Source organism: Parasteatoda tepidariorum, chromosome 9 (assembly GCF_982258835.1).
Source record: "Parasteatoda tepidariorum strain Cologne lab strain chromosome 9, Ptep-v5.0, whole genome shotgun sequence".
NCBI lineage: Eukaryota > Metazoa > Arthropoda > Arachnida > Araneae > Theridiidae > Parasteatoda > Parasteatoda tepidariorum.
The window spans coordinates 25,858,764-25,930,852 of record NC_141763.1 but is presented as its reverse complement, the minus strand read 5'-3'; the positions used below and the strand labels follow the sequence as shown (position 1 = coordinate 25,930,852).

Here is a 72,089-nt window from a genome sequence, read left to right as displayed (position 1 = left end):
TATTTCAGATTAAAAGAATATTCATTGAAACAGCGAGAAGCATTCATGCTGCCCAGAAAGCGAGAGGGGAAATATCCCTACAGACTTTCCCTATGGAGGTACCTTTTTTTGAAAACAAAATTTGAAAACAAAAATGTACATACATTTTTGTTTTCAAATTTTTTCTGAGAAAAATACGAAAAAATAAATTTCAAAGTATTAAATTGTAAACGTTGATTCTTATTTCATTATTATATTTTCCAAAAAAAAAAGTTAAAATTGTTATAATAAATTGTGAAATAATATTATCGAGAAATATTAAATTTTAATTTATTTTAATTAAAAAATTTTCATATCATATTATAATTACACTAAAATTCATTATAATTGCTGAAAAATCATTAAATTCTGAAAAAAACCTTTTTTTTTTATTTGACAATAACTTCGTCAAAAAACATGTTTTTTTGGAATTTTTTTTTAAACGAAAGCTAAAAGTCCAAATTTTTCAATGGTATAATGAAAATTAACAATATCTAACCCCTTTGTGCCCGTACATCGCGTCAAACTTCACAGAAAATTAATACAATTTTCTATGATTGTTTAGAGTGTAATTGTACATAGTTGCAAAACATATTAATTAAAAACAATAAGAGTACATAAAAGTAGAGATTTTAAGCTTCAAAATGAGCTAAAGCAGAAGCATTTTTGATCATTTTTAAAGAAGTTATGACACTTTGAATTTTGCCATTTTTTTATAAGTTTCTAGATGTACTGATACTTTTGAGCGGTACTGTATGTCTTCAATCAAAATTAAGAGGTGAATTTTTCTATTTCATGAAAAATTAAAATGATAGCAATTTTCCTTCGTATTTCAAAAAAAGATTTTTCTTTGAAGGAAAGCCACACTTTAATGAAACCTTCTACTAAGCACGCAATCAATTTTGAATAAATATTTAAAAGACGTAATTAAACTGTTTTAGAATAAAAACATATAACTAAAGAAAATAAAATAGTTATAATAGAATATTAATAAATATTTATAATGTTATGTTAATATTCAAATAATAAGCTAAAAGTATCATTTTGAGAAAAAATCTGTTGCTTTCCAAACAAAACTAATATCAGATTTGCTATCTTCACACTTATATTACCTACATTAGGTTAGATCAAATACTTGTATAAATGTAACAAAAAGCCCCCCCCCCCCCCCGAGTTTTTATCCTAGTATTTGCCTTTATTATATTTCTTCTGATATTCTTTAAAAAAAAAAAAAAAAAAAATTTAAGTGAAGTGTTTACCAGAGATAATTTTTTTCTTCCTCTAGTTTTGAAGTTGAAAGATAATGCATCACTTCCGAGTTCTTCCTATTGTTAGAAGAGTTATTCCATTTATTACACGCAAACAATGCAAAAAAAGGCGCCAGGAATAACTTTCGAGAATGATATTTCAAGGTCACCAATTTTCGATGTAAAAACCATTTTAAAGTGAATAAAAAAACTTTATTTTTAGTGAAGACATTAAGATTTTTTGACGAAATAAATTAAAAACTGAACTGAAACCATTCATCATAAAATTACAAACTACGATAATAACACATACAATTACAAACAATGAAATCATAAAAATACTTTTAAAAAAATAATATTTCGGTAATTTAAAAAAAAAAATGTAACAGTAGAAAAGAGACAAAATATGGCGGCTCAGTAGATAGTGCCCTCGCCTCTAAAACTCTCTCGTTGGTCGATACGAGTCCCGCACCCGGTTCGCGTCCACCACAGTATTGACGAAAAATATCCTCAGTGAGAGACGGATCATGGATTAGAGTCCCCTTGCCGTTAGGCTAACCGTGGGAGGTTTTCGTGGCTTTTTTTCTCCTTGTAGCGCAAAAGCATATATCAGTTAATTCGAAAGAGTTCTCCACAAAGGGCAATTTTATCCCAATACTTGACCTAGGAGTTCCTTTGTCTTCTGGATTTGGTTCAAAATAACAAGGCTACAAAGTTCAACATTAGCAGTCTTAAGTACAAAAATGGGTCGGCTGTTTAACAATAGTTATAAAATAAAATAAAAAAGAGGCGGGACAATTATTGCTAGGGTTGCAAGTTTGTCGGGGGGAAAAAGACCCGAAATTCGCGAGAAATTCTGAAAATTACTCAGATTCTAAACACAAAAAAATTTACTATATAAATGATGCAAAACAAAGAAAATGCGCAAATTATAAAAAAAAAAGCTTAAAAAATATACAACAAAAGTATTTATTTTGATTTCAAGCAATATTAATATTTTTCTTTAAAATGAACTGAATTGTTCATTGTCAGATTATTCTCATTTATGCTTCGTCTTTCATCACTTTAAGGCATTTTTATGCTTAGAAAACGATCTTTCTGCGTCCACACTGTTTGTAGGCGCCGACAAACATCGAATTGCCACTTTTGCCAATTTCGGATAGCGTTCGGTCTTTGATTTCCAATACTCGATCAATTTTCTTTCATCAACGTGCAATTCCTTGACCGTTGCTTTGTAAGAATTAAATTCCCTTATCAGTTCTTCATCATCCTCAAACATCGGGATATGTTCAAAAACTGAAGAATTGTCCTCTTCATTTAAAACACTTAAATATTAATATTGACAGGGATCAAAAATTAGGCATGATTTGAAAAAGCTTGAGGCTGGCTGGCGAAATCTCTGTTTATCGCTGCTGCTTTCAAAAAAATAATTTTTAATTTTTTCTTTACACAGTCTTAGAGCATTTTTTGATTTTAAGTGCTCACTGCGTTTTAATTTACTTCCCAATACATTTTATAATTTTATATTTTATAACCGTCGTTGAACAGCCAACCCAATTTTTATGGGTTTACGACCACTAATGTTCAACTCCGTAGCCTTGTAATTTTGAGTCCAATCCAGAAGACAATGGAAGTCCTAGATCGAGTATTGGGAGAAATTTGCTTTCGTGGAGGACTTTTTAATGGAGCTAACCCGCACTTGCGTTACTTGGAGAGGAAGACCACGAGAACTTCCCACGGTTAGCCTGACGGCAAATGGACTCTAACCCGTGATCCGTTCACCACTGAGGATATTTCCCGTCAGCACTGCGGTCAGTGCGAGCCGGATGCGGAATTCGTATCGACTGGAATTCGAACTTGGTTCGCCTCATTGCTAGGCGAACGCTCAATCCCCTGAGCCATCGCTGTTTTTTCCAATACTTTGGAAAGGGCCGGGATAGCCTGGTCGGTAGGGCGCTGGGCCCATATCCAAGAGGTCGTGGGTTCGATCCTCGCCGGCCGAAGACTCCCCGTGTAGTAAATGGTGACTGATGCACGTTAAATCTGTCGAGTCTCAAAGTCCTCCATGTTCCCACAACAAATCAATACCTCTGGGGGTACTGATCCAGGAGTTTCCTTGTCTTCTGGATTGGTTCAAAATTACAAGGCAACGGAGTTGAACGTAAGTGGTCGTAAACCCATGAAATTGGGTCGGCTGTTCAACGACGGTCATAAAATAAAATACTTTGGAGAAATCTTACATTTCGTTGTAAATATTATGTGAACTAATTGTTTGATTCTCAAATATGGTCAATTGATTCAAAATTAATGAATTGATTCGAAATTATTTTTCAATTTCTTTTAAATCTGTATTCAAATCTGATTCATGACATTTTTCACAAATAGTGCTTAAAACTGAGCTACTACTATTTTCCTTTTCCTTATCAAAAAACTCAGCGTACATATCCAAATAATTTACATGCAATAAACAAGGTTCAAACCAGCTATTTCTCCTGGTCTGCACAGGAACCGGTGGTAAAGCAGCTTTTTTGCCCCTTTCCATCAAAAATGCACGAAAGCAACCTTTACGTGAAGGACACGCTGCGAATGCACGCTTGATATGAACTACAAAGCAATTTACATTTTCAAACACATTTTGCCATATTTCTCCCAAGAGACTTAAAAGATGAGCATTGCAAGTAACACGAACAGAATTTAAAAAAACAGCTTTTATGTTTCTTTACCAGGCTTTGTTCATATAAGATGCGTTGTCAGTTACAAAAGATGTAATAGCATTAAAGCGAAGTTTGTAATTTTGGCATCACTGAGAATTGCTTCACTAACAGATCTGAAATTCACACTCTCTGGTGCAGTACTTTCAAGAAAAAATGAAGGCAAAGAAAGGTTCGAATCGTCGTTTAGCATATCTACTGATGGAACAGCTATCTTCAGAGTCTGTTGTTTCATCTGTGACATTACTAACACCAGCGGCAGGTGTTAGAATATCTACAACTTGATTTTTGTGAAATTCGTGGGCTTCATAGGTGACTGGAGCTTGGTAAGACAACTATGTCATTGAATGAATTTTCTAAATAACTTTTCAATACCGGATTATCAAGTTTATGTTTGTTGCTGCAAAATCACCAATCTCCACAGCGCGATATTGCTCTTGATGAGTTTTTTTCTTTTTTCAAACAAGGAGGTAATACTTGCCTAAATTATTCTCGGTTCACCAGCAATCTTCTTTTGGTGAATCTTACTTCTCAAGTGTTTATTGCAGCTATTTTTTCCTGAGAAATCAACAGGAACATTGCATTTGCTACAAAATAAAGGGTTTTTTCTAACTTCAAAAGTTCCTTTTTTGAACTGTTGACATCGCTCAAAAGCAGTTGTTTCATTCGTTTGGCTCATATTTTTAACTAGCAAACTTACATCAGCTGGGTTTGAAAAAAAAATGGGACTAGCTTTAAAAATATAAACTAAGCTTCTCTTAGAAATCATTCTTTCTAACTTTCCTGCTATCAGACCTATGAATAAGAAAGGCTCCAAATATTCGCTTTGTGAGAAAGTCACGTGTTTCTAAACACGTGACTTAGGCCTGGTTACAAAAATATCAAGGAACCCCTCCCCCTACTGTGCTGTGAAAACTCAAACATTCTGCATTCAAACTACTTGTTACAAAAGCCTTATCTCCCTCTCATTTAAGAAACTGATCCTGATTTAAGAAATCACAAGAAGTTGCCCAGGAAAAATTGTCTGGATATGAATAAAGGTAGTAGAAATTTCATTGCATAGTGCAATAGCCTGTGTAGCAATTTTCATGTCAAATATTTGATTTATAATATTTTCCTTCTTTTGTGATTCCAATTTCTTTTGTACTCTTACTGACTTCAGGAAGGTAATCCTATCAGTCTATCACCCTCCCTAAGAGTAGAAAGACCACCTTACTTGACAAGATCCGGATTATCTCTCAAATATTTTCTTGACATTTTGCTATTGATTCACTCCCCTAAATATCTAATCAATTTTACATATTCAATTTAAGGCTTCAGGAAGGTAAAAATTTCTGTTAAATAAAAATGATAAATTAAAAATGAAAAAAAAAAAATTCTAATCTTAAGCAATTTTCGCTCAAATGAAACCACGACATACCTGCAGCCCTGTACAAAAAGAGCAATAAATAATGTTAAGTTTTTAAGGTTCATAAAATTCACATTGTAATAAAAACAAGTTATTCTAAGAATGTCTCTATGTCCATAATATATCATGTGCCAGTAATAGTTGCGGGTTTGAATCCCACTCACAACATTGGCGTTTCTTTCTGTGTAGTTGTGTGGTGTGTAATGTGGCCTGCTCTATGAACGATTATCTGTGGCAGTGTGGAATGGATAATGCTGTAACACGTTGAATGCCACGCTAATTTTACGTGGCTCGTCCGTCTGCCACACGGTAAATAACTACAAACTAAATTTGCAAATATTAGACACATTTTGTTAGTTTTTTAAAAGGTTTAGTATGGCGTATTGGGAGAAAGTGGTACATTGTATAGGCCTGTGAATTGTTTAGAACAGTGGTGCGCAAACTAGGGGTCGCGATCCCTGTGGGGGTCGCCAGAAGTTTTTTGGGGGTCGCCAAATTTTTATGAAATGCATTATCCCTGCATGCTGCATACTATACAGTGTACATATAAAGAGTGAAGCACCGTCACTCACAGTTTAATTGCAATTTCATGCTGTCCACTCTTTCTTTGACCGTAATGCGTAATGTATTCTCTATCTGGCTATCCGTGGAAAAACAATATCCCGTTTTATGCAAGAATGCCATCAGAGTGTTAATACAATTTGCATCAACGTATCTATGTGAAACTGGATTTAGCAAACTAGTTTCAATAAAAACTAAATACCGCTCGCGTTTGAACCCTGAAGATGATATGCGAATTGCAATTAGCAACATACATCCAAACATCGATGAGATAATTAGAAACTTGCAGTCACATACATCTCATTAAAGGGCAATTTACTGATTTTTGCGTTATACAAAAAGTATTTTCTGAAAATTATAAATAAAATTAATATGAGTCAAATATGATGATGTTTTTATTCGATGAAACGAAAGAAATGCTCAAAATATACATCGTATTTGTGAATATTTATCTCTAGGGGTTGCCAAAAATTTTCTCTCTATAAAAGGGGTCGCAGTCGAAAAAAGTTTGCGCACCACTGTTTTAGAAACAGTGATGGATAAAAATCCACTAAATTGAATGTATTAAACCAAGAATCACCATTAATAAACTACCACTTGAAAATATTTATTCACTGTCCGGAGCAAGTTGGCATCTCTGTGTATATAAATAAAACTATTTTTGTGTGTTTTATATTGCATTAATTTCTTCAAACCATTTTAGTAGCGATAATGATATTAAAAAAAATTACAAATTTACTAGAATTATGTGTTTCTAATAATCCTGGCTTTGTCGGTCACCGGTGACCCCCATGGCATTTAACGTGTTAAGGAAGAGCACTCACGGCATCTTATCTTCCGAGGGGAAGAACAAGTGCTTAGTGCCTGCCGGTAAAAAAGAAATAATAATTATAATAGATCATGTAGTTAAAATTTTGTTGAACTTGGCAGCCTCTCAATCAGACGCCTTAACAAAAAAGTAAGAATTTAATTTTGGAATATATTGGTTGATGGGATCAATTTTGAGGTTTTTTTGAATTTCTTTGCTGCGGATAATTTTGCAATATATTGATCGACAGGATCAGTTTTAAGGCTTTTATGAACTTCTTCGCTACGGCCTTGATGAAATTTCGTAGGGTTTTATTTTGGCATTTACTAAGCTTACTAAGTAGAGTTGGAGATATATCAGCTCAAGCAGGGGATGCATGTGTTAAAATTGGTCTGATCTAAGACTGGTATAGTACACGTTTTAGTTTCTTTTGCATATTGGAGTTGTAAAGTAAGCTGTGTAGCTTATGGTAGGCTGCTTGTGTCTTTTTTGTAATATTCTGCATATGATATCTTTCCACTTGAATTTCCGGTTGAGAGTTACGACTGAACAAGTGACAGATTAAATAAATAAAAAAAAAAAGAATTTGAGTTTCTTCTACTAGCATTTTTGTAGTATGTCTTATTTTGAGGTGACGCTGAACACCCTGTTTTTTTTTTAAAAAACATTTACAAATGAAAAGGTATTACTTTTTTCCTGGCTACAAAGAACTTGATGTTGCTTCGAATGCTTTTTGCCAATGTAAGCAAGAATGCTTAGAGAAAGCAAGCGAATTTAAGGCAAAGGGTGCGTTTAATGATTTTCAGGGGGGCTAATCTGTGTCCAAGAATTCGACCTCAGCCACACACATACGTCACAGCCAGTTTTATAGGGCAGACCCATTCATATATCCATTAATTCATCTACAGATCGTAATATTGACTTGAACCAGAGAACGACCAATCTCGAATTGAGTGCCCCCTGAGGCATTGATTTGTTTTCGGAACATGTAGGACCTAGTGACCCGACAGATTAATCGTGCACCAGCCGCCATTTACTAAGCGAGGAGTCTTCGGCCGGCAGGGATCGAACTCGCGACCTCTTGGACATATGCCCAACACCCTATCAACTGTATCAATATATATAGGCTATCCTAGACCACAAAGAACCTTGCTAAAATATACCAAACCACCTATTAATTACTTTGATTGAATCTTTTATTTTAACTATAAACTGGTTCACTTTTCAGATTTCTATAAACAAAATGAGAAAGAAACACCTCTAAGTTTATATGTAACACGAAGTCGGGACGAACAAACAGCATTATTTTACAGCAAAACTTTTTAATTAAGTTATTGAACTATAATTATCATTTGGGTTTATGGATTTGTCGACCCATCACTCCGACTTCCGTGAAAAGATACTTCCGTGATTTGATTTCTGTTCAACTTCGATTAGCTTTTCTTCTTTTCTCTTACCTTCTATCTTTTACCTGCTCTTGAAAAAAAAAAGAAGCCTAACGACAACACGCCGAGATTGAAAGATCGATTCGAAGTTCTGAGCACATTTATATCTTTTGCATTTTCGTCAAATACTTTTTTTACTGTTACAACATCAGCAACTTGGTACTATTTTAAATATGAATTATATTAATTCTATTAAATAAATATATATATATATATATATATATATATATATATATATATATATATATATATATATATATATATATATATATATATATATATATATATATATGAGCAATAATAAACTATATCATCTGCTCTTCCTTATTATTTTTCAAGTAATCATCCGCTATAGGGATAAAATGTTTTTTTCGAGAGATTTTAGCTGTTTAAGATCAATTATTAGATCCAAATCAATTTAGCCATTTTAGATTATAAAATAACTTTGAAATTGTTTATTTTTCATCTTAACAGCCGATCATTAATTATTTCATAAAATAACTAGGTAAAGAATGAACTTTTTTATCTATTATATACTAAAGTATCCAGTTTTTTTTTCTTCTTTTTTTTGAAATACCTAGTTAGTTATTCTATGAAATAACTGAATTATACACTTATACATTTTTAAAAATCAGCATAAAAATTTTATAATGCTTTAGTTGAATTTTATAAAATGGTACTAAAAAGAGATACAATAAATCCCAATGTCTGTAATCAAGTAACAGAAGAAAAGAAAAATCTTTTCACATTTTATTCGTTATGGTGTTCCACAAAATGAACTTCGCATTTTTTTTTTCGAAATAAGTTAAGAGATGTGTTTCAAAAAGGAAAAGCAATTTTAACCCATTCGCTTATTTGCTTTTTCAAAATAATAATAATAATAAATTAAATTAAAAATAATCTGCAGGTGCCGTAACAATATGCAGAGTTTCTGTTACCGGGAATATATAAAAAACATTTATTTTTTTAACAACTTTGCTATTGCTATACACTCCCAGCAATTTGAATTAAAAGAATAGCACGTTTTATATTATGTTAGGAATACTAATTATTTTTGATATTTTTGTTCGAATACGGCGATAAAAATATACCTTTGCTCTAAAAACATTTTCAATCCTCGTATTGTACTTGACATTCTACAAATTTTGCAAATATATATATATATATACAAAATAAAGTTTTTTTTAAAAATATTATTGAAATTTTTTTAGTGACTTTATACACTCTTTCTCTCTCTCTCTTATAGTGTTATAAACAACCTGCAAAAAGAGGAGAAAATAAAAGTATTGATAAAAGTATAATGATATTTGTTGAAAATTTATTGTTTGGCTAAGACTTTCGTTTAACAAAGACAATTGCTTTTTTCAGATTTAAAAAGAAAAAAAAAATTAGCATCGTAGGATTTAAAGTTTGCAAAGTATCCGGGTTATTAGAGCATAGCAAAAATATTAAGTCGTTGTTAAATGTTCTTTATGCTATTAGAAAATGTTTTAATGTAGTTCTCACTCCAAAAAAATTAAAAAAAAAAAGAAAAGAGAAAGAAAAAAAATAAACTACTCGGAATTTTTATACATATATAAATTATTCCCTATAAATTGAAATATTGACAGATATACTAAAAATTCAAAATATCTATTTTTACAACCATTTTTCTTAAATATTAACTAGATTCTTTAGCAATGCCTTTTAATCAAACGAAATTAACCTGTATAATAGCGAATTTTATTCTGAAACAGTTAAACAATGTAATAGTTTGAAATTCTAAATGAATTAAATGCATGGGCTAATTTTTCTTTTAAATGCCAATTTAATTTTAAGATAACCAAATATGAAGAAGTAAAGTTTTTAAGTTTGATACGTATATCTGTTACCGTGAATGATCGAAATCAAGCGAATGTCGACTTTCACCGGTGAATGTCAACAATCATATAGTCGCTTTGGTGAATGTCCAGAATATTTGTTATATCCGATTTGATATTAATTTGTTCCTTGATATTATATTGTTTATTCAATAATTTAATTTCTGCTGAGGATAGATTAACCCTTTCGCGCCGACTATCACAAATAAGTGCCAGCATAAAACCGTATCAATCAGAGTAAAAAGATAAAAACTCGTAACCAAAGTAGTTCTTTAGCAATTTATTTGTGGGCGGGGTTATAATTGTTTGATTTATTTAATTCACCATTACTTTAGTTCAAAATAAAATTATTTAGTTATACTTTGAACTAACATTGATTATATGTATGATTAAACTAACAATAATTAAAGTAAAAGCAAAGTAAGTCTGTCAAATTAGCAACGATTGCATTTAAGCTAAAGTGACCACACGTACCGATTTTGGCGGGACAGTCCCGCTTTTTAGTGGACTGTCCCGCGTCCCGCCGATTTTTAAAAATGTCCCGCTTTTTAGAAAATATCTGCATTTCTTATTTTAAATGTACTGTAAAAATATATTACCTATTATTTATTAAGTATTATGGTGAATATAAAAAAATAAAAAATACATTTAAAAAAAGCACGTAAAATGCATGCAGAGTAAACTAAATTAGGCAATGTACCGAGTTAGATTTACTCGGTGGTGTTCGATCATTGTCGTTACGTCTCGGCTTAATTCAGATAAGTGCAGACAGTGCAGTTCGTTGTTTTCAATTTGACGTTCGGTTTGACTCATTATTTGATTGACGAAGATAATGGTAGAGCAATAGTCGCCACAACGTAACGGTCAATAAGGCAAAATTTAATACTCTTTTTTAGCCTTTGTAGTAAATTTTTTATTCATTTCTAGTATTTACCCACAGAATAAAAGATGAGTAAAAAAAGAGAATGCAATTTATTAAAAAAACCAAAATATACTATATGGTACGGTGTGATAAATGCAATGCTGAATTTTTGATCTCACATGGTGGAAAAAACGATATTATTAAACATCTAGCGACAAAGAGGCACAAAAGATTTTTGAATAATGCCGCTTCCTCGTCTGAAATGGAACTGTTTTTTCGCACTGCTAGCTTTGGCAACACGGAAAAACAGCTAGCATTAGCGGAAGGGCTATTTGCTTTCCACACCATAAACCTTGATCTCGAAATCAAAGTTTCATATCAATGAATTCTACGTCGCAAATGATCAAAACATTATACGACAAAAAATAAGCATGTGCAAGGACAAAAACCGAAGCAATTATTTGTAATATTTTTTCACCATATTCGTTTTCACAATTGCAGAAAGAATTAGAAAAATGCTCATTTATATCCATGAATTCTGATGCTTCCAACCACAAAGATTTAAAATTATTTCCCACAATTGTTAGATTTTTTGATATAGAAACAGGAATTAAATATAGAATATTAGATTTTGTTTCATTGCCGAGTGAAACTTCACATATAATTTTTGATTCAGTAAGTACTATTTTAAAAAAGAATAATTTGAACATATGAAATGTTACAGATGAAAAAATTTAATGTTGGTTATCTGCAAATGTGGAAACAGACAAAAAATGGACCGAGGACTTCATTTTAAACAGAATAATATTCCTTATCAAAATATTTTGAAAATTGTAGAATTCGCGCTCACCTTCCAGGAACAAATGCAGCAACAGAACGTGTTTTTTCTAGTATCAATAAAATATGGACAACTGAAAAAACGCAGTTGAACATTAAAACTTTAAAAATCTATGTTAAGTGTAAAATATAATTTGACCAATTCATGTGAAATATTTCACGACATTTTAATAAATGATCCGAATCTATTGCTAAGTATGTAATATTTATTTATTATCTTTCAAGCCTGTGGGTTGCGTTATTCAATAGTGATATCCTGTCCGTTGAAAGTTTTAATGATTTTCCAAATTTTTCTTTTTTATATATTTATTAAACAGAACAATAGGAACACTAAACATAAACACAAATAAACATAAAATTTTTCTGATTGTCCATTATACATTCAAATCGGATTTTTCCGATTCCACGAAATGTTTATCCCGCCATTTTAAGATTCATTCTGATTGAATTCTCCCTCGGTTAGGGAAGACGCCTAGTAGAAATCCCTTTTGTGGGGATTTAACCTTATTCGTGGCTTGAGTTGCCACAAAGTATTCACTCAGATCAAAAATATGACTGTGAAAGAAAATCATAATTTTTTTTTAAATACAAAATTTAATTTGATTAAAAATCATGATGTTCAAATAATTATTTTTTACAAATATTTTTATAGTTACCAATAATTAATAATAAATACATTTTTATACAAGTATATGAATGTATACAATAAAATATATACATATAACTAAATTGTAATTCTCATTTCATCCCATTTGTCCCGCTTTGTCTCAATGAAAATGTGGTCACTTTAATTTAAGCTACCGTTTCTTATTTATTTACATCCTGATTCTCATTTTGTACGAATGCTTTTATGAATCACACGTCCCCAAAGGGTTAAGAGAAACATCACTGTTCTTAGTACCGGTTAAATGCACAGTGGGCAGTGGCAGTTGACCTTAAATATGGTTAAATGTAAGACTATATGTATATTTAAATGTGAGGGTAGTAGACATGACTATATAATTTACATAATATATATTTTTATGTATGGTAGACAAGGTAAAAATAGAAGTATTCTGCAAGAATAAACTGAGAATTTTATTATGTGGGTAATTAGGGAGAAAGGAATGGGACATATCTGTCCCACCGGGTTTTTTAAACATGACACATATGTCCCTGTGGTGTTTTCGTCTGCGAGACGCATATATGCTGCTAAAGCCAATTTTTTTCTTTCTTTTTTTTTAAATTTTTTTTATACAAAATTTTCATTTTATTTCTAAAATTTAGAAGTTCATTTTATATTTTTATTTTATATTTTTATTTTATCCATACATAATATTCACTCGTCTTTTTTTTTCATTTCTTGTATTTTGCTGATGGTTTATATATTTGAAAATCTGCTTCAGGATTTATTATCTTTGAAATCTGTGTTTTTAATAAGAAACTGACAGAAAGCTTGCAAATCTTTTGTGAAGTATATGTTTTACCTGAGTAAATCCGAACTATTAACAGAGTGTTAAATAAAGATGAAATAGTCAAAGTTCACGACCATCATGAAGAATAAGTATCGATTTTTCGCGTCATTAATCTCTACTTCCTTATTCCGTGATTATAGATTTCGAAGAAAAGGCTTAGAAAATTACCTTGAAATCTAGTATTTTCTGGTTTTGCTTTCTCTAATCTAACCGTTATAATGCCGTTATTGAAAAAATATCCAAAAGTTGAAAAAAATTACATTTTCGTCAGTCGATTAACCCTTCATTGCATATCTGGAAACCTACAGTTTAAATTGTTTTTTTTTTTCAGAATTGTTTTTTTAAATTGATTTTTTTTTTAAAGAAGCTAAGTTGTATTTGTATCCATTTCTGTGCTACTACGAAAATGGTTCGTTGTGCTACTACGAAAATGGTTCGTTGAATGCAGTGATGCATTTCAGTTCAGGATGCTATAACTTAAGATCATATGGGTTTTGTCATAAGTGTTATTTTCAAAGGAGAAAAAATGCGTATATCTATACAAATGACTCTATTCATCATTCTTTATAAACTAAATACAGTTTTGAAAAAAGTTGGAAGCTCTCCGAGCAAAACTAATTTCACATTTGATATTCTCACACCCGAATCAGGTAAGATCAAGTACTTTTAATTATTTTATTTCATTACCGACGTTGAACAGCCGACTCAATTCTGAGTTTACGACTGCAATTGTTTAACTCCGTAGCCATGTAATTTTGAACCCTGCCCAGAAGACAAGGGAACTCCTGGGGCAAGTATTGGACAAACTAGCCTTAGAGGAGGACTTTTTCTTTTAAAGAACTAATCTACCATTCCAGTACATGGAGAAGAAAACTACAAAAACTTCCTATGGTTAGTCCTGCAATTAGCCGACGAGCGCTCTATCCTCTACTGAGCCACGGCTCCTCTGCAAAATCTTTTGAAGAAAACAGAGCAGTGAACAGGGTAAGAAAAAATTGCTCAAGTAAAAGCTACTTGGAGCACTTTTTAGTAGCCTTGGGAATAACTGACGACATCTTTAAGATTTTTACTAAATCTTAAGAACGCTGTTTACGCATTTTAAAATTATACATTTACTATATAGGCCTAAAGGGAATGGGACTCTAACCCATGATCCGCCTACCTCAGAGGATATTATTCTGCAGCACTGTGGTAGATGCGACCCGGATGCAGAATCTGTTGCTATCGCTTTTATTCGGTCCCGGGTCAGGCTCATTTGGAGTTAGCACTCTATCTCCTAAGCCATCACGGGTTGAAGATCAAATTCTTGTCAAAATGCAAAATGCAAAAAAAAAAAAAAAAAGAAAAAAAAAAGAAAGAAAAATTTGGGCACCAGTGTTATTTTTCACTTATGAAAAGTGCGTAGCGAAGCGGTCTCGCCCTCCAAACAATCGGTTCTGTTGAGGTATCGGGTCTGAATCCCTGTTTAATTAACCTTTCATCGTTTTATTGTTTCTCCCTGAATTGGACTATCTGTTCTTCTACTGGGCAATGGCTTATAAGCTGTTATTGAGCACGCAAAGCAGCAACTGTATGCAAAAATAAATAATCCATTAAGGGTCAACGTTTCAAAGTACATTTTTCAAAAAGTTAAAGACTGGTTTACCTGAGTTACTATACTCTCGAAAATTATCTTGGAAGTAACAATACGTTCATATACATCATATTATATTAACACGTTCACGCCGGGGTGACCCACCGTTGAGTCACGCTAGATTGTCTCATCTTGGCAGCGCATCGGAGTAAAAACTGGTAACAATAAATTTCCTTTTTTAGTTTTTTTCCGGGAATAATAAAAATCATAACTACCAATTGTTTTTAACGGATGCAATTTTTATATTGAATTGCTTCTTCGCCGTGATAAATTTCATTATGGTGAATTGTTATTGTTGAGAATAGATTAATTCCTCCCGAATATTATCTAATATTGAAATACTTCTTCTACCAGTATTTTCTCTTTTCCCGTACCAGTATTTTCACTTTTCCCGGCGTGAACGCGTTAATAAACAAAATATATTTTAATAGAAATTTATGAGAAATCCTATTTCTGATAGTAAGGATCAAAAGCAGAAATTTTCAAAGTAATTATTAAAATTAAACTATTAAAATTTTATCAGAAGTTAGAAACATGACCATTTGTCCGTCAAACCTTTTACAAACCTTTTATATGTAATGGCATACCAAATTCTACATTAAAATATTTTAAAATACTGTCAGATCCCTATTTAACAAAGTCGCTAAATTCAGATAAAAATGTCGCTATATGGAAAATTCGTTAAATAGAAAAATCACCATTTGAAATACTTGAACAACACAAAACAGGTTTTAAATTCATAAACACTAAACATAAATAAAATAGCAAGTGTAAATTCATATCTGCTATTTATTTTATAAATCTTAACCATAAAAGAAGTCTGCATGGAAATTAAGAATAGAACAAAGCATTATCCAGTGTTACACTATCATGCTACATACATTTTCAACTAATAAAAGCTAAATTTCCTGCATGAAATGCAAACAAAAAGGAAAAGGGATTTTACTGCTTTCTCTGAAGGTTAAGTGGCTGCAAAAATCAATTCAAGGTCATTTCCCCATGAAATGCGTTAATAAGTTTGAAATGTTCTGAAATATTTTCGGATATATAGGGAAAGTGGATCTCAAAAAAAAGTTCATTAAGTAGAAAATTGACTTTGCTATTTAGAAGTTATTTTAGGAAGAAATTTCCAAAATGTTTTTGGTTCCTCGAAAAAAATCGCAAATAGAGAAATTCGCAAAATGGCTCGTAAAAATAGAAGTCAGACTGTATTACCTTAATTGCCACCAGGGAAAATAGTTTCTAAAACTATGGAAATTCCATATTAGTTAGAGAGTATATTTTAAAGGACCCACCAAACATCAGTTATAAGCTTAAGCTAACAAATCCACTTTTTTTAATTTAAAATTTTAATCCACTTATTTTAATACTTTTTATGACATACAAAAATGACAAATCATCAGCATTTATATCATATAGCTAAATTAAGTTTTAATTTCTTTCACAAGGCGTGTAGTCAAGTCTTCTTCTGTAGTGATGACTGTAGTGTTCCAAGACACAAAATAAATAAAAATTTCACTCATGTAATATATATATATATACAGTCGGACCAATAATTAACGAAGTCGCTAAATAACAATAATAAGTTCGTTATATGGTAAACTAATTTAATAGAAAATCACCTTTTGAAGTACTTAACCCTTTCGCGCCGACTGTCACAAATACGTGCCAGTATAAAACCGTAACAATCATGGTAAAAAGATAAAACTGGTAACCAAAATAGTTTTTCATCAATTTCTTTGTGGGTTATAATTGTTTGATTTATTTAATTCACCATTACTTTAGTTCAAAATAAAGTTATTTAGTTATACTTTAAACCAGAGGTCGCCAAAGTGGTCTATATAGACCCCCAGGGGTCTATTTAACATTAGCGGGGGTCGGTCTGAGCCAGGGGGTCGAATGGGGGTCGATCCGCACCGGAGGGTCGATTGGTCGATGGATTATCAGTATTTTTCAGATATGTGACAATTAGAAATAAAAGAAGAAGGCTTGGAAATATATACAGGTAATCTTCAAAATTGAGCGACGATTTTAAACTGCGTTTTGTTGATTTGGAAAACATTGACAACCCGGATTGGATTATTGTGCCATTTTCTGCTCAAATTGAAAACGTGGATATCAACCTGCAAGATGAGCTTGCTGAATTATTATGGGGATTTGAAGCAAAGACGCTTTTTAAAAATTTAACAATAAGCAAATTTTGGACAAATATTAATGCAAAAATATGTAAGACTTTACGAAATGGCTCAGCCATTTGTGATAGCATTTCCAAGTTCCTATATGGTTGAAGCCGGTTTCAGTCACGTAAATTCAATCTTAACTAAGAACAGAAATAAATTAAATGTGGAGTTTCGAGGGGATTTAAGATTAAAATTGACCAATTTTGAACCCAATATAAAGAACCTTGCAAAAAAAAAAAAAAAAAAAAAAAACTCCAGTCACACCCATGTCTTTGATTAAGAAGCAGTAGATCCGTAGTTACTTTACTTATTATTTCTACTTACTTATAATTACTTATTATTTCATAAATATTAAGGTATTTATATTTCAACATTAATATATTTTTCATATAACTATTGTTACACTTTGTACTATTACTTTAATAAATGTTCAAAATCATAAAATAAATGTACAAACACAGTATCTAATAGAGTTTTATTTTAATTAACAAAAAATTACTTTTATGGGGGTCGATGGAGATTTCGAAAAATTATGTAGGGGTCGATGATCAAAAAAGTTTGGCAACCCCTGCTTTAAACTAACATTGTATATATATATATATACGATTAAACTAACAATAATTAAAGTAAAAGCAAAATAACTCTGTCAAATTAGCAACGCCTACATTTAAGCTACCGTTTTTTATTTATTTACATCCTGATTCTGATTTCGCACGAATGCTTTTATGAATCAGCCGTCCCCAAGGGGTTAAGCAACACAAAATAAGTTTCAAATTCATAAACACCTGACAAAATTAAATTAGCAATTGATACACTTTTATCTTGTAAACTAGTATCCACTATTTATTTTATAAATCTTAACCATAAAAGAAACCTGCATGGAAAGCAAGAATAGAGCAAAACATTATCTAGTGTTACACTATCATGCTACATACATTTTCAACTAAAAAAAGGCTAAAATTATGTTGTTGTTGTTTCTAATGTCACTTGCCACATTAGCAAGCCTGCTTGGCGAGGCGAGCAATTTTAAGGCAGAGTGTGCGTTTCTTGTTTTTTCAGTGGCGCCAACTACGGCCAAGAATCCGACTTAAGCCACATCCACAGATCGTAATTTTGACCCGAATCAGAGAACGATCGATCTCCAATCCAGTACCCCCAGAGGTATTGATTTGTTATGGGAACATGGAGGACTTTGTGACTCGACAGAATTTAACGTGCACCAGTCACCAACTACACGGGGAGTTTTCAGCCGGCGGGGTTCGAACCCACGAACTCTCGGACATGGGCCGAGCGTCCTACCGACCAGGCTATCCCGACCCTGGCTAAAATTAAAGTTTCTTTTATTTTAAAAGTTATTTTAAACATATATTGCTACATGTGTTCTTAAGTTTAATTGCTACTGATAAAATCCGCTAATTTTGCCTGAGTTTTTCGTTTGAAATGCAAACAAAAAAGGAAAGGGATTTTACTGCTTTCTCTGAAAGTTAAGTGGCTTCGAAAATCAATTCAAAATCATTTCCCCCATAAAATGCGTTAACAAGTTTGAAATGTTCAGAAATATTTTAGGAAATAAGGAAAGTGGACAGCAAAGAAAATTTCGTTAAATAGGAAATTCACTTCGCTATTCGGAGGTTATTTCACGAAGAAATTTCCCAAATGTTCTTGGTTTGGTTCATCGAAAAAAAATCGCAAAATAGAGAAATTCTCAAAATGCAAGTTCGTTAAATAGAGGACCGACTGTATATATATATATATATATATATATATATATATATATATATATATATATATATATATATATATATATATATATATATATATATACAGAATTTTAGGAAGTGATAGTACACACCCAAGCGAATAATTTTTATCAAAGAATGCATGGTCGAAAACAGAACGCGAAACCGCTAGAGGGCGTCAAAGTTTAATGTCTTATATGAGGCAAAAACACACAAAGAAGGATGAAGTTAAGTTATAAAAGCAAAATTTAATGGCATGTGATTTCAATAAAAGTTCAAAACAGTGCTATGCACTTAGTACAACGGCGAAGAAAAGATAGGCGAACATTCTGAAACACACCAGGCATATCACTAACTTTCCCTGCAGCGGCCGAAAGCATGGCGACAAGTAACACAGCGCAGTAACTCGCAACAGGAATGGAGCTTTCACGTTTGCATCAAACAACTTTCAAAAGGCTCCAGCACCTTTGCGTTTTGTTTTCGACCACGCATTCTTTGATAAAAATTGTTTGCTTGGGTGTGTACTATCACTTCCTAAAATTTTGCCCATCTTTTTAGAATCACCCTGTATATATATATATATACTGTATATATATATTGAAAAATGCCTCTTTTATTCTTCATATGCCATCCAACCACTTCTATGTCTCGCAGAGAGGCCAACTTGCTCCGGACAGCGGATAGATATTTTCGAGTGGTAGTCTTTTAATGTATGATTCTTAGTAGTTTAGTAAAATCGATTTATAGGATTTTTATTTACCACTGCTACTAAATAATTCAAAGGCATTCCGCCTCTTTGTTGCAGCTGAGCGGTGTGGAGCTTTTTCAAAAGTTGACGTAATTTGCATTCTTAAAAAAGTTACCGGGAAGATCAAGAACCAATATAACTTGCCAACATTTGTATTCGAGTATGGTTTTCGCTGTGGCAGTAAAATGAAAATTGATATGCCGAAATAGAATTTTTTTTTTTAGGAATTTAAGCACATGGTTTTATATTCTTTTGCACTTAAATATCTGTTTACTTTATTTGCATGCAGTAGTGGTCACAATTATTAACAATTAAATTTATAAATTGAAGAAATAGACTAAAACAAATTTTACTTCTACTTTAAAGATAAAAATAAAATTATATGTAAAATACAAATTAATAGCGTAACTTCGTAAGCAATTCTTCTCTTCGCAGCAAATCAGAGATGCCAAATGCTCCATACACCCCAAAGTAAATATTTGACTACTTTTGCTTGCGTTTTAAAGAGTATAGCATGATAAAATATTTCTAGTCCTAGTGTTTTGATTTTAGCGACCCCTATTCCATTAATTTGGAGAATAAAACGTTTACATTATTTTTGAAAGCTAAAGTGGTAGTCACATTTGAAGAAGAGATGCCAACTGCTCCGGACAAGCGAGAATAATTAAAAAAACAGTAAATAACTTCAGAGTAAATGTTACAAATATTTGACTATATTTTATTGCTTTTTACAAGGTACAACATGACAAAATTAATGAAAATTACAAGGTACAACATGACAAGAGTAATGAATTGTGGTGAATTATATAAACTTAGGAATTATTTAGAAATAGTGGTGGATAAAAATCTACTAAATTGAATTTATTACAACAAGAATCACAATTTATAAACTACCACTTTAAAATATATTTTTGCTGTCCGGAGCAAGTTGGCATCTTTGTAAGTGCTGTTATATGTATTCGTTCATGCGTCAAATTGACGCTTGCTCGTAAGAGATAAATTTGTGCACGCAGTATCTGTTCAGAGAGAAAATTTATAGTATAGCTAATATTAGGTGCCTATTATAACTAATTAAGAGAAATTTTACAATCATTTTTAGTGTTTTGTTGATGAAAAATAATTATACGCCAATTCATTTATTTTCAAGAATTACATATTGTTCATACAAATAACTTAATCGATACGCATCCTTCTTATACCCAAATAATAGTAGGCGATCATATTTTTTATAGCATTCTAATATTAATTTTCATAAAAATGAACTGTTTGTTAAAAAAAAAAAATTAACTATTTGTTAGAAAAAATAACTGTTATGATAATCTATGATTAAGCCGAAAAATAAAATTGTTTTCCTCAAGTTTTATTCTTCCGACTATTATTTAATTCTCAGCAAAATAATTCGTAACCGTGATGAAGTCATTCTGACGAAATTCAGTTCGAGGTGATCCAGTTCGGTTTTGCCTTTCTAATCTCTTAACACTTGAAAAAAGAAAATGATAGCCATAGGAGTTTCCGATTGTACACCTGGTAAACCAGTTTAGACCGGTTCCATTGAACAAAATTTACATTAAACTGCCGGTCAATCAAAACATACACCCAAAGCGACAATTATGAATTTGTTTTTTTATGTCAACTTGCGGTTCACGTTTAAATTTATTGCCTGCGCAAAACGATATTTGATAGAAAACCTGGGGTCATCATTATATTAAGCACGTGATTTGTTCTTATAGTCGCAGTAAACCCCTTATTTGCAAGCGTTTTTAGAAAATTGTATATGTAGATTTATTTATTTATTCATAATCAATTCACATTTAGACTTTGTTATATTAGATGAAGACCTTACTTTTTGCCTTTGGGGTAGTGATATTTGTATGGGAAAATTTGAAGGGCTATATACAAATTTCGCTGCGGTCATCGATCAATTTTATGGTATGATTCCTTACCTGCCAACGTTTATTCTTTCGGGGGTTATTTCCTAATAGCGATAAAACGACAATTAAATCTGAAATAGTTTTTTTTTTTTTTTGCCATAGCCTAAAAGTAACATAATAAGTTTATTATGAATTCATATGTAATTTTATAGTATTCCTGAGTAGAGGTATTTAAAAATATATTTAGCCCTAAACGCACAGATTTTTTGAAAAAAAACCTGCCAAAAAAAAAACATTCAATTTTTTTTTATGTAAGAAAACACTTCAGAACATTGTCTTTACTTTAGGTGGACAATTTTGATATACTGCGCTTTTGTTTCATTGCGAGAGGCCATTTTCAGAGATGCCGACTGCGCCGGACACGCCAAATAATTAAAAAAACGGTAAATAACTACAAAGTAAATTTTGCAAATATTTGACTATTTTTTCGTGCTTTTTAAAAGGTATTCCTTGACTTAAGTACTATAAAGCGGGGAATTATAGAAGCCTACAAATTATTCAGAAATAGTGGCGGATAAGAATCTACTAAATTGAATTTATTGAATCAAGAATCACAATTGTTAAACTACCACTTTTAAATATATATTTGCTCTCCGGAGCAAGTTGGAATCCCTGTATATTTTATTCTTGAATAAATAAGTGTCATAGCTTACAATCCTATGTAAATGATACATATCAATAAAACGATTTTTTTTCTTAACTTTCACATTGTTATTCTTAATTCTCGATTATATTCGAGTGTGAAAAATTATGGCAGCATAGAATTACGCCGCCGCTCGAATTATCTCGAGTGTGCACAGTTTGGCCTGTTTAGCTCGCTCGAATTAATTCGAACGCACAAGATAAGGGGTTAATAAATTTATAATTCAGAGAACTAAATAAAAAGGTATAAGTTTTGTGAGCACTTTTATTACAAACGAAATATCTTACAGAAAGTATAAGTTGTAGCCATGCGTTTCTTCGTAGTGCAGAATATTTTGGTGATAAGTTGGAAATATTAATTGATTATACATTGATTTATTGGTATTAAAATTTACTGTTACTGCATTGTTTGTTTTGTAATGCAGGGATGCCTGAAAAGGAAATAAAAGTGGTTCAAGAAACCTAATTCATTTATCTCTTTAATTAAGCAATCGTAACTACCACTATGACTTACATTTCAAATTATTTATATCATCATTATAATCTCTACGAATTAGTGAGATCAATAGCACAGATTGTGAGTCTGATCAAGGCAAATATAATCCGACTCTTTCGGATTTTCCGGAAGATTTTGTTTTCATATTTAAAGTGGTAGTAAATATATGCTATTTTTTTTTAAAAACTTAATTTTTAAATGATTTAGATCACCACTATTCTTACAGAAATTAAGCACATATATTAATATGCATTACTATCATGGTTGTCAACTTAAGTTTGCTCGTATACAACGTATTTGTTTGCTTAAAATTGAAGTTTTAGTTCCAATTTAATACCACTGGGAAAAATGATAATGGAAGGGATTAAAAGTTGGCAGGTATGGGTAATAACCTGAACTCTCCCGAATATATATATATTGAAATGATACAAAAATTGTTTTTCTGGAAAAAATGGTATAATATTTTATCGAAATGGATTGGTTTTTCTACTGTTAAGAGTTTTCAAAAAGTACTTGCACCATATAATTCTAGATCTAATCAGAAATAACTAAATCATCATGGTATCTGAGAATATTTTAATTCACTTAGATAAATGAAAATACTGAAAAAAGTTTCCCATCACAATGAATGTCTTTGAAAAAAGGAACTGTCCTAAATATAGAACGCTGAGCGTTAACCGGTTAACAGAGGTACACTTTTTTGTCAATGAATTTTTTTTTTTTTGTGATCTTGTCGTTTCTCATCTTGATTTTTGCTAACTCTTCTCATATTTTGTAAATAGTTATTCCTTTTGTAAATATTGTTCCCCTACTTGTAAATGTGTGTTGTATTTTCTATGCATTCAATTACTTGTTTCCCATTACCATGGCAAAGTGCCATTCTTTTTCCTCTACCTTAACATGTGCCATTTAATTGTTGTATTTCATGTAATCTGTCTATTGTTTTTGCTTAAGTTCTCATTACATGATGAATGGGAAAGGGTCATTATTGGCCTCATGAGCCCAGCTAGACTAAGCAGAACAGAACTCAATTGTAAGCTGGAAAATATGTTTTAGAAAGTTTTTAATTTTATTCTCCTTTAATAAAATTTTGAACTTTATTAGTCACCACTTTTTGCGTTTTCAGTTCACACGGCAATCCTAGCAATAAAATCGATAGCGAGAGCAACAGTTAATACTTTCATTTTTGCTACACATGCGCATGCAGGCTTATATGCATACTACAAAGATAGCTTGTAAGCCCTTATCAAGAAGATGAGCAAAGCTCTCAAACTACCGAACATTGCTAAGACGAAACCATGATAGTGGCGGGATTCGAACCTGTTTCGTTTAACGCTTGGCGGCCCCAACAATTAACACTTTCAACTTACTTTTAACTCGCGCATGTCTAGACACAAAAGTGGTCTATATATGAAAAACAATTATAGGGACAAAAGATAATTGGGGCGAGTTATCTTCAGTGATGAGCAGCGATTTAGTCTGGAAGTGACTCGAGACGTGTTCTTATCTGGAGAATGCCCAAAAGTTGATATCGGCCCTCTAACATTATCGAAAAGGACCACTATGGACATTATGGTCGATGTGACCTGCCTTATTCTCTGAGCAGACGGGCATATCGACCTTCATGAGTTCGATCGAGATTCTCTGACAGGTCAGCGGTAAAGGAAGGAGATCGTTATGCCCTATGTGCAATTTTTTAACTCAGCATATTGACCAAATTTCATCTATAGAGACTATAACGCCCGTCCACTCAGGGCTCAGTTGGTGGATGAATGCCTCCAATCAGAGGATGTTCAATGATTAAATTATACAGCTATGTTTCCCATCGGACACATTGAATTGCAGAACTCCAATCATGAGCTAAAGAGTGCCTTGGTGAAAGAATGAGAACGGTAGCCACAGGGATTGATAAGGACCCTGGCAAACAGCTAAAACGTCGATGTGAGAATTGTGTAGCTGTTAGAGCCCATCATACACAATATTGGACCTTTTTTTTTCACTGACAGGTTGTCAGTTAGTTGTTGTGCTTGACATGTGACTAGTTTCCCGATTTGGGGTACAAGTTATACCTACATTTAGTTCCCCAGGAATGGTTTTATTTTCTTTGTTAATTTTCTTATTGCAAAAAAAAACATTTATTCCTTTCATTGTTTCCATTAGTGTATTTCTGCCCATTCAATTAAATTAAAATTGAATAAACAAAATCATTTAAACTACCACTCTTTTAACAAAACAAAAGGTATTAGATATTTATAATTACTCTAATCAAATTTCTTTTCAGACAATTAAATTCCATTTATAAAAGCTTCCATGTGATGTGTCAATCGATGGAGGTACGTGAATCATAAGAATAGTATAATAGGAGAAGAAAATAATTATAAATAAATTGCGTAGAAACAGATATCATGCTTAAAATATATCGATGATGTAATTATTTGCATCTGAAACAAGAATGAAACGACTCCAATATTTCTGAAGTGGTAGTCACATTTGAAGTAATGAAATAATCTTAAGCCCTAATTCCCTAGCCCTTACTGAGCCATTGAACAGCCGAGTTTACGACTATTAATGTTCAACTATGCAGCCTCGTGATTTTTTACCCAACCCAGAAAACAAGGGAACTCTTATGTCAAGCATTGGGGCAAATTAGTTTTCGTAGAGGGCATTTTAAATGGAACTAATCCGAATTTGCGTTTCATGGAGAAGAAAACCACGAAAACCTCCCATGACAAGCCCGATAGTGAGGGGGTTCAAACTCATGACCCGTTTACCATTGAATATATTTAACGTCAGCACTGTAGTTGGTGCAAGTTGGGAACCGAATTAGTATTAATTAGCCACCGATGTGAATGCGAAATGTAAATTTTTTTTGGTTGCCTTGAAAAAATTTAGCTACCGCTTTGTGATCGTAACAGCCCTATTAATGCATTTTGAAATTATGCTTAGTAATACAAAGTAGTTACATTTATAGAGCATTAAATAGAACTAACATTAATTCTGCAAGCTTGCTACCACTAGAAATATTCTTTCACAAAAAGTGTTAAAGCTAGTTATTTATAAATAGAACATAGTTTTACATTTGAAAAGGAAAAAAAAAACGTGGCATTTGAATTAACACCGAAATATTATGCTTATTCTACTTAAAAACATTTAATTTTAAACTTGAGCAAAATATTTGTTCAAATTCATTTTAAAAGTGTTTGTTTTTGTAATCTGTTTATTGTTTTTACTCGAAATGTTTGCTTCCTTTTCTTCTTTCTAAATACAACGCCAATCCAGTTTCACTTGGCACATTTAAATCACTATTGCGACTGTATTTTCCTTCTGTATTGTTTTGCCAAAGGCTGTGAAAAATTCACTTGCTACGGAATTCAAGGATATTTAAATCTCATTTAATAAATACATTGAGTTAATAAAGATATTAGTGTAAATTCTTAAAAGCATACAATTTCTCAGTCAGTCTTTAATGTGTTAATAAAATTTATAATGTTTTTTTTTCTTCTCCCAATGCCCGCCTGGAGAATGACCTTTCGTCATACAGGCATCTGAAGGGTAGATTTGTTGATGACTTTTTCAGGGGCACCATATCAGGTGGGCCAATGTTGCTCCCACAGTAAGGACAGATAGTACAGAGAATGAAAGATTATCCATACCTCTCCCGGGATTCGAATCCAGAACCTTTCGGATGCAAGAATCTCTAAGGTATTTTGAAGGAAAAAAAAATTGCAATCCGTATTTATGTTCTTGAAATCCACAGCATTAAAATCCAATGTTATTTGTTAACAGTCACTTTATAGTGAAAGAAAATATGTTACAATTTATGTTTGCATGATAATTTTTTTGTAGTGTTTATCCATTTATGCACATTTGCAATAGGCGGTCTATACAGGGTGATTCTAAAAAGATGGGCAAAATTTTAGGAAGTGATAGTACACACCCAAGCAAACAATTTTTATCAAAGAATGCATGGTCGAAAACAAAACGCAAAACCGCTATAGGGCGTCAAAGTATATGTTCTTATATGAGGCAAAAACACACAAAGAACGATGAAGTTAGGTTATAATTTAATGGCAGGTGATTACAATAAGTGTTCAAAACAGTGGCCGGCAACGGCTATGCTGCTATGCACGCAATACAACGGCGAAGAAAAGATAGGGCATATCACGAACTTTCCCTGCAGCGACCGAAAGCTTCGCGACAAGTAAAACAGCGCAGTAACTCGCAACAGGAATGGAGCTTTCACGTTTGCATCAAACAATTTTCCAAATGCGCCAGCACCTTAGCGTTTTGTTTTCGACCATGCATTCTTTGATAAAAATCGTTTGCTTGGGTGTGCAGAGATGTCAGCTTGCTCCGGACAGCAAATATATATTTCAAAGTGGTAGTTTCCCAATTGTGATTCTTGGTTTAATAAATACAATTTAGTAGATTTTTATCCACCACTATTTCTAAATAATTCGTAGGCTTATATAAATCACCACTTTATAGTACATTTATCATGCTATAGCTTTTAAAAAGCAAGCAAAAATAGTAAAATAATTGCAAAATTAACTTCGTTCTCATTTACCGTTTTTTAAATTATTTTGATTTGTCCGGAGCAGTTGGCATCTCTGGGTGTGTACTATCACTTCCTAAAATTTTGCCCATCTTTTTAGAATCACCCTGCATATCAAAAACTGCTATCAGAAAAAAGTGGTAATAAATATTTGCTTATACAAGGTGAATAATTTTTTGTTATCCACCACTTTAACTTTAAAAAATTATATATTATAATATTATTGATTATTTATAACCCATAAGGTTATATTCAGCAATTCAGACTGTAATTTAACAGAGGCTTCACAGCCAACACTCGAATCTTTTTCTTTGCCAAAACCATATGGTCTCAGCCGTTATATCATTTCATCAGAAGAAGAAGTGAGAGGCCCGCTTTGCGGGCAAGTACTCTGCTACAATACATATCAAGTCAAGTCATGACTCACAAAGCTAACTTTTTTCTACTTAATTAATTTTGCCAATGAACTACTTGTGCTACCACTTTTTACTTTGACACATGAGGGCTAAGAAAACTATATTTCATAAACAGTGGTTGAGATTAAAATAACTTAGTGGAAATTTCTTAGTTAAACTATTTTTAAAAAAGTTCCTATTTTTAAATTTCGAAATAAAATTAGGATAGCAAACATTATAAAATTTTTATAATGGAAATTAATACTTTGTTTAATTTCGATAAATTCTTTTAAAAAATGTCTTAAGATTTTTGCGGAGTGTTTAAAAACAATCACTAGAAACACCCTCTAACGTCACTCAAACTGGTTTTTATGATTTTCATCCTGCCCCCTTCCCTAGTGATTTGACACATTTCTATATCGCTTTGTTTTTCGCCGATAATTTATTAATTTCTGTGTCCAGTAAATAAAAAGTGAGTAAAAATTCATTTAGACTATTCAAATGATGAATATAATTAAAGGGCTCGGTAAAAGTCAATGCTACCATGTTAAACATCTTAGTTATTGTAATAATATTGATAAATATTATCTAATACTGTAATAATATTTAACAATATTAATACAGTTTCTAAGATACATACAAATTCTTTGCTAAAGAGTTTTTTCCTTTATTTCCCTGAATATATGAGCAGCAACACACTGTTATCATGCACTAGACATATACGTGGAGTAAAAAAAAATTTTTTTTATAAATTTAAAAACGTTTTTGTGAAATTAATTTTTGGCAACATTCTAATATAGCAACGCCCAATATTTTTCTTGAAATTGAACGTATGCATCAGCTGATTTGGCTTTGTCATGTTTCAATACGTTTTATCGTTTTCTATCGCTGAATCACGCAGGCGATTCAGAGAATAATAAAATAATGAACGAGAATAATAAAATAGTTTGACATATTTCCATGGTTACCAGAAATATTATGATTCCAATCTGTAGATATTTAAACAAATATAGCAAAACAAAATTTCTAATACTTCAAATTAACATTTTAATTTGAAGTATGCGATTTTAACTTGAAGTAAGCGATCCAAAGTTTGGACCCCTTCATGTTAATTTTACTTTTTGCGAATTTTGCCTTACCTCGATAACTTTTTAAGTGAATAGAAAATTTTTTGCACACAGTCATAAATATTAAGGTTGTAATAGTTACTCAAAGATAATACCATGTAAAAAATAAATTTTAGCAGATATTTTTTTTTTTTTTTTTTTTTTTTTTAATAATTTTATTTAATATTTGTCGAAGAAACTTTGAATTGTAAGGTCTGAAAGTTTTCATGACATTTTAAAGTATGTAATTTTACATGGCAAATTACAAAACTGGAGTGAAATCGGCTGAATAACTCCTGAGAAATTAAACTTTAAATATACGACTTCTTTACACCTTCGAACCATTAAGTTCAAGTTCTAGAACATGAAGATCCGATCATTAGATCAAAAGTTAATTTACGATGATTGTTTATGTTGGCGTACTGTAAAACGCACACACACGCACACACAAACACACACCCACAGACACACACACACACACACACACATATATATATATATATATATATATATATATATATATATATATATATATATATATATATATATATATATATATATATATATATATATATATATATATATATATATATATATATATATATTGAAAATTCCTGTTCAAGAAGGAAAACGTTGCTTTATATATAACAATACAAAAGTTGTTTTTATAAAATAGATGTTTATATACCATTTATCCTAAAATGTATATATCAAATATACCTCTTTGTTTAGTCGGATCATTTGTCGTTACAAGTTTCCTTTCCTTACTAGTTCCGTGTTGTTAGAATATTTGGGAACTGGTATGGGTAAAATTATAACTGGCATCACATTTTTTTTTTTGGATTTGCATTATTGAAGCGTATAAATATAACTGTATAAGTATATTTATTTTGATCTGATGTTGTTGTTTTTCATATTAATTTTAGACAATTTGGCAGACCTCGAAGACTCTTAATCAAAGTAAAATAGGGGTTAGAGAGTTATGGTTCTTTCGTTTATTGTTTGATCAAGATATTTTAACCACCACGTTAAGTAAACAATACTAGCAACAATATTTAGTTCTAAAACTGTTATTTTTTTAATAGAGTTAAATGAGAAAATTAAGTATTTTGTGAACTTTAATTAATTTTGTATGATTATCTAAAGAAAATACTGATTTTAATTTTTTATAGGAGGCTTCAACCTCTGTATTAACTTTTTTAATCGATAAAATAATGTAATTATTTATAGGTTTACAGTGTATTTTAATCTATAAAATAATGTTAATAATAAGCTGTATAATTCTTTATTACCACTTCTTAAAATAAAGTAAAAACACTTTTATTATATAAATTTTTAATTGCCATACCTGCCAACTTTTAATCCCTTCCATTATCATTTTCCTACTAGTATTAAAATGGAATCAAAATTTCAATTTTAAGCAAAAAAATAAGTTGTGTTTGAAAAAACTTAAGCTGACAGCCATGATAGTAACGCATACTAATATATGTGCTTAATTTTTTTAAGAATAGTGGTGATCAAAATCATTTAAAAATTAAGTTTATAAAAGAAAAAATAGTATATATTTACTACCACTTTAAATATGAAATTAAAATTTTACGCCAAATGCGTAAAAGTTGGCAAGTATGTATTGCTCATGTACAGCAAACTTGGATCAGCTTTAAACAGTGTCGACTTCGGTAATCAGTTTGGATTTTAAGATAGACTATTGGGGACGGGTGATTCAGAAAAGCATTCGTGCAAAATCAGAATCAAGTTGTATTTAAATAAAAAACGGTAACTTATATGTAGTCGTTGCTAATTTGATAGACTTATTTTGCTTTTACTTTAATTATTGTTAGTTTAATCATATATATAATCAATGTTAGTTCAAAGTATAACTAAATAGTTTTATTTTGAACAAAGTAATAAAGAATTAAATAAATCAAACAATTACAACTCCGACCACAAATAAATTGCTAAAGAAATACTTTGATTACCAGTTTTATCTTTTTACCCTGATTGATACGGTTTTATGCTGGCACGTATTTGTGACAGTCGGCGCGAAAGGGTTAATTAGGCCTATTAAAGTGGTGTTGACAAATTTTGGCAGACTGACATCTGGCTCTTCCTCACCCGCACAACACCTACTAGAATAAGGAAGGCCTCAGCACGGATCAATTTAGTAGTCCGATGTGACGAAGTTAACTGCGCAGTAGATGAAAAATAAGAAAGATGTCATTACATTCGGGGTACTAAGCTGCGCAGTGGTTGAAAATACGAAATATGTCATTACGTTTGGACTTCTAAAGGATATTTATGGTAACCCGTGCAGGGTCCTACTCTTTTCTAGGAGGTGTTGACCCGCACCGATCGCAAAATTAACACATCCCTGAATTCCATTTTTATGATTTATCTTTCAGAAATGAGATATTAGTGTTCATTTCGATACATTAAGAATATAGATGCATTTTTTTAAAAATCTAATTGTGATTTTTTAAATAATATCCACTTTATTTCAAATCATATGCATATTTCATAGGCCACGAGTGACTAAAATTGCAAAAAGTGGTGGAAAAAACTGATTAATTTTAACTTATTTATAATTTCTTTAATTAATCAATCGTAACTACCACTATGACTTATTTCAAATGATTCAGATTAAGAATCGATGTATATGTTGTCACACTATGCAAAGGAAAAAAAAATCAGTTCTTTCGTTTAATTATTCCATTTTTTTTTTTTTTTTTTTTTTTTTTTGTTCCTTCGAATCACTCTTCGTATTTGTGTAATTGCAAAGACAGAAAAAAATGGCATTTATGCTGTTTCATTGATGTTCATTGAACTAGATAATAAAACTCTGATATTATTGAAGCATATCGATTAGTGACACTTATTTTTATGTGAAAAATTTATGACGTCATATTCCATCTGTTGCGTTACTATAACAACCGTCAGATTCATGCAAGGCTCTATTTAACCATGATGATAAAAATAAATAATTTTTCTATGATATATTTTATAATAAAGATAAATCCCTCTTACTGAAACTTACTTATATCCTGCTATATATATATATATATATATATATATATATATATATATATATATATATATATATATATATATATATATATATATATATATATATATATATATATATATATATATATATATATATATATATATATATATATATATATATATATATATATATATATATATATATATATAATATATATATATATATATATATATAGCAAGAAAAACAAGAAAACACGGAAAAGATAAGAAAAACCATAAGTTTTATTTATTGCGCATAAGCTGCAAGTAAATAGAACTCATAAAATAAGTTCAAAATGTAGAGAAAACAAGGGAAAAATTACAGAACAATGAAAAAAAGGAAAAAAAAAGAAAAATAATAATAAAAATAACAAAAAACCAGAAAAAAGGACAAAAAATTTTATCCCTTATTTTCCGGATTTTTAAAATTTTTTGTCCTTTTTTTCCGGTTTTTTGTTATAGTTATTTTTATTAATATTTTTCTTTTTTCCCCTTTTTTCATTGTTCTGTAATTTTTCCCTTGTTTTCTCTACATTTTGATATGTATATATATATATATATATATATATATATATATATATATATATATATATATATATATATATATATATATATATATATATATATATATATATATATATATATATATATATATATATATATATATATATATATATATATATAAAATTGGCATGCCACATGTCAATACCAGCAGGTGAAGATAAACTAATTTAGGGGCAGAGGGTGAGCTTCTTGTTTTTCAGTGGTGCCATCTATGGTCAAGAATATAACTTTAACCATACACACGCCACAGCCCATTTTACAGGGAGGACCGAATCATACTCCACTCTTTCATTCACAGATCGTTATTACCTGATCCAGAGAACGATCCATCTCCAATTCAGCACCCCCAGAGGTATGGATACGAAAATTGGTATAATTGACCATCAAAAATGTTTTTAGATTAGCAACTTTTGAATATAGTTGTTTGAAATGTTTACTATTCCCCTATACTTTAGTTTAAAAATTTTACTCTGAAAGTTTTTTAATATTCGTTTCGTTAAAATGTAAAAATTCCTTCTATAATAGTTCCGAGTGCGTTAAATTTTTTCCCTTTCTAATCATAATTTCTTTTTATTAAAGCTCTTTTTAAATCCTGATTTAATTAGAGGGTTCGGTAATCAGATTTCCCAGAGAGAAAAGAAATCTCACAATAAGAGCTTGACGTTTTGGCAGTTTTATTTCGACTCAATTAAGTAACCCATCAAATAATGTTTAAACTAACAAAGATTTAAAAACAGACATCGCACCCGAACCATTGTATTCAAAAACCTTCCTTTCTTTCAAAACAGAACACACGCGCAGCCACTTCTATAAATAAAATTATTAATTTTATTTCTTTCGCCTCGCGTTCAACGATATTGGCAGCGGGACAATTGACGTCACAGTTGGAAATCTTACAGGAAGCTATTTATTTAACGTTTATTTAAATGAAAATTTATTTTAAGTGATTTTCAAGACATAAAATATTATTTTCTGTTTGGAGCAAATTAGAGAATGCAAATAACTGAACAATCTTTAACAGAAATTGTGTGTTTAATGATTAATTTTTTTTAAAAATTTATTCAGCATATAAATGAATACCAATGAAATATTTAAATGAAGTGTAAACTTAGTGCTAAATCACAGGAAAAAAGAAGCACAGGAACAACATAGCCCTGAAAAAGCATCAGAAAAAAACATTAAGAAAACACTGAAAAAAGAATTTAAGGGACTAATTCGATTCGGGTCGTTCAGCCAAAATTCTTTTTTTTTTTAAACATTTATTTCAATGCAATTAGGTTTTTTTAATTGGTCAACCACTTCAAGTAAAAAAAATATATTTAATACCAAACAGACTGTGGGCAGCGTAAAGGTAGCGGGTTCGAATTCTACTGTTGTCCTGATTTGTTAAAATCACACAGGGTCACACATAGTACTTGGTCTAAACTATTTCAGGTGTTTGGACTTAAAGTTAGTTTGTTTGAAAAGCTACAGACATTTTTAAAATGATGTTTTTAGAATAGTTTTTTTTTGTTTGTTATTTTGTCTGAATTCCTGAATTCACAAGCGTATAAAGAATATATATATATATATATATATATATATATATATATATATATATATATATATATATATATATATATATATATATATATATATATATATATATATATATATATACCAGTTTTTGCACTCTTCCGTTTCCATGTACATTAACTTTACATTAACCTACTCCTTTCCTCCGCAGTCTACTTCTCAGTTGAAAGCCTAATGAGAAACAAACGCAGTAGACTGCAGCAGGGTTGTCATATGCGTCTAAAAACGCAGTAAGTTTTGCCTGTGCCTTATTAAAGCTCAAATTTTAATTAAAGTGGTCAAAAATTTGCTATTTTTTCTGGAACATATATTTTTTAATTTTATAATTTAAAGTAGGCACCAATAAAACTGATTTTGTTTTGAATATAAACAATTTGAAATGTAAATCATAGCTGTAATTACTATTAAATAATTAACAGGAATATAAATAATTTAAAACTAATTTAGTTTCAACCATTTTTTTACAGTTTTAGACGCCCGTGGCATCTCTGCAACTGCATACTATGGCAGAATTGCAGTGACGCATCATATTCAAAGCATCAATAATGTATACATAATCTCCTCTTCATCATACTGTAAGCACAATGCTTCATCATCAAGCTTTATTTTCGTTCAAGTTGAGCTTTTATTCGAGTATGACATTAATTTTATATTATTTTATTACTCTATGATTTTATCACTACATTGTATAACTACATAATCATAATTTAACGCTCATCTGTTTAACAAGAATACTCCATTTGCATTACCACCACCTCATCAAACCACCACATCAAGCAAGATCAGGATGAACGGGTAATTGGCCGCAAGCAGCCTCAGGCTCTCATATTTTCTCATCCAGTTCAGTTCAGTAGACTCTTTAACTTTCCTTTTTAATAAACCTAAAAAGAAAATGATTTTAAAAACAGCCTTATCTCTTTCTTTCCGGGGTACAAACAGCCTTATAAGGCTGAAAAAAAGATATTCTCATGAAGAGAGCATCAGCTATCATTGTTTTATTTTTTGTAAACTATAAAACAGCAATATTTTAAAATTAAGATATCAGTAGTAAAACGATATAATTCAAACGTCTGAAAAAGAAATACATAACACAATGAAAATCTACCCACGTTACACTCAGTTTTAAAATTTATGCTGAACATATTCTTGAGGTCAAGGTGAAAATACTCATAAAGAGTTAAATTTAGGTATTCATTTTCATTTATTTGCATAAATACTTATAACTCTTCATTACAGTGACCTTAAAGTGTTTTTCGTAAGTGGGGAATAATTTTCCCATCCTCTTTATAACCTTTTTTCTCTCACAAAAGTAAACAGCCTCTTAAAATAAAATAACTCGGTGATTGTCGCCAAGTCAAATTTAGTGTCATCCAGTTGGTAACGAAATAGGAAAACCACGCCAAGGTTTCGACCTATCCTGATTCAGGAACTGTTTCACCGTTATCCTAAGTAAAGGTAAACAAGCCTTTAATTAAAGAGAAAGGAACTTGTTTTTTTACTTTTGATTTAATGTAATTGTTTTTTGCTGTTACGTCATTAGGGTTAAAAACCTAATCGCTGACTATACATTAAACCTTTTACGAAATGACTCGAGGAAATAATGATATTCGCCAGAACACAGGATTTCTTTTTAAGTAATATTCTAAACATAATTCCTTTAAAGTGTGGATCGGGACTCTTTTTTCTTTTCTTCACATTTTTAAATTTGTATTGCGTAAAAAATGCAATAACATGGAATTGAGTTATTTTTGACTTTTACATTCGATTCTTTCAATAGATAGCATTGAGGAACAATTTTTTATTTTCCAATTGATAACATTAAGGGATATTTTTTTTATTTCAATGCATAACATTGAGTAATATTATTTTATGCTTGAATGGATAACATTGAGGAACAATTTTTTATGTTCCAATGGATAACATTAAGGAATATTTTTTTTATTATGCATAACATTGAGTAATATTATTTTATGCTTGAATGGATAACATTGAGGAACAATTTTTTTATGTTCCAATGGATAACATTAGGGGTTATTTTTTTTTATTCCAATGCATAACATTGAGTAATATTGTTTTATGCTTGAATGGATAGCATTGAGGAACAATTTTTTATTTTCCAATGGATAACATTAAGGGATATAATTTTTATTCCAATGCATAACATTGAGTAACATTATTTTATGCTTGAATGGATAACATTGAGGAAAATTTTTTTTATATTCCAATGGATAACATTAAGGGATATTTTTTTTTATTCCAATACATAACATTGAGTAATATTATTTTATGCTTGAATGGATAGCATTGAGGAACAATTTTTTATTTTACAATGGATAACATTAAGGGATATATTTTTTTATTCCAATGCATAACATTGAGTAATATTATTTTATGCTTGAATGGATAACATTGAGGAACAATTTTTTTATGTTCCAATGGATAACATTAAGGGATATATTTTTTTATTCCAATGCATAACATTGAGTAATATTGTTTTATGCTTGAATGGATAGCATTGAGGAACAATTTTTTATTTTCCAATGGATAACATTAAGGGATATATTTTTTTATTCCAATGCATAACATTGAGTAACATTATTTTATGCTTGAATGGATAACATTGAGGAACTTTTTTATGTTCCAATGGATAACATTGCAGGAACATTTTTTATGTTTCGATGGATAACAAATGAGGGAAATGTATTTTTTTTGTTTAAATGGATAACATTGAGAAATATTTTTTTTATGTTCCAATGGGTAACATCGAGGGATACATTTTTTTACGTTCAAATGAAGAGCAATTTTTTATTATGTGAAAGATAACATTAAGGAAATTAATTTTTTTTTCTTGCATGAGATTTTTGAACGGATCTTAGATATTTTCGGGTCGCTAATTTTAAATTAGCAATAAATTTCTATGTACAAGCTTTAATTTATATGCAATTTTTAATATGGCCCCAACCAGGACATTTTTAAAAATTCGCTTGAGTGTGTTTTAAATGTCCTTACTTCTCTGGTACGGAAGGGAAGGCAGAAAGAACACATTTCAGTTCATAATGCAATCCTTTAACATCATATGTTACATTTTCATTTAAGTGGACAAGTGTATATGTATGCATTAAAACCTAAACGTTCCTTCGAACCTTGTACATTCAGTGTAGGAATTAACTAAACTTGAAATGCCATTTTGAAAATTCAGTAGCTTTCGGAACAAAACTTATTTTAGATTTGATATCTCTTCACCCGAAATAGGTAAGATCAAGTACAAGTAAAATAAAAAATTCGTTCTTCAGTATAGCTTTGCCACGGGCGACTAAAAATGAATAAAGTGGTAGAGACTATTAATTCAATTGCATTAATTTAATCTGCTTAATATTTTAATAAAAACTACCAGCATAATTCACATTTCAAATTATTTATAATAAAAATATGAGCCTTATTGATTATTCCTCGCCTCCCTCTGCACTACCAACAACTCTATATGGAAAATGGCCAAGAAACTGAAAACAACTCCTCAAATAGACAGACCAATAAATGGACCAACAGGCGCAGCTTACACAATATCAGAAAAAATCGAAATATTCGCAGATTCACTTCAAAATCAATTTTCACCAAATATCAACTCTGACCAAAATCATCACAATATCATCACAGAAGAAGTTAATAATTTTCAAACTGAACACCTCATCCCAGAAACAATAAATTCAACCAATAATCAAGAAGTTAGCTGCATCATACAAAAACTGAAAAACAATAAAGCTCCAGGTGAGGACGGGATAAAGAATAAGATGATAAAACTATTACCAAACAACTACATCTGCAAAATCACGCATATTTTTAATGTCTGCCTTGCTCATAATTACTACCCACAAATCTGGAAAAACGCATCAGTCATTCTATTTCTCAAGAAAAATAAGAACCCAAGCTGCCCTGAGAGTTATCGCCCAATCAGTCTACTTAACATACTTGGAAAAATATACGAAAAAATCATCTACAATAGAATAAAACCACTTCTTACAGCCCTCCCCGACGAACAGTATGGATTCCGACAAAAACTAGATACCACCAAACAGTTACTCCGAATAATAGACTATACTGGCAGAGCAATCATAAATAAAGAAACAGTAGCCTTCCTGATGATTGACATATCCAAAGCATTTGATAAAGTATGGCACACTGGTACAATATATAAACTCATACAGCTGAATTTTCCACCCGGCATAATCAAACTCCTATCCTGCTATCTTTCTAATAGAACATTTCAAATCACCATCAAAAACAAAAAATCCACAAAGAGAAACATCACAGCCGGAGTACCACAGGGCAGCATTCTGGGACCGATATTATACATATTATACACTTATGATTTTCCTATAAACAAAGCCGATTATAACAGCATAACAGCCTATTACGCAGACGATACCGGTATTATTATTAAATCCAGAAACCCAAATCATGCTCTTCAAAAACTACAAGACCATATAGACGAAATAGAAGACTGGTGCTTAAAATGGAAAACTGCAGTAAATGCTGGAAAATCACAAATATTAATTATACAAAAAAGAAGAATTAAAATACTTCCACAACTTCAACCAAAAATGTTCAACATACCAATACCAATAGTTAAAAAAGCAAATTATCTTGGCCTTATAATCAATAGCAAACTCACCTGGAATGATCACATCAAAAGCACAATAGATAAAGCAAATGCAGCAATAATAGCCATACAACCATTAATATATAATCAGAATATGTCACTTAAACTAAAGAAGCTACTATATACACCAATGATCCGCCCAATACTTACCTATGCCTCACCTGCCTGGACAACGATACCTCAACATCTACTGAAGAAATTAAACCAATGCCAAAACAAGATCCTTAGAAAAATAACCTGTGCAAGATGGTTCATCCGGAATACCAATATACATGCAGATCTCAAAATACCAACTCTATCACAGCATATATACAAGCTAAATGCAGATTTTTTCGATAAAGCCATAGAATGTAAAACAGCAAATTTTAATGAAATCTTTAAATTTGAAAATTATATCAAAGATAAAAACTACAGACCAATAGCTGCACATTTCACCTCCGACGCCTCATATCATAACTATCAAGACAAATAATTTCATCAACTTTTCTGAAAATAACGTTTACTCATGCTGATACAATTCTGAACAACTCCAAAATCAAACAAACACAGTTTAGAGCAAGCTGCTCAATTTATTTTTGATTCTTTTTCAGTTATTCAAGCAAAGAGCTTGAAACATTCATAAAAGCAACTCCATTGCCTGCTCACCTCATTGCTCAACCAAAACTGTTATAAAATTCCAGATGAATGGGATAGGGGCCGCTTCGCGGCCCAGGTGCCCAATAAAATCAGAACACTAGGACTAGGACTTGATTATTCCATTGCGATTGCGTGTAAGATGTATAAATATATATCCCGTACTTTGTATTATTTGTAATATGTTCGCCAATTGAGACTTAACATATGTTAACCCCTTCACCACCCTTCTCACCTTCCTTTAAAACTTAGATGAAGGAGCAGATATCCCCTTAGCATATGCACTCCGTTAAAATTGTATCATTCAGTCAGCATATATATTTAATAATTTTATATTATAGACACAAAAATTAAATTAACGAGATTACGTCACTAAGTTTAATTTCTTAATATAGATTTTTGCTCCTTAATCATCACTTTTTATATTTACTGTTACCCTTGAGGCCTCTCTGCCGTAGTAATTATTTTATTACGACTTAGCAAAATCTCCTCATACGATTGTATAGAGTGGAATCTACATGATAAATCAGGGCTCCCACGGTCCTTGAGAATTTTAAAAAGAGTTAACACAAATAAAACAAATTTCAATTTTTGTGTAGCCACCATTAACAATTGTTTTATAAAAAATATATATATATGCATGGAAATTCCAGCACTGAACGATAAAAAGATATACATAACCTCGATTTTACGAATTTTTCGATATCTCTAAGAAAAAAAAATTCCCTTCAAATTTCCTATACACTCAATGTTAAAAAAAACTTGATTTCACGAATTTTTTTTTCTAAATCCTCAATAACTCGAATTTTTTTTCATAAATAGTGTAGATTTTTTTTTCTAAAATTAAACAAATGTTCCAAAAAAAATAAAAAATTTTAAGAATCGCTGACAAGGCATGGAATGATGTATCTTCCTCTACGATAATGAATGGCTTTAAGAAGTCTGGATTCATTAAAGATCACGAAAGTAGTAAAAAAAAAAAAAATATCGTTAATTCTGCTGAAAACTGCACCGAAAATGATTGGAACAGATTGACCGGACTCATGAAGCTTGATGACATGGAATTTCATGATTTTGTAAAAGTAGATAGATGATGCAGTAACAGTGTGTGGTCAGTGGGATGACAATGATATCATCGCTTAAACGAAAGCTTCTTGTCAGAAGAAGAGGATGAGGAAATCGAAGATTTACCGCCCAATGTTACTAACAAACAAGCACTTTCTGCAGTGGACACTGTAAGGAGATTTATTGAGAGGCAGCCGAATATGTCAGAGGAGACATTTAAAGCCATAGTCCACTTAGAAAGTGTTACAGACAAACTTTCCTACACATCTCTAAAGCAAACAACAGTTGAATCTTTTTAAGAGTAAAAAGTGTTTTTAGAATAAATATGGAATAGTAAGGAAATTATGTAAAGAGCATTTTTCTTTATGCTACCATCGATAACATGCGATTTTCGATAATTCGAATTTTCGATATCTCGAATTTTTTTTTTCTCCCTTCAAGTTTGAGATATCGAGGTTTGACTGTATTAAAATAAAAATATATATTGTAGCATCACCTTAAATTTATTACCACTTTCAAAATTTTTCAAGGACCGCGGGAAATTAACTAACACCGTAATAACAGAGTATTTTTTTTATATTTTTAAAATAAAAAGTTACAAGTTTTCATTTGTAAAATAAATATTAATAAAATTTCTACACACTAATTCTTACGATGGTTGGCAATTTTTATTATGATAAACGCATTTACTTCAATCTGAGTCTATGCAATTAGGATACAAGAAGCTGTTTCCCCTGCTCGCGTTTTTAACTCAATTGAAACTGATTTACTAAAGAAGCAACCGAAGAGAAATGATTCTAATTTAAGTCTGGTAGTTTTTCTGATGAAAGATTATTCGCTTTAATTTAACAGATAGTTAAGGAAATCTATGAGAATGCATTTATTAAATATATTTTTGGCGTATCTACCACTAAAATTATTAAACAATAATTTACTTTTGTATAAAGCATGCTAACTCAACTGAAATTATGATAGATAAATTTAAGTTAACATCTAAGTTAAAGTTTCCAGCTGGTTGTATATGGCAAAATTCAAGGCAGAAAATGAACAGTTTCTATAGTATTTTTGCCAAAATTATTTTTTCAATTGTTCAAAATAATAAATATTATCATGACTGCCAAATTGTCAGGTCGTTAAGAAAATTTTATAAAATTGTAGTAAAGCTACAAATGAAACTGGAAACTTTTTCTAAAATTTATGGTACATCGGCAAACACAATTATGACTGCCTAAATCAGGCCTTCCACGGTCTGGAATTTTTTTTAAAGTGGCAGCTATATTGAGATACAGGTGGTTATCAAAATAATGGAAACACCCTAGATTATGAAGGTGTTCTGCTGTAAATGTTTTCTTTATGAAGGTATCTCCTGACTGTAATTGTTGACACTGGAGAATCCAGACGCTGATTGAGCTCTGCTGTCACTTTGGCTGCAGTTGTTTTCTTTTTAGACATTACAATCCGCTTCACTACCCGTCGGTCTCTTTCTCCTTCCGTCCACTATTTTGCTTTGCTGAGCTTGTTTTTCCGCGCTGTGTGTATGCTGTCATGACTTTAGACACCGTACCTCTAGAAACACCTAATAGCTGGGATGTTTCGGTCACTGTTGCTCCAACTAGTCGGGATCCTACAATTTGGGCTCTCTGAAAATCTGTGAGGTCTGACATTTTACGCTTCAGACAAAAAATCAAAACGTAGACAACTCTGCTAAAGCTCTCTCATACCACCTAATATATTTACTTTTTATATTAAAAAAAAACTGATATGTGAGATTATATTTTAATGCTTATGAAGCGAATTCTTAAATGTCGCTTTTATTCACAAGTGTTTCCATTATTTTGATAACCACCTGTATATCTAGATGTTTCATAAAAAATCTGATAGTAATTTTGCGTTTATATTAGCAACCATTTTCGTTTTGTTTTACCGCTTTAATTTAACAAAAATTATGTGATGGATTTTACGAATACATTGAGAGTAATGTCATAGTGAATCACACATCTATAAGTGGCGATGCTTGATCCACTTAATCACAATTTTTGAAATTTAATTATTGCATAATAATCAGCTATTGCATAATAATCAGCCTTGTAAGCTCTTTACTAAGACGCCATTTTAAATTTTCAAATCACAACATATAGGATTACATTATTAATACAACATTCAGGACGCGAATATAGTTCCATCAAGATAAATTTTTTAAAAAAGGTATAAATGATTTACCAGTCTTCATTTTTTTGACAAAGAGAAAATCATGTGATAGATGCCTCTAAGTGGGCTCAGCGAATGAAATATTTATTAAGAAAAATAATATTTAATAATTTTTCGTAGATATGTGAAACTCAGTTTTTATTTTAAAAAATAACTAGTTTTAGAAAGTTGCGTTTTTTTCCAACTGGAACGCGACTATTCAGTTACTCGTAAAAGAATTCTGTCGAGCTTATATATTAGGTTTAGCGGAAAATTCTGTGCCGAACGGAATGCGCCCTATGATGCAAGCATGCAAAATCTGCCTTTATTAAAAAAGTGGTAGGGCATTTATCCTGAATTGGATATATGAGATGCATCGCTTAGTTTTGACAAATATTTTCGCTAAATTTGATTATATATGAGCATGCTCTTTTGCGCCATACATACTGTGTCTCTCTAAGGCGACAAGGGACTTTCAAAATTTCTTTTTGAAATTATCAAGGGATTTGCTTGAAATTTTCAGAATGCATTTATATTGTTAAAAACAACTGTTATACAAAATTTCAAAAAAATATTTCAAATTTTAAGAAATTAAAAAATTTAAATTTTTGAATTTTTTATGTTTTTTTTTATATTACTCCTCGCGTCTGAAATTTTGTCAAAATGACAAAATTCTTTTAAAATATTACATGTTAGATAATATTGAAAAAATTGTTGGGAGTACTTTTTCTATTTTTTATTATAGAAACGAATAACATTAAAAAAAACAGTAAAAAACCTACATTTTTAGGAAAAAATCATCATACCTCTATAAAATATCATGTATAAAAAAAATTCTATTCTCTTAATTCAAAAAACTTTTCCAGCAAAATGTTAATAATATTCATAACTATATAGCATTAAATTCTCAGGTCAATAGAATAAAAATTCATTACGCTGGAACAGTTTGAAATTTGTAAATTTGTCAAAAAAGACATTTTGAAAAAAAAAGACTTTTACTACTTTTTCATTGCAAATTTTACTTCTAAACAAATATTTCTTGTTTTTGATATAAATACCTATAAATATTGTCTAATGAACTAGTTTAATAATTATATACTTTAAATTTTTTTTAAAAAAATTAAAAAATATTCAACTAATTTAAAACTAATTTTAAACTGAACTAATTTTAACTAATTTTAAGCAGGCAAAAAAAGGGAAACAAAGGGGTGTGGTCAAAACTGAAATGGCCATAACTTCATCAATTTTGCTCTTATTCCAGAATTTTTTTTTTAGATGTTCAGTTAAACGCCCAGATTTCAAAAATATAGAATGCAAAATATCGATTTTTTGACAAATTTTTGCTTTTTTGAAAGCCCCTTGTCGCCTTAAGCTTGAATGTTACCAATGAGTTAAAGGATAAACACCAAAATCCACCATTATTTATTAAAAAAAACCTTTTGCAATAATGAAAGAGGAGGCGCATACATTATTGGTTAAAACTTTCAGTTAGACTTAATAATTAATTACATGAATTTTTAGAACTAACATCAAATCATTTAGTCATTTATTGCACGACATGGCTAATAATAATTATGTAAACAACATATATGTATATGAAATATTTTGTGGTAGTAAAAGGAATTCGAAAATATCGTGATAGCAGACATCAACATGTAATATATAACTTTCTGAGTATAAATTTACCGTTTAGTTCGCTCATTTGCTCACTTCCAGCTGATTTGATAGGATCGTAACCTCTTGATCTACATTTTATTATGCAAGACCTTATTATCTCTTCTCGTCATAACATAATTTAAACATTGATCAGTTGTGGGTTCCATGGTGTAATGGTTAGCACTCTGGACTTTGAATCCAGCGATCCGAGTTCAAATCTCGGTGGAACCTGAGTTAATGTTTTTTTTTATAAAATTAATATTTCCAATCAATAATTTCAAAAATATTTTAAAGATGAATTTTTAAAAAAAAATATTTTTTTAATCAAAATACGTTTTTATTTAATTTAAATAATTATTATTATATTTGATTACATACTAAAGAAGAGCATGTTTCGCTTAATTGTTGCGTTATGATAAACAAATTATTCGGATGAAAATATTTTCATTAAATTATCTATTTTACGGCAAAAATTTTAAAATTAAATTTATGTCTTTATAGAGCTTTATATCTATCTATTAAAATACAGTTTGCATAAATAACATGCCACTGTGGTTTCATGGTGTAAATTTGGTGTAATAAAGATTTTTCCTTTGTAAATTTAATATTTCTAATTATTTATTTTAGAAAAAATATCTTCATCAAATTTTTTAATATCAGTTTTATTCAAATATACTTTTAGTAAGTAGAAAAAAACTTCTTTTTCATTTTTATTTAGGTATTGATAAGGAACTGCATGCTTCGTTTATTCTTTAATGTTAGATAAACAAATTATTAGGATGAAAATGCTAGTAGAACCTATTTGATTTTTTTTTATAAAATTAATATTTTTAAGCAATTATTTTAAAAAATAATACCCACTATAAATTCTTTATAGTTGTTTTATTAGTATAATATAACTATTAATATTATATTTTTATTAGCATTTTTATTTATTTTAGATAATTCTTTCGATTCATAGTCATATAATAATAAAGATTTTTTTGTTTACTCTTTTAAGTTTCATAAATATAAGGTCAGGATAAAAAAGTTTCGAATAAATTTTCTATTTCGCAAAGAAACAAATGTGTTATTTCGAAATTCATTTTAATTTACAAAGTTTTGGAAATTTCATGCCATTTAAGATTCGTAATTTTTTTTAAATATTTTCCGATATGATTCCATGGTGTGACGATTGGTAATTCTGATAGTAAAGATTGTTTTATTTATTCTCTTTAGTTACGCAAATGCTAAGCTACGTTGTCAGGATGAATATATTTCGAGTAAATTGTCTATTTCACGAAGAAGCAATTTTGTTATTTCAAAATTCAATTCAATTGATAAAGTTTTTGAAATTTCATGCCATTTAAGATTCGCAATTTTTTTTAAATATTTTCCGATGTGATTCCTCGGTTTGGCGGTAGGGACAATTCAATTTTGTTGGAACCTTCCTGATTTATTTTTTTTTTATAAAATTAAGCTTACCAAAAAATTATTTTTCATTCATGCGAATTTTTTTCTTACATGAGCAAGTACGCTTTTAGTTTTGTGAAATAAAATAAAAATAATTAAAAAAAAACTAAAACGCAATGAAAAACAAAAGAGATTAGAGATTCGATCATATTTGCTCAATAAAATAGATAAATAAACAAAATTGAAATCAAAGCTCTAAGAATATTATAGGTGTATTTTATTTAAGCATTTCAACTCTGTCTGTAACCGTTTATACAGTTAACTATACAGAGTCGGTGGATTAATCATGAAGTTACTTTTGAAAGGTAAAATTTAACAATCTCAAATCAAATATACATTCAATATGTAAGTTATTTGCAAGCAATTTAAACTTGTTTGATTACTTAGAATTTTTTTAGAACTTAACACATCAAAATGAGCTATATATTTATTATCACTTAATTTGAAAAGTGACTTGCGTTTTGAAGGGAACTTGTCAAGTTGAAGAACGGGTAGAGGTTAGAGCGGTAGTCGAACCTACTACCAAACATTTGGCAGAGCGGTGAAACCTTGGATACGGAGGTCCTAATGAGTTAATTTTAAAAGAAATTATTCATCTTCACATTAATGTGAAAAATGTACCCTAATACCTTTTTTTTTCCAAAATAAATTTAATGAATGTAATAATTGAGTTATCAGCTGTTATCGTTTTATAAAAACTTCATGGGACGTTTTAAATAAAAATGATGAATTTTGTAGTATTAGAACATTTATTTATATATTTTAGTAAGAAGACATTCACCAGTTTTTGTTTATAACTTAAATTATAAATAATATTTCAATTGCGGTTTCACTTAGTCAATGCATAATTTCTGAATATTGTGATTTAATGCACATGCTTCACAAGAAGTACGTGCGATTAGAAGCAGTGGCAGATTTTTCATCTAAAACTCATTTCACTATCATAAAGACTGGTAGCTCAATTAATTAGTTCTTAAATTTTATCTTTGCCGAAACAAAATTTTCGGATCACCATATCTCTTTATTATTTTAAATATGTGTGTTTTGATCTGGAATTAGGTGACTACACTACATATCCCTAGCAACAATTTTAACTTGACCTCAGTTAAGTTTAAAATTTGCTCGATATGTGTCCTAGAACATGCACTGAGAGACCAATATTGGCATGTCTAGATTTTTTAATATTTGTCCTAGAATGGCCTACATATAGAACCTACAATGGCTAAATAATGGATATAAAATATCGGGTGAATCTGACAATTTTGTATAGGACCGATATTGGTAGTAAATTGGCTGTAATATATCGGGTGAATGGGAAAATTCTATATAGGGCCAAGATCGGAAAAATAAAGGCCCTCTGAACTCTCACTGAGCGGAGATTCATGAATATATAAGTTATTTTGCGGCTATATAGGGAGTATATTAGTGTTCGTGGCACTAATACTAGATTACTCGAAGCATATGTTTCACCACTTTTTCATAAAATGCTTTTAACGTCAAAACAAAATGTTGAATTTTCATAATAATACTCTTTTATGATTTAAACCCATACGAGAGCGATTTTTTCAAATATCAATCTGAGAAAAGGCTCATATATTAAAAACTTAGAGGAAGTTTTTGATTAAGGCTTATTTCATTCTTGTATATTATTGTGAATACCAGTGTGGAATTTTTTTTGCTTATTTTTTATTGCATGAGATTTATATCATCGTCACCGATTTCAAATAAGCAATCGAATTCTTCGTGTAAGGATCAATTTTAACGCAATTCAATCCTTAGCAGCACTTTTAAAATTCATTCGAGTCAATATTAACGGCATCCACTTCTCTGCGACGTAAGAGGTGGTAGGAAGAATGCTGTAATACATTTCAGTTTATCGCGCGATATGTTAAGGGTGTTTGTTTCTTGTCTTTGGAGTTAAAAAAACCCAGACAAGTGTATAAGCATGCATGCAAACCTATACGTTTATTATGAGCTTGCGTATTCAGACAAAATTAAACTAAACTAAAAATACCATTTTGAAGAAAATCTGTACCTTTCAGAACAAAACTAATTTTGGATTTGAAATCCCCAAGCCCGAATAGAGAAAGATCAATTACTTGTATAAATGCAAAAAAAAAAAAAAAAAAAAAAAAAAAAAAAAAAAAAAAAAATAGTGAGTGGAGTCCCTCCGTGCGTAAGAAGTTAAACTTCGTAATGTGGAAATGAAAATAGGAAGGGATAGAAATTGATTTTTAGTGAAATCATATTGTTTCTTTAAGACAAACTTTATTAACAATGCTTACAATTCACAATTGATCGCATCTTTTAATTATCATTTTCGAGTGGAGAAATATCCAAACCTATAACATTTACAATGGGATTATGATAACTAAAGTAAGATACGAAATGTTTGAGTTCTATTTTTTCAATATCTCTTGCAAAAACTGCATCAATGGTAGTTACCCCTTTGGTTGTTGGATCATTTCTACCATTTATCATTTCCAATCCAAATTTGTCTTTAAGGAAGGTTAATAATGTTTCAGCTTCAGGTAATTAGAAGTTCACTTTAAAATCTCATGCAAGGATCACAGGCCGCTCACAATAATCAATTTCTTCACCAGTAACGTCTGCCAGAGCCAGGGGTGAAAGCGAGACGGAAAAGAGAAAAGGCTGGTAGTAAAACCATTTCAGTTATAGCTAGTTATTGGGAGGAGTTTACGTATTATCTTTTTAAATTTTTCAACAATATCTACTTTATCTTGGAAAAGAAGCAGTTTTATATATATGCCATAATTATGAAAGAAATCTTGATAGTTACAGATATTTCATTTTTTTTCGAAAAAAATGATGGAATGAAATGTTTTACGTACCAGGTTTTTCTCTTTTCCGTCTTGCTATATAAGGGCTTTCACCCATGGCCAGAGCTTGTGAACCTGCAGTGGATAGCGGCAATACAGATTTTGCAATAAATAATTTAATATCCCTCCTGGCTGCATTTGGTGAAATATAAAAGGCAATTAGAACAGAGAAAACCTAACAATCAATTGATATTCACAAGAGCTTGACATAACCTTATATCCGTCGCATTGTTTTCACTCATTTTTTACAATTGTTATCCACTAAGTTTGAAAATAAAAAAGACTACCCTTTTAAATTATACTAGGAATCTTCGCCCCCTGCTCGATAGCGCTCACCAACCCCCGGAACTGCTTTCGCAGTTCATTTCGGATTGCTTCGCAATCCGATGCTCGCTTTGCTCGCTCATTGGATACGTTCTTAGCGTCTAGCTTTTGTATACTTTTTTGAACACTGAAGTTCCGAAAACTTTTCACTGTCGAAAATTCTAAACCTGTGCATTTCAATATTAATTTGAAATTGCAAACAGTTCACATATTTTTCTTAATCACACTATTCTAAATTTCAGTTGTTGAGAAAAGTAACTGTTGTAAGTTTTGTTTTAAAGTCCTTCCCACCAGAGGGCTAAAACCATGTGTTGTAAAACAATATGAAATAGTACTGAAAGCCGGATGTAAAGCATCGGCTTCGATGAAGATAATTTTGATAATTCGGTGAGAATTCACCCGATTAGCCATATCACGCTCACTACGTGCTCTTGCGTGCCGAAGCCTATCAATTAAAACGTATTAGCGTTTTATATAATATAGATTAGCCATATGATGTTCACTACGTGCTCTTGCGCGCCGAAGCATATCAATTAAAAATGAAAACTGTTGCCAACGCGAGAAAAGAAATATCATCGGTTTTATTGATGCATACGTACGTATTAGCGTTTTATATAATACTAGGAGGCTTCTCCCCCTGCTCGCTGGCGCTCGCCAACCCCCCGAACTGCTTTCGCAGTTCATTTCGGATCGCTCATTGGATACGTTCTTAACGTCTAGCTTTTGTATACTTTTTTGAACACTGAAGTTCCGAAAACCTTTCATTGTAGAAAATTCTAAACCTGTGCATTTCAATATCAATTTGAAATTGGAAACAGTTCACATATTTTTCTTAATCACACTATTCTAAATTTCAGTTGTTGAGAAAAGTAACTGTTGTAAGTTTTGTTTTAAAGTCTTTCCCACCAGAGGGCTAAAACCATGTGTTGTAAAACAATGTGAAATAGTACTGAACGCCGGATGTAAAGCATCGGCTTCGATGAAGATAATTTTGTGAGAATTTTTTTGATAATTCGGTGAGAATTCACCCGATTAGCCATATGATGCTCACTACGTGCTCTTGCGCGCCGAAGCCTATCAATTAAAAATGAAAACTTTTGCCAACGCGAGAAAAGAAATATCATCGGTTTTATTGATACATACGTACGTATTAGCGTTTTATATAATATATATGGATGTGTATCTAATCAAACTAAAATATTTCTAGAAAAACAATACTTTTATGACTTCTATTATTTTTTGTGCTAGTGAGAACCAAAACAATATGGAAATGAATGAGGGAAAACTGGATCCTACCACGTGATTTCCCGGCCAATAAAAATGTAGTGTTAAACGTTTAACGCAATCTTGTTGGAAGTCGCATAAGAAGTATAACTTCAAAAATTAATTTCCCATTAGAAAAGGCTTAATATAGCATCAAAGTTTTATGAATTATGGTAATATTAGCTACATAATATAGAATAGAAATATTGTGTAGTATAAAATTTTTATACTGGCCAAAATTTCATTGTGGCTAGAATTTTTTTACTGTGGTGAACAAAACGCTATAACACATCTTTCGCCCGGCATTTCGATTAAGTTTATCTGTTTGCATTCTTACAGCTGATTTAACTGGGATCGTAACCTCTTGTTCTACATATTATGCAAGATCTCCTTCCGTTGTAAAATGATTCTTACATCTTTCTCATGTGGTTCCATGGTGTAATGGTTAGCACTCTGGACTTTGAATCCAGCGATCCGAGTTCAAATCTCGGTGGAACCTGAATCAGACTTTTTTTTTCATGAATTTAATATATTTCCAATAATTTTATTTAGAAAAATTATCGTCATAAAATTTTTTATATTAGTTATTTGTGTTTCATTTTTATTTATATATTAATAAGAAATTGCAAGCCTCGTTTATTCTTTTATGTTAGATAAACAAATTATTAGGATAAAAATGCTCAAATCTCAATAGAATCTATTTAATTTATTTTATTAAATTTTTTTTTGTAAATTTAATATTTTTAAGCAATTATTTTAAAAAAATAATATCCGCAATAAATTTTTTATAGTTGTTTTATTAATAGTATAATTAGCATTTTTATTAAATTTAAATAATTTTTTTCTGTTAATATTCAAAAGAGTGTTTTGTTTATAGTTTTAAATTACATAAATAAAGTGTCAGTTTAAAAATGTTTCAAATAAATTGTCTATTTTACAAAAAAGCAAATTTTTTATTTCAAAATTCAATTCAATTTATATCGTTTATTTCGTATCAATTAAGATTTTTATTTTTTCTATATTTTCCGATGTGATTCCGTGATGTGTCAGTTAGGAATTGTGAAATGACAATTCAAATCTTGTTGGAACCTTCCTGATTATTTTTTAAAAATAAATTACAATCGATTATTTTAGAAATATTCATGCGAAAGTTTTTTTTTTATGTGATCAAGTACGCTTTTTGAGTTTTAAGTACAATAAAATTATAATAGACTTATTGTAAAGAACAAAACACTTAACATAATGAAAAGAAATTAGAGGCCCGATCATATTTGCTGAATAAAATAGATAAATAAATAAAATTTAAAGTAAAGCTCTAGGAATATCATAGTCGTGTTTTATTTAAGCATTTTAACTGTGCCTGTAACCTTTCCTAGTGTTAACTATACAGAGTCACTAGATTAATCATGAAGTTACTTTTGAAAGGTAACAGTTAACAATCTCAAATCAAATCAAGTGATACATTATGGTAAACAATGAACCCTAATTCCATATTGTTCCAAAATAAATTTCAAGAATGTAATAATTCGGTTATCAACCGTTACCGTTTCGTAAAAACTTTATGGAACCGTTGGTTCGAAATTTGTTGAATATAATTTCACAATGATATAAAAAAAAATATTTTTAACTAACGAACAAGGTGGCAATAGCGTTTTAAATAAAAATGATGAACTTTGTAGTAATAGAACATTTATTTATTTTCTTTAGTAAAAAAATATTCACCAGTTTTTATTTGTAACATAAATATTAATAATTTTTCAAATTCTTTTCTCAAGCATGCTTAAAATCACGTACTATTAAATTTGTATAAATGCACAAACTTCACTAGAAGTACGTGCGATTAGAGGTAGAGACAGATTTATAGATTATCATTTTAATTGCGTGTATATTAATCTGAAATTAGGTCACTACGATACACTATTAGTGCTCGTGACACTAATACTAGATTACTCGAAGCATATGTTCCACCACTTTTTTTATAAAATACTTTTTATGTCAAAACAAAGTTTTATATTTTCATAACAATAGTATTTTTATGAATTAAACCCATATACGAGAGCGAGTTGTTCAAATATCCATCTGAGAAAAAGGTCATTAATTGAAAACTGGAAGGAAGTGTTTGATAACTTCTTCGAAACGGGCGAGTCATATATGGATCAGGGTGGCGACAATCACGGTAAAAAGAATAAAACTGGTAGCCAAACTATTTTTATAGCGGTTTATATGTGGGAGAGGTACCAATAGTTTTCTTTATTTATATCACCAAGACTTAGTTCAAATTAAAAGTTATATAGTTACACTTTTAACTAATTTAGTTTGGGTGTATTTAATTTAAAGTGAAAGCAAAAATAAGGTTGTCATGCCCAAACTTAAGCTACTACTTTTTATTTTTTTCCATCCTGTTTCTGATTCCATGCGAATATATTTATGACTCGCCCGTCCGGAAAAGGTTAAGGCTCATTTTATTTTTTTGTGGATACCAGTGTGAAATTATTGTTTTTTATTGCATTAGATATATATCCGCGTCACCGATTTCAAATATGTTATCGGATTATCTGAATTAGCAACATTTCAGGCATGTATTCTCTGTGTGCAATTCAATAATACATTCCTTAGCAGCATTTTTAAAATTCACTCGAGTCAATATTAACTGCTACCACTTCTGTGCTACGTAGGAAGTGGTAGGAGGAATATAATACATTTCAGTTTATCGTGCAATATGTTATAGTTATTTGTTTCTTGTCTTGGGAGATAAAAGAAAGAACACAAACAAGTGTATAGGTATGTACGTAGATCTATGTATTTATTATGAATTTGCACTTTCAGAGAAAATTAAACTAAAATAAAAATACCTTTTAAAAAAAAATTGTACCTTTCAGAACAAAACTAATTTAAGATTTGAAATCCCCAAACCCGAATAGAGTGATATCAATTACTTGTATAAATGCAACAAAAAAATTTATTCCCCTTTGGACAAGGATAAATATAGTATCAAAGTTTAATGAATTATGGTAATATTAACAATATAATATAGAATAGAAATATTGTGTAGTAAAAAATTTATATTCTGGCCAAAATTTTATTGCGGCTAGAATTTTTTTACTGTGCTGAACAAAACGCTGTAACACAACTAACTTTCTAATAGAATTCGGCATTTCGATTCTGTTTATCCGTTTGCTTACTTACAGCTGATTAACTGGGATCGTAACCTCTTGTTCTACATATTATTATGCAAGATCTCCTGCCGTCATAAAATGATTCTTACATCTTACTGATGTGGGTTCCATGGTGTAATGGTTAGCACTCTGGACTTTGAATCCAGCGATCCGAGTTCAAATCTCGGTGGAACCTGAATTCGATTTTTTATAAATTTAATATTTCTAATAATTTATTTTAGAAAAATTATCCTCACGAAATTTTTTATATTAGTTTCGTGCGTTTCATTTTTATTAAATATTGATAAGAAATTGCGAGCCTCGTTTATTCTTATATGTTAGATAAACAAATTAATGGGATGAAAATGCTCAAATTTCAGTAGAATCTATTTGATTTATTTATTTGTTTCTTTTGTAAATTTAATACTTTTAAGCAATTATTTAAAAAATAATATCATTAATAAGTTCCTTATAGTTGTTTTATTAATATTGCTATTTTTATTAACATTTTTATTTAATTTAAATAATTCTTTCTATTAATATTCAAGCAGTAGTAAAGATTGTTTTGCTTATGCTTTTAAATTACACAAATAAAGTGTCTGTATAAAAATGTTTAAAATAAATTGTCAATTTTACGAAGAAGCGAATTTTTTATTGCAAAATTTAATTCAATTTATAAGGTTTATGAAATTTTAGATCATTTAAGATTTTTAATTTTTCCATACTTTCCAATGTGATTCCGTGGTGTGACAATTCGGAACTCTGAAATGACAATTAAAATTTTGCTAGAACCTTCCGGATTTTTTTTTTCATAAATATAAGCTTAACAATCTATTATTTTAGAAATAATATTCGTGCGAAAGTTTTTTTATATGAACAAATATGCTTTTTGAATTTTAAGTACAATAAAATTGTAATAGTTTTATAAAAATACAAAACACTTAACGCAATGAAAAGAAATTAGAGGTTCGATCATATTTGCTGAATAAAATAGATAAATAAATAATATTGAAAGTAAAGCTCTAAAAATATCATAGGTGTATTTTATTTAAGCATTTTAACTGTGCCTGTAATCGTTTCTAGTGTTAACTATACAGAGTCACTGGATTAATCATGAAGTTACTTTTGAAAGGTAAAAGTTAGCAATCTCAAATCAAATATGCATTCAATATGTAAATTATTTACACGCAATTAAAACTTGTTAGATAACTGATGAAAAATGAGCTATTTAAATAATTATCACTCATTTGTAAATTGCTCATCACAATGAACGACTTATATTTGTCAAGTTGAAGAACTTGTAGAGGTTAGACCTTGATTCGAACCTGCCTACTACAGAGCATTTGGCAAAGCAGTGATACGATCGGCTACGGATGCCCTAATGAATTAGTTAAACAAATTATACATTACGGTGAACAATGAACCCTAATTCCATATTGTTCCAAAATAAATTTCTAGTATGTAATAATTCAGTTATCAACCGTTACCGTTTTGTAAAACTTTATGGAACCGTTGGTGCTACTTTTGTTGGCTATAATTTCACAACAAAATAATAAAAAATATTTTTAACTAACGGACAAGGTAGCAAAAACGTTTTAAATAAAAACGAAGAACTTTGTAATAATATAACATTTATTTATTTATTTTAGTAAAAAGACAATTACCAGTTTTTGTTTATAACTTAAATTATAAATAATATTTCAAATTCCGTTAGTTAGCAAGAACATTTAGACATCTATTTGTAATAAGGATGCATATACTTCAATAGAAGTACGTGCGATTAGAGGTAGAGACAGATTAAAACTGGTGGCTTTATAAATTAATTCTTAAAATAATTCTTGCTGAAACAAGACTTTCTGATCATCATAACTTGTTATAATTTTAAATGTGTATATATTGATCTGAAATTAGGTCACTACAATACAGATTATATTAGTGTTCGTGACGCTAATACCAGATTACTCGAAGCATATGTTCCATCACTTTTTTTTTATAAAATACTTCAAAACAAAATGTTGTATTTTCATAACAATAGTCTTTTTATGAATTAAACCCATATACGAGAGCGAGTTTTCAAATATCAATCTGAGAAAAAGGTCATAAATTAAAAACTGGGAGGAAGTGTTTGATTAACTTCTTCAAAACGGGCGAGTCATATATGCATTTTCAGGGTGGCGATAATCAGGGTAAAAAAGATAAAACTGGTAGTTTAACTATCTTAAAGCAGTTTATTTGTGAATGGGGTAATAATAGTTTTCTTTATTTATATCACCAAGACTTAGTTCGAATTAAAATCTATTTAGTTTCACTTTTAACAAATATTAATTGGGTGTATTAGATTTAAAGTGAAAGCAAAAATAAGGTTGTCAAATTAGTCATACTCATTTCTTTCTTTATTTTTTTGTGGATACCAGTCTGAAATTTTTGTTTTTTATTGCATTAGATATACATCCGTGTCGCCGATTTCGAATATGTTATCGAATTCTCTATATAAGCAGCATTCCATGTATGTGCTCTGTATATGCAATTCAATAATACATTCCTTAGCAGTTTTAAAGTTCACTCAAATCAATATTAACTGTTTCCACTTTTCTGCTACATAAGAAGTGGTAGGAAGAATGCTATATTACATTTCAGTTTATTGCGCGAGTTAAGGATATTTGTCACTAGTCTTGGGAGATAAAAAAAACACAGACAAGTATATATGTATGTATGTAAACCTATACATGTATCATGAATTTGCACTTTCTGACAAAATTTAGCTTAAATAATAATACCTTCTTGAAAAAAATCTGTACCTTTCAGAACAAAACTAATTCAAGATTTGAAATCCCCAAACCAGAATAGAATAAGATCAATTACTTGTATGAATGCAACAAAAAAATTAATTCACCATTGGACAAGGATAAATATAGTATCAAAGTTTAATGAATTATGGTAATATTAACTACCTAATATAGAATAGAAATATTGTGTAGTAGAAAAATTTTATTCTGGCTAAAATTTCATTATGGTTTGAATTTTTTTAATGTGGTGAACAAAATGCTACAACACTTCCAACTTTCTAATAGTATTCGGCATTTCTATTCAGTTTATCTGTTTGCTTACTTACAGCTGATTTAACTGGGATCGCAACCTCTTGTTCTACATATTATTATGCAAGATCTCCTGCCGTCATAAAATGATTCTTACATCTTCCGGATGTGGGTTCCATGGTGTAATGGTTAGCACTCTGGACTTTGAATCCAGCGATCCGAGTTCAAATCTCGGTGGAACCTGAATCAGACTTTTTTTTTAAAAATTTTTTATAAATTTAATATTTCCAATAATTTATTTTAGAAAAATTATCCTCAGGAAATTTTTTATATTAGTTATTTGTGTTTCATTTTTATTTATATATTGATAAGAAATTGCGAGCCTCGCTTATTCTTATATGTTAGATAGACAAATTATTAGGATAAAACTGCACAAATCTCAGTAGAATCTATTTGATTTATTTCTTTTGTAAATTTAATATTTTTAAGCAATTATTTAAAAAAATAATATCAACAATAAATTCTTTATTGTTGTTTCATTAATATTATTTTTTATTAACATTTTTATTTAATTTAATTAATTCTTCCAATTCGAGCAGTAGTAAAGATTGTTTTGCTTATGCTTTTAAATTATACAAATGAAGTGTCTGTATAAAAATGTTTAAAATAAATTGTCAATTTTACAAAAAAGCGAATTTTTTATTTCAAAATTCAATTCAATTTATAAAGTTTTTGAAATTTCAGATCATTTAAGATTTTTATTTTTTCCATATTTTCCAATGCGATTCCGTGGTGTGACAATTAGGAACTCTGAAATGACAATTCAAATCTTGTTAAAACCTTCCTGATTTTTTTTTATTTTACAAAATTAAGCTTAGCAATCGATTATTTTAGAAATAATATTCATGCGAAAGTTTTTTTTTTGTGAACAAATATGCTTTTTGAGTATTAAGTACAATAAAATTGCAATAGTTTTATAAAAATACAAAAAAAAATAACGCAATGAAAAGAAATTACAGGTTTGATCATATTTGCTCAATAAAATAGATAAAATTGAAAGTAAAGCTCTAGGGATATCATAGTCGTGTTTTATTTAAGCATTTTAACTGTGCCTGAAACCGTTTCTAGTGTTAACTATACAGAGTCACTGGATTAATCATGAAGTTACTTTTGAAAGGTAAAAGTTAACAATCTCAAATCAAATATACATTCAATATGTAAGTTATTTACACGCAATTAAAACTTGTTTGATAAATTAGAATATCTTTATCTCTTTATTTTTAAAACATAAAAATGAGCTTTTTATTTATTATCAGTCATTTGTAAATTGCTCATCACAATGAACGACTTATATTGTCAAGTTGAAGAACTTGTAGAGGTTAGACCTTGATTCTAACCTGCCTACTACAGAGCATTTGGCAAAGCGGTGATACCTATCGGTTACGGAGGCCCTTATGTGTTAAATTCAAAACAAGTGATACATTATGGTAAACAATAAATCCTAATTCCACATTGTTCTAAAATAAATTTCATGAATGAAATAATTCAATTATCAACCGTTAACGTTTTGTTAAAACTTTATGGAACCGTTGGTACTAAATTAGTTGATTACAATTTCACAACGATATAATAGAAAATATTTTTAACTAACGAACAAGGTGGCAATAACGCTTTAAATAAAAATGATGAACTTTGTAGTAATAGAACATTTATTTTCTTTAGTAAAAAACATTTACCAGTTTTTATTTGTAACATAAATATTAAAGGTTTTTCAAATTCATTACCCGAGCGGCATGAAGAAAGCTCATTAAAAATTAAAATGCATGTACTTCACTGGAAGTTCGTGCGATTAGAGGTCGAGACAGATTTGACAATCAATCCGTGGAATACCAACTGCTTATATAATGTGGTACCAAGTTATGTAGTAAAATTCGCTAAAGAAGGATATGTACGCCTACTTTCTAATAGAGTAACCAGTAACTTATAATTTTTGATATTTAATGGTGAAAGAAATTACTTAAAATTAAAAATACTAAACTCAAGGTAACTTAAATTTCGCTACAGCTAGAAAATACTTTTTTACAAAGTTGAGCAAGTTGGCATCTCTGCAGTCCTTTCCAGAACGATAAAAACTGGTGGCTCATTTAATTTATTAACTTGTTATTATTTTAAATGTGTGTATATTGACCTGAAATTAGGTTACTACAAAACATATTATATTAGTGTTCTTGACACTAATACTAGATTACTCGAAGCATATGTTCCACCACTTTTTTTATAAAATACTTTTTATGTCAAAACAAAATGTACTTTCTTAACAATAGTCTTTTATAAATTAAACCCATACAATAGCGTGGTTTTTTTCAAATATCAATCTGAGAAAAAGGTTATGAATTGAAAACTGGGAGGAAGTGTTTGATTAGCTTCATCAAAACGGGCGAGTCATATATGCATTCTCAGGATGGCGACAATCAGGGTAAAAAAGATAAAACTGGTAGTTTAGCTATCTTATAGCACAGGGGTGGCCAAGCTCCTTAAGAGTCGAGCCATTTTTCAAAATTTGAAATTTTTCGCGAGCCGCAATTAAATACGTATTTAAAAAGTAGGCAAAAAAGGAGTAGAATTTTTTTTATACCTTTTATTAAAAAATTTACAGAATTATTTTAACTCTAATTATTATTTTTTTTTCAAATTTACACAAATTATATTTATTGAAAACATGTAAATAAGAGTACAAAATACAGGGTTATTCATAATTCTCTCCGGGGTTTCGAAGCGTTATAGTAAAAAAACGAAGACGAATATGGCAAAAAAGAGCATATGAAATTGTCCCGAAAGTATTCAGGTTTTAATTTAAGCAGTTGCCGGCAGATGGCAGTAACACTGAAGCCAGTTGTAGTAAATATAAGGTTGTAGTAAACAGAGTGAATTATGAATAACCCTGTATGTGTATTGAATTTAAATATTAAAAATTAAACACATTTATTTTACTTCTTTTGATAATTCTTTAAAATTTGGTAAATAATTGGTGACAGCGCTTCTCATAGTAATTCTTTGAGATGTTGGTCAGTTAATACTGATCGGTGTTTGGATTTCACGAATTTTAAAGTGGAATAAAATGATTCACATAAGTACGTTGTTCCGAATATTGAAATAATTCGACAAGCAGCCTTTTTCAATTCAGGATACTTCGATTAAGGTGCAAATTTCCAAAATTCAGTTATCGACGCCGACTTATATTTAAATTGCAGAGGTTGATCTTCTTGCATCTCTATTAATTCTTATTCTCCAGATGTTTTTTGAGTCATAATTATATTGGAAATGGAAAACTCAGCTTGAATTATGTTAATTTGAAATAGATTCAGAAAAAAATCAAGAGACGATTTAAAATATTTGAAGGCTTGAAATCTATTTTGAGAATTCCGTCAATATTCTTTCTAGCTTTTTTATATACTCGTTGAGTTTTTCTTGTATAATATTGAAAAAAATTTTTTAATTCGAGGAAAATGACAAAATATTTTATTTTTAATGTCCTTTTGAAAAAGTTGTAAGTTAGTTTGAAAACTAAATATACACTGTGAGAGGTCAGATATTATTTTATCTTTCCCCTGCAATTGTAAATTCACTGTTTGCACATGTTCCATGACATCAGTTAAAAATATTAAGTCTTGTGACCACTCGTCATCATCTAATTCTGAATAGGTTATTTTCTTTTATTTTAGAAATGCAGTTATCGGGTCAAACAAATCTACAAAACAATTTAATACGCTGTATCTAGATAACCATATAATAATGCAAAGGAAATTAATGCCATTTGGAAGTTTTTCGTACTTTAATTCTTTAAAGAAATTTTTGAATTGTCGATGATTTTTTTGCATTGGGGCGAACGTATTTTACAATGTGTAACATCGTTTTCAAAACATTAGGATATTTTAAATATTTTGTAACGAGATGTTCTCGGTGAATTATGCAGTGACTCGGCATGATTTTTGGAATTTGAGAATCATCTCTTAAAATCCCAATGACACCGATTTTTTTTACCCAGCCCAGCATTGCCGGAGCTCCATTAGTTGCAATGCTTGCAAGTTTTCGTTATGGAATCTAATGCATTTTTAATTATCGACACTGCGGGTTGACTCTTGAATGAATGAGAACTCGGATGAATGAAAAGAGAACTCGGGTATGAACAAAAATGAAAAGAGAACTCGGGTACATTTATCGAGAACCACTAGCAATCATTCAAAGAGCCGCATGTTGGCCACCCCTGTTATAGCAGTTTATTTGTGAACGGGGTAATAATAGTTTTCTTTATTTATATCACCAAGACTTGGTTCAAATCAAACGTTATATCTTTACACTTTTAACAGATATTAATTGGAGGTATTAGATTTAAAGTGAAAGCAAAAATAAGGTTGTCAAATTAGCCATGCCCTAACTTAAGCTACTGATTTTTATTTTTTTTTCGTCCTGTTTCTGGTTCCATGCGAATATATTTCACTCACCCGTCACGAGGAGGTTAAAGCTCATTTCATTTTTTATTTTTTTGTGGAAACCAGTCTGAAAGTTTTGTTTTTTATTGCATTAAATATATATCCGTGTCACCGATTTTAAATATGTTATCGGATTATCTGTATAAGCAACATTTCATGCATGTGCTCTGTATATGCAATTCAATAATACATTCCTTAGCATTTTTAAAATTCACTCGAGTCAATATTAACTGTTTCCACTTCTCTGCCACATAAGAAGTGGTAGGAAGAATGCTATAATACATTTCAGTCTATTGCGCGATGTGTTAAGGTTATTTGTTTATTGTTTTTGAAGATAAAATACCCAGACAAATGTAGATGTATGTATGTAAACCTACACATTCATTATGAATTTACACTTTCAGACAAAATTAAACTAAAATAAAAATACCATTTTCAAAAAAACTGTTCCTTTCAGAACAAAATTAATTTCATATTTGAAATCCTCAAACCCGAATAGAGTAAGATCAATTACTTGTGTAAATGCAACAAAAACATTAATTCACCATTGGATAAGGATAAATATAGTATCAAAGTTTAATGAATTATGGTAATATTAACTAAAGTAATATAGAATAGAAATATTATGTAGTGGAAAAATTTTATTCTGGCCAAAATTTTATTGTTGCTCGAATTTTTGTAATGTGGTGAACAATGAAATATTTTTATTGTGACCAACGAAATGTTATAACGCATCTAACTTTTTGATTGAACTCGTCATTTCTATTCAGTTTATCCGTTTGCTTACTCACAGCTGATTGCCGGGGTTCGTCACATCTTTGCTCTACATATTATTATGCAAGATGTTCAATCTCCTTCTGTTATAAAATGATTCTTACATCTTCCTTATGTGGTTCCATGGTGTAATGGTTAGCACTCTGGACTTTGAATCCAGCGATCCGAGTTCAAATCTCGGTGGAACCTGAATCAGACTTTTTTTTTATGAATTTAATAGTTCCAATAATTTATTTTAGAAAAAATATCCCCATTAAATTTTTTATATTAGTTTTATTAAAATATATCTTTATAAACTTTAAAAAAATTTCTTTCATTTTTATTTATCTGTTAATAAGAAATTGCATGCCTCGTTTATTCTTTTATGTTCATAAATGAATAAATATTTAATATATTTAATGCACTAAATATAATGTTCTTTAATGTTAGATAAACAAATTATTAGGATAAAAATGCTCAATGCTGTAATGAGTAATATTCAGGATTTTGAATCCAGTTATCCGAGTTCAACTCGCGGTGTCAACTACTTCAATTCTCTTTCTTTAATATAAAATTAATTTTTTCAATCAATTATTTTATATAATAATTTCCACGTGAAAATTTCTTACATTAACTTATATCTTAATATAATTTTATTTCCTTTAAATAATTTTGATTGTTATTATACTTATTTTTGTAAAATTAAAAAAGAGCATGTTCCGCTTATTGTGTCATATTATGATAAATAAATTCTAAGGATAAAAATCTTGCGATTAAATTGACTATTTTACAACAAAGCAATTTTGTTATTATAAAGTAAAATTTATGTCTTAATTGAGCTTTATAAAGTTTAAAATTCAGCTTAAGTAAATACCATACTGTTGTGGATTCATGGTGTAATGATTAACACTCCGGACATTGAATCTAGCGATCTGAGTTAAATCTCTTTGAAACCTGAATTAGATTTTTCTTTCATAAATTTCCAAACATTAATTTTAGTAAAACTATCCTCAAGAATTTTTTTATATTAGTTTTATTAAGATATACTTTTAGTAACTTAAAAAAATCTTCTTTTATTTATATATTAATAAGAAATTGCATGCTCTGCTTATTATTTTATGTTAGATAAAGAAATTATTAAGGTAAAAATGCTCAAATCTTAGTAGAACCAATTTGATTTTTTTTTTTTTTTTTTTTTTGTAAAAATAATATTTTCAATCAATTATTTTAAAAAGTAATATCCCCAATAAATTATTAATGTTTGCTTTATTGATGTTAAGTATAATTACAATTATTATAAGTTTTATTTAAGTTAAATGATTATTCCTATTATTATTTATACAGGGTGGTTCTAAAAAGATGGGAAAAATTTTAGGAAGTGATAGTACACACCCAGACAAACAATTTTTATCAAAGAATGCATGGTCGAAAACAAAACGCAAAGGTGCTGGCGCATTTGGAAAGTTTTTTCATGCAAACGAGAAAGCTCCATTCCTATAGCGAGTTACTGCGCTACGTTATTTGTCGGCAAGCTTTCGGCCGCTGCAGGGAAAGTTCGCCTATCTTTTCATCGTCGTTGTACCAGCATAGCCGCTGCCGGCCACTGTTTTGAACTGTTATTGTAATCACATGCCATTATATTTGCTTTTATAACTTAACTTCATCGTTCTTTGTGTGTTTACCTCATATAAGAGCATAAACTTTGACGCCCTCTATCGGTTTTGGGTTTTGTTTTCGACCAGGCATTCTTTGATAAAAATTGTTTGTCTGGGTGTGTACTATCACTTCCTAAATTTTTTCCCATCTTTTTAGAATCACCCTGTATAGTATTAAAGGTTGATTTGTTTATTCTTTTAAGTTTCATAAAAAAAATACCAGGACAGAAATATTTTGAATAGACTGTGTATTTTATAAAGAAGCAATTTTGTTATTCTAAAATTAAATTCCTTTATAAAATTTTCGAAATTTCATGCCATTTAAGAAATTAAATTTCAAATATTTTCCAATGTGATTCCATGGTGGGACGGTTAGCAACTCTGGAATGACAATTCAAATTTTGTTGGAACCAACCTGATTTTTTTAAAATAAAATTAACCCTTTAACTTGTGCGCTCGAGTTAATTCGAGGGCGCTAAACAGGCCAAACTGTGCACATTCGAGATAATTCGAGCAGAAGTTGTATTTTATGCTGCTATAATTTTGTTGGAACCATTTGTTGGCATTTTGTTGGAACCAACCTGATTTTTTTTAAATAAAATTAACCCTTTAACTTGTGCGCTCGAGTTAATTCGAGGGCGCTAAACAGGCCAAACTGTGCACATTCGAGATAATTCGAGCAGAAGTTGTATTTTATGCTGCTATTATTTTGTTGGAACCATTTGTTGGCATTTTGTTGGAACCAACCTGATTTTTTTTAAAATAAAATTAACCCTTTAACTTGTGCGCTCGAGTTAATTCGAGGGCGCTAAACAGGCCAAACTGTGCACATTCGAGATAATTCGAGCAGAAGTTGTATTTTATGCTGCTATAATTTTGTTGGAACCATTTGTTGGCATTTTGTTGGAACCAACCTGATTTTTTTTAAAATAAAATTAACCCTTTAACTTGTGCGCTCGAGTTAATTCGAGGGCGCTAAACAGGCCAAACTGTGCACATTCGAGATAATTCGAGCAGAAGTTGTATTTTATGCTGCTATAATTTTGTTGGAACCATTTGTTGGCATTTTGTTGGAACCAACCTGATTTTTTTTAAAATAAAATTAACCCTTTAACTTGTGCGCTCGAGTTAATTCGAGGGCGCTAAACAGGCCAAACTGTGCACATTCGAGATAATTCGAGCAGAAGTTGTATTTTATGCTGCTATAATTTTGTTGGAACCATTTGTTGGCATTTTGTTGGAACCAACCTGATTTTTTTTAAAATAAAATTAACCCTTAAACTTGTGCGCTCGAGTTAATTCGAGGGCGCTAAACAGGCCAAACTGTGCACATTCGAGATAATTCGAGCAGAAGTTGTATTTTATGCTGCTATAATTTTGTTGGAACCATTTGTTGGCATTTTGTTGGAACCAACCTGATTTTTTTTAAAATAAAATTAACCCTTTAACTTGTGCGCTCGAGTTAATTCGAGGGCGGTAAACAGGCCAAACTGTGCACATTCGACATAATTCGAGTAGAAGTTGTATTTTATGCTGCTATAATTTTGTTGGAACCATTTGCTGGCATTTTGTTGAAACCAACCTGATTTTTTTAAAATAAAATTAACCCTTAAACTTGTGCACTCGAGTTAATTCGAGGGCGCTAAACAGGCCAAACTGTGCACATTCGAGATAATTCGAGCAGAGGTTATATTGTATGCTGCTATAATTTTTCACACTCGAATATGATCGAGAATTGAAAATAACAATGTGAAAGCTAAGATGAAAATAAATCGTTTTATTGATATTTATCATTTACATAGGATTGTAAGCTATAACACTTATTTATTCAAGAATAAGATATAGCTTTTTTCCTTGGAACAAAAGCCCAGTAAATCAAAATTGTCCACCAAAAGAATTTTTTTTTGTTGCCAAGACATTGTTCTAAAGTGTGTTTTTTTACATAAAAAAATCGATTTTTTTGGGGGGGACTAGTCCTCCCGGTTGGGGATTGGGCGTGGGGCCAGCTACCCCACAGTGTGAAAGACCCCCACTTCAGAAACCTGAACAATGTGCATATACCGGCTCCGTTTTGAGTCAGCCAAGCCCTGCAAGGGGCTGCTGCGCTGATAAAGAAGAAGAAGATTTTTTTTTTATATGATCAGTTATGTTTTTGAGTTTTAAGTGCTATAAATTTGCTATGATTTTATTTAAAAAAAAAACATTTATCGGGATGAAAAATAAAAGAAACTACCGATTCGATCATACTGGCTCAAATAGATAGATGAATAAAATTAAAAGTAAAGCTCTGAGAATATTATAGGTTATTTTATTTAAGCATTTCAACTATGCCTATAGCTGTTTCGAGTCTTTAACTGTACAGAGTCGGTGGATTAATCATGAAATTAGTTTTGAAAGGTAAAAGTAAACCATCTCAAAGCAAATATGGTTTTAATTTTATAAATGATCTGTAAACAATTTTAACTTATTTCATGACTTTGAATGTAGATTACCAGTTTAATTTTAAAACATTAAAATGGAGTTTTATTTATTATTACTCATTTAATTATTGACTACTATGAATGGCTTAAAAACCTTGTAACTTGAAGAACAGATTATTACAAAGCAATTGACGTAGTGGTAATACCGCTCGGATACGGAGGCCCTAGTGTTGTGATGAAATGTAATGAAATTAGCACATTAGGGCCTAATGTGGTAATTTCATTACAAATTATACACATTATGGTGAACCATGAAACCTAATTCCTTATTGTTCCCAGATAAATTTCTAGAATGGAATAATTTAGCTATCAGCCATTACCGTTTTGTAAAAATTTCATGAGACCGTTGGTCCTTAACCCGTTTTGTCCCGAATTTATAAATTGAAATAATACAAGAAGTGGTTTTATGGAAAAAGTGGTATAATATATTATCGAAATTAATTGGTTTTTCTACTGTTAAGGCATTCAAAAAGTCTTTGATAGATCGAAACGTATTCGTTCTTTAGAATTCTATATCTAATCGGAAATAACTAATTCATTCTGGTATCTGAGAATCCTTTAATTCACCCAGATAAATGAAAATACTGAAAAAAGTTTTCCACCACAATGAATGTCTTTGAAAAAAGGAACTGTCCTAAATATATGACGCTGGGCGTTAACCGGTTAATTTGTTGATTACAATTTCCAGAGATGCCAACTGCTCCGGGGACGCCAAAATAATTAAGAAAACGGTAAATAACTTCAAACTAAATTTTGAAAATATTTGACTATTTTGGCTTGTTTTTAAAAAGTTATAGCATGAAGTAACTACCATAAAGTGGTGAATTATATGAGCCTACGAATTATTTAGAAATAGTGGTGGATAAAAATCTACTAAATTGAATTTATTAAACCAAGAAACACAATTGATAAACTACCACTTTAAAATATTTATTTGCTGTCCGGAGCAAGTTGGCATCTCTGAATTTCACTACAATTTAGTTAAAATCTTTCTTAAACGAACGAACAAGGTAGCAAAAACGTTTTAAATAAAATCGATGAATTTCGTAGTTCGAGCATTTAATTAATTTATTTTAGAAAAAAGATAGTTACCAGTTTTTGTTTGCAACATAATTATATATTATATTTCAAAATCGCATTACTGTTGAAAGGTGAAAACTAAAAAGTCTGCTTTTAAATAACGCATGAACTTCAGTCGAAGTAAGTGCGATTAAGAAACGTAAGACTAGTAACACATAATTTAATTTAATCTTTTCTTTAAGAATAAAATATTCGGAGCATCATATTTTTTTTATTATTTTAAATGTGTATATTTTGATCTGAAATAGGTCATTACGATACATATTATAATGCTAGGGACACTAGAAATTACTAGATTAGTTTAAGCAAAAATGTTTTTAAAGTTAAAACAAAATGTTGGATTTTTAGTAACAATAGTCTTTTATGAATTAAACCCAAACGAGAGCGATTTTTCAAATATCAATCAGAGAAAAAGACTCATAAATTAAAATAACCGGGAGTAAGTGTTTGATTAAGGCTCATTTCATTTTTTAAGTGGATATCACTTAGGAAATTTTTGTATTTAATTGCATGAGATGTATATCCGCTTCACTGATTTCACATCTGCAGTCGAATTCCCTGAATGAGCTGTAGTTTTCATGCCATTCAATAACATATTTCCTTAGTAGCATTTTTAAAATTCACTCGAGTCAAAACTAACTGCCCCCACTTCTCAGCTACGTAGGAAGTGGTAGGAAGAACGCAATAATACTTTTCAGTTTATGATGCGGTATTTTTAGGTTATTTTTTTCTTGTCTTTAGAGTTAAAAAAACAGACAAATATATATGTATGTACGTAAACCTATACGTTTTTTATGACCTTGCGCATTCAGACAAATTAAACTAAACTAAAAATACCGTTTTGAAAAAATCTGTTAATTTCCGATCAAAACTTATTTCAGATTTAAAATCCCCAAACCCGAATAGAGATTTTTTTTTAAGCAGTTCTTCGCCGTGGAAGATGCTGAAGGTGTTGCTCATTTTGCGTTGCCTGATGAGCCAATTACCTCCTAGATGGTAATTGGATAATGGCACCTTGTGACGTAGACGAGCAAGATTACCCATACTGTCACAGATACACGTTCATAGGGTGGGTTCATAAGATCATCAATTACTTGTATAAATACAACAAAAACATTTGTTTCCCGCTGGACAAGGATAAATACATATCAAAATTTACTAAACTATGGTAATATTAACTGCATGATATAGAATTAAAATAGTGTGTAGTAAAATTTTTTTTATTGTGGCCAACAAAATGCTATAACGCATCTAACTTTCTAATAGAACTTGTCATTTCTATTCAGTTCATCCGTTTGCTTACTTCCAGCTGATTAGCTGGGATCGTAACCTCTTTGCTCTACATTTTGTTATGCAAGATATTCAGTGATAAAATGATTGTAACATCTTGCTGATGTGGGTTCCATGGTGTAATGGTTAGCACTCTGGACTTTGAATCCAGCGATCCGAGTTCAAATCTCGGTGGAACCTGAATTAAATTTTTTTTTTTTAAATTTATTTTTCCAATAAATTATTTTATAAAATAATGTAATGTTTTTACATTTACTTTATCATAATATATTTTTATTTCATTTAAATAAATTTTATTATTATACTTATTTTTTATAATAATAAAAAAGAGAACGTTCCGCTTATTACGTCATATTATGATAAACAAATTATTATGATAAAAATTTTGTGATTAAACAATATATTTTACAGTAAAGATTTTTTTTATTTTTTAAAAAAATTATATCTTTATTGATTTTTATAAAATTCAAAATTCAATTTGTATAATTTCCATGTTTCTTTGGATCCATGATGTAATGGTTTAGCACTCTGGACTTTGAATCCAACGATATGAGTTCGACTCGCGGATTTAACTACTTTAATTCTTTTTTTTTTTCATAAAATTAATTTTCCCAATCAATTATTTTATGAAATAATTTCCACAATTTTTTTTACATTTACTTTATCACAAAATAACATTTTATTAATATTAGAATTTTTTTTTTTTTTAACATGTAAAAAGAGCACATTTCGTTTATTGTGTCTTATTATGATAAACAAATTATTAGGATTAAAAAACTTATGATTAAATTATCTATTTTACAACCTAGCAATTTTGTTTTTTTTCAAAATGAAATTATATTTTTTGGAGCTTTATAAAATTTAAAATTCCGTTTGTATAAATACCACGCTTCTGTGGATCCATAGAGTAATAGGTAGCACTTCTGGACTTGAAAATCAAGCGATTCGAGTTCATCTCAGGGTAAAAACTGTATAAAATTATTTTTCAAATATGTTATATTTCTAATCGATTATTTTAGAAATAATATCCACATGAAATTTTTTAATATCAGTTTCGTCAAAAAATATTTTTCACAAGTTTAAGTTTAAATTACTTTTCATGTTATAATTTTCATTCATATAATAATAAAAAATGACATGTTTCATTAATCTTTCATGTCAGGTAAGCAAATTATTCGGAATAAAATGTTTCGATTCAATAATTTGTTCTATAGAGGAACAATTTTGCTTTTTTAAAGTTTAAATTTAATTTTCATTGAATTAAAATATAGTGTACGTAATGGTTAATACGCGGATCTTTAACTGCATGTTTTTAGTTAGCTTAGTTCAGACTCGTTACTTTTTTTCAAAAATATATTTAAATAACAATAAAAAGGGTGTTTTTTATTATTCCCGGAAAAAAACTAAAAAATGAAATTTATTTGTTACCAGTTTTTACTCCGGAGTGCGCCGCCCGATGAGACAATCTACCGTGACCCGCCGGTGGGTCACCCCGGCGTGAACGTGTTAAACAAAAATTACGTTTAGCTAAATGTGGATAATACACTTTTGCTGAAGATTGTTTTGCGTATATATATATACGTTAAAGATATCGAAAACATCTAATAGTTAATAATAAAGATTAATGAAAAAAGATATTAAAGGAAAAAGAATTAAAAAAATAAAATATTTAAAAAAATATTAAAAAGCAGGAAACAAAATAATGAAAAGATATAATCTCTTCATCAGCTCACACGATTATATCCGCAAAAAGGAGTGCTTTCTAATATTGCATCAATATAGTCAAAGTAAAATATAGCAATACAATAGTGTGAGGAGCACTCAAAAAAATTGAGACGAAAATGGAACTTATTATTAATTTTCTTGGTTTTTCTCTTTTTTTTGTTTTGTTTTTATCCTTTTTGTCTTTATATATATATATATATATATATATATATATATATATATATATATATATATATATATATATATATATATATATAAGAAGAAAATTATTTACAATATTTTTTAAAAGTATTTAAAAAACATAATTTTTAATACTTCAAAAAAAAAATTTAATTAAAATTTGGACAGCAAAACTAAGAAAAGATATAATCTCTTCATCAGCTCACACGATTATATCCGCAAGAGGAGTGCTTTCTAATATTGTATTAATATAGCCAGAGCAAAATATATCAATACAACAGTGTGAGGAGCACTCAAAAAAATTTTAACGAAATTGGAACACATTAAGTAAAAAATATGTACGGAAAAACAAAGAAATATATCAAGCAAAAAACTGAAAATAAAATGTAAAGAGATTAGAGAACAGTACACGAAAGGAAATCTATATAGTGAGGAGCGAATTAAATGAACTTACGCGTACCGGAATCTTTCAAGAATGATTTATAATATTTTCGTAATAAGATTGCCAGATTACAATATATGAAAACAGAAGCATAAATAAAGTGATATCTTATGGCACGTTCTTACTGCTAAACTGAAGCGCGTCTAATTTGTTAGTTACCTTGGGTGGGCCCGAAAATGGATGCGCGCAAGGTAATAATATAATACAGGATAATTTAAAGTTCGTAATTAAAAAGTTTGATAATTAAAACAATTATTTTAAAAAAAAAAAAAAACAGGATTTACTCGTTTTGAATTGATTTTTAGCAGGAGCCAAATTATTATTGCTGCTGAAATCCAAATATTAGGCTCAAAGAGCAATGCCCTAAACACAAAAAAATTAGAAGACGAACTGAAAACGGAAACAAAAAGAAAACGAAAGTAAGCTAATAGTAGATAATATTAAGCGCTAAAGCTGCTTTAAATATGATCACTATAACATAGCACAATAAAAACAAAACCGAACTAAAAACGGAACCAAAAAGAAAACGGAAGTAAGGTAATAGTAGATAATATCAAGCGCTAAAGCTGCTTTAAATATGATATATATATATATATATATATATATATATATATATATATATATATATATATATATATATATATATATATATATATATATATATATATATATATCCGACCATATACATATTTATTTTATGCAAAAATGTTTTAAAATTTAAATTTAACCAATTATATTATTTCAACTAAGCAAAATTTATTATTCACAACTGTGCTTACGAAATAGTATATCAGTTATCTTTTTAAGTATTGATGATGGTTTCAATTTTTCACTTTTTATTCCCTTAACATTACTATTATTTTAAGATTTAATGTTTCAAAAGCTGAGAGTTGGCAAGTAACATCAAAAACTATGCGAGAGGTTTCTAGTGATGAAATACCGTCTGGATTGTTTTCAAGGATATTAAGTATTACCTAGATTTATTTTCATTCATTTGTGTTGATGAAGAAAAACAGGTGCCATTGATTAATTTTTCGATTAGTTTGAAGGTGAGGAATATCTAAGGCCGAAATAAATGTTGTTTTTTTTATTGATGATGGGCTATAATTTCATAGATATTAGTTGCATAGCTTTATCCTTGTCCTCTGTGGCATAAAAAATATCAAAAAGATAAATGTTTCAGTTTGTTTTTTAAACCTTTTTTTTTTTAAAAATAAATAAAATTAAAAATTGCACAACTTGAAAGACTAGAACTTTTAGAGAAGCTATAATTCCATTAGGTGCGCCATTTTCTGTTCGCTATGCTCAACAATCCTACTTTTGATAAGCAAATATTTTTTTTTAATGCTAAGCAGTTTACTATATTAAAGTTAAAAATCATTCGAAATCCCAAAATATGTGTCACACTATTATGACAGATTTGGTTCCACAGATTTAATTTCCTCCATGTTTATTACATGCAAATATATTTGTTTTGCTCGGCTTCTTCGCAATTTCAGCACCATTTTTTTTTTTGTGTATATAAAATTCGTTAAATGCCTTTTTTTTGAAAAAGAGATTATAATGAAAAAATTTATTTCCTATTACTACTCTACAATTTTAAGTACATATTTCGCATTCATTATTTAAATGGCATATATTGACTAAACACAGTTTTTGCAATGCAAGTAAATGTAACTTACAATGCAAATTTTCAATGCATGTAGATATAATTTATTTAACACGTTGAATGCCATGGGGGTCACCGGCGACCGGCACTGAGTTAGTTCGTAGCACCATTGGGATCACCGGTGACCGGTGTAGCCAAGATTATTAGAAACACATAATTCGAGTAAATTTTTAATTCTTTTAATTTTTTTATATTATTATCGTTACTAAAATGGTTTGAAGAAATTAATGCAATACATACTG

The 72,089-nt window shown here is 30.0% G+C and overlaps 6 non-coding genes across 6 annotated transcripts; all 6 read left to right on the top strand.

Annotated features, from left to right (window-relative positions):
* The first annotated feature begins 44,173 nt into the window (after window positions 1-44,173).
* Window positions 44,174-44,245, top strand: TRNAQ-UUG (transfer RNA glutamine (anticodon UUG)). The gene has a single exon. It is a non-coding gene; the product is annotated as a tRNA-Gln (tRNA).
* A 6,075-nt stretch (window positions 44,246-50,320) lies between these two features.
* TRNAQ-UUG (transfer RNA glutamine (anticodon UUG)) lies at window positions 50,321-50,392 on the top strand. Its single transcript has one exon. It is a non-coding gene; the product is annotated as a tRNA-Gln (tRNA).
* A 2,780-nt stretch (window positions 50,393-53,172) lies between these two features.
* Window positions 53,173-53,244, top strand: TRNAQ-UUG (transfer RNA glutamine (anticodon UUG)). Its single transcript has one exon. It is a non-coding gene; the product is annotated as a tRNA-Gln (tRNA).
* A 3,010-nt stretch (window positions 53,245-56,254) lies between these two features.
* TRNAQ-UUG (transfer RNA glutamine (anticodon UUG)) lies at window positions 56,255-56,326 on the top strand. Its single transcript has one exon. It is a non-coding gene; the product is annotated as a tRNA-Gln (tRNA).
* A 5,138-nt stretch (window positions 56,327-61,464) lies between these two features.
* TRNAQ-UUG (transfer RNA glutamine (anticodon UUG)) lies at window positions 61,465-61,536 on the top strand. Its single transcript has one exon. It is a non-coding gene; the product is annotated as a tRNA-Gln (tRNA).
* Window positions 61,537-67,939: 6,403 nt separating this feature from the next.
* On the top strand, window positions 67,940-68,011 carry TRNAQ-UUG (transfer RNA glutamine (anticodon UUG)). Its single transcript has one exon. It is a non-coding gene; the product is annotated as a tRNA-Gln (tRNA).
* The last annotated feature ends 4,078 nt before the right edge of the window (window positions 68,012-72,089 follow it).